The 72089-nt window shown below is 39.2% G+C and overlaps 1 protein-coding gene and 1 long non-coding RNA gene across 2 annotated transcripts; both read left to right on the top strand.

The window, feature by feature from the left end:
• Positions 1 to 16943: 16943 nt before the first annotated feature.
• Positions 16944 to 52310, top strand: LOC134760194 (uncharacterized). Its single transcript, XM_063716113.1, has 6 exons — positions 16944 to 16973; positions 20179 to 20252; positions 23170 to 23302; positions 27844 to 28055; positions 28845 to 28958; positions 50849 to 52310. The coding sequence occupies exons 1-6, from the start codon at positions 16944 to 16946 to the stop codon at positions 50976 to 50978; spliced, it is 693 nt and encodes a 230-aa protein (XP_063572183.1). The 3' UTR covers positions 50979 to 52310.
• A 7268-nt stretch (positions 52311 to 59578) lies between these two features.
• On the top strand, positions 59579 to 63601 carry LOC134760262 (uncharacterized). Its single transcript, XR_010137451.1, has 3 exons — positions 59579 to 60118; positions 60246 to 60460; positions 62688 to 63601. It is a non-coding gene; the product is annotated as an uncharacterized LOC134760262 (long non-coding RNA).
• The last annotated feature ends 8488 nt before the right edge of the window (positions 63602 to 72089 follow it).

Genomic DNA, 72089 nt, shown 5'->3' with positions numbered 1-72089 from the left:
ACATCATACTAAATGGGCAAAAACTGAAAGCATTGAACTTGAACCAGAACAAGACAAATATGCCCAGCATCACCATTCCTATCCAACATAACACTGGAAGTCCTAGCCAGAGCAATGAGGCAAAAGAAAGAAATAAAAGGCATCCAAATAAGAAGAGAAAAAAAATCAAACTCCTCATTTCACAAAAGATATGATTCTATACTGAGAAAACCCCTAGTCTCTGCCCAAAGACCCTTAGATCTGATACACAACATCAGCAACATTTCAGGATACAAAATCAATGTACAAAAATCAGTAGCATTTCTAGACACCAACAACATCCAAGCTGAGAGCCAGATCAAGAACACAGTTCCATTCCCAATAGCCATGAAAGAATAAAATACCTAGGAATACAGCTAACAAGGAAGGTGAAAGATCTCTACAATGAGAATTACAAAATACTGCTCAAAGAAATCAGAGGTGACACAAACAAATGGAAAAACATTCCACAGTCATGGACAGAGAGAATCAATATTGTTAAAATAGCCATACTTCCCAGAGCAATTTACAGATTCAATGCTATTCCTATCAAACTACCAATGACGTTTTTCACAGAATTTTTAAAAAACTATTTTAAAATGTATATGGAACCAAAAGAGAGCCTGAATAGCCGAAACAATTCTAAGCAAAAAGAGCAGAGCTGGACGCATCATTACCCAACTTCAAACCATGCTACAAGGCTACAGTAACCAAAACAGCATGGTCCTGATACAAAAACACAGACCAATGGAACAGGTTAGAGAACCCATAAATAAAGTGCACACCTACAGGTATTTGATCTTTGACAAAGTTAACAAAAAAGCAATGGGGAAAAGACACCCTATTCAATAAAAGGTGCTGGAATAACTGGCTAGACATTCCAGTGAAAATTGAAAACTGGACACCTCATTCTACCATGCACAGAAATCAACTCAAGATGAATTAAAGACTTATATGTAGAAACTGAAACTATAAAACCCTCAAAGAAAATCTAGGAAATACCATTCTGGACATAAGCCCTGACAAAAATTTCATGACAAAGGCTCCAAAAGCAATTGCAACCAAAATAAAAATTGACAAATGGGATCTAACTAAACTAAAGGGCTTCTTCAAAGCAACACAGTAAACAGACAACCTACAGAATGGTAGAAAATATTTGCAAACTACGCATTCAACAAAGCCCTAACACCCAGAATCTGTAAGGAACATAAATTAGCAAGAAAAAAGGAAACAGTTCCATTAAAAGGAGCTGGGTGTGGTGGCTCATGCCTGTAATCCTAGCACTTTGGGAGGCCGAGGCAGGCAGATTACCTGAGGTTGGGAATTCGAGACCAGCCTTACCAATATGGAGAAACCCCATCTCTACTATAAAAACAAAAAGTAGCCGGGTGTGGTGGTGCATGCCTGTAGTCCCAGCTCCTCAGGAGGCTGAGGCAGGAGGATCGCTTGAACCCAGGAGGCGGAGGTTGTGGTGAGCCGAGATCACGCCATTGTACTCTTTCAGCCTGGGCAACAAGAGTGAAACTCCGTCTCAAAAAAAAAAAGGAAAAAGGCAAAGGACATAAGTAGACATTTCTCAAAAGACATACACGTAGCCAACAAACATATTAAACAATTCTCAACATCACTAAACATTAGAGGAATGCAAATCAAAACCACAATGAAATACCATCTCACACCAGTAAGAATGGCTATTATTAAAAATTCAAAAAATAACAGAAACTGAGGCTGGGAGCAGTGGCTTACGCCTGTAATCCCAACACTTTGGGAGGCCGAGGCAGGCAGATCACGAGGTCAGGAGATCGAGACCATCCTGGCTAACATGGTGAAACCCTGTCTCTCCTAAAAATACAAAAACTTAGCCAGGCGTGGTGGCAGGTGCCTGTAGTCCCAGCTACTTGAGAGGCTGAGGCAGGAGAAAAGCATGAACCCAGGAGGCAGAGCTTGCAGTGAGTCGAGATCGTGCCACTGCACTCCAGCCTGGGCGACAGAGCGAGACTGCATCTCAAAAAAAAAAAAAAAAAAAAAAAAAAAACCCAGAAACTGGCAAGGTTGCAGAGAAAACAAAATGCTTACACATTCCTGCTGGGAATATATATTAGTTCAGTCACTGTGGATGACACAGCCATAAAAAAGAATGATATCATGTCCTTTGCAGCAACATGGATAGAACTGGAGGCCATTGTCCTAAGCAAATTAATGAAGGAACAGAAAACCAAATACCACATATTCTCTCTTCAAAGTGGGAGCTAAACATTGAGTACACATGGACACAAAGAAGGGAATAATGGACACTGGGACCTACTTGAGGATGGAGAATGGCAGGAGAGTGAAGATCAATAACGTACCTATTGGGTAGGCGCATTACTTGGGTGACAAAATGATTTGTACACCAAACTCCCACAACATGCAATTTACCATGTAACTAACCTGCACGTGTACCCCCTGAACCTAAAATGTGGGAAATGTGCAAGGTGAAGTAGCAAGTACTGATGTAGAAGGTACAGCAAGTTAGCCAGATCTAGCTAGAAAATTAAAAGGTGGTTACACTAAGTAACAAAATTTTAATGTAGATAAAACAGCCTTATTTTGGAAGAAGATTTCATAGCTAGGATTTCATAGCTAGAGACAAATCAATGCCAAGCTTCAAAGCTTCAAAGGACAGATTGACTCTCCTGTTAGGTGACTTTCAGTTGAAGTCAATGCTCATTTGCCATTCTGAAAATCGTAGGACCCTAAGATTTATGTTGCATCTACTCTGTCTGTGCTCTATTGATAGAACATCTGCTTACAGTAGGATTTACTGAATATTTTAAGCTCACTGTTGGGACTGTTCCTTTCAAAATATTATTTCCCATTAACAATGCACCTGGTCACCCAAGAGCTCTGATGGAAATATACAAGAAGATTAACATAGTTTTCATGACTGCTAACACAACATCCATTCTGCAGCCCATGAATCAAGGAGTAGTCTGGACTTTCAAGTTTTATTATTTAAGAAATACATTTCATACCGTCACAGATAGTGATTCATCTGATGGATCTGGGCAAAGTAAATTGAAAACCTTTTGGAAGGGCTTCATCATTCTCGATGTTATTATGAACACTCGAGATCCATGGGAGGACGTCAAAATATCAACATTAACAGGAGTTTGGAGGAAGTTGATTCCAACACTCAGATGACTTTGAGAGACTCACGACTTCAGTGGAGGAAGTAACTGCAGACGTCGTGGAAATAGCAAGACAACTATAATTACAAGTGAAGCCTGAAGGTATGACTAAATTGCCGCGATCTCATGATAAAACTTAAACAGATGAGGAGTTGCTTCTTATGGATGAGCAAAGAAAGTGGTTTCCTGAGATAGAATATACTCCTGGTGAAGATGCTGTGAACATTATTGAAATGCTAACAAAGGATTTAGAATATTCCATTAACTTAATTGATAAAGCAGTGGAATGATTGAGGAAATTGGCTTTGATTTTGAAAGAAGTTCTACTATGGATGATACGCTATCAAACAGTATTATATGCTACAGAGAAATGGTTCATGAAAGAAAGAGTCAATGTGGCAAACATTATTGTCTTACTTTAATAAATTACCACAGACACCCCGACCTTCAGCAGTCACCACTCTGATCAGTCAGCAGTCCTCAACATCAAAGCAAGACACTTGACCAGCAAAAAGATTGCAGCTTGCTGAAGGCTCAAATTCTTGTTAGCAATTTTTAGCAATAGACTACTGTATAGTGTAACCATAACCTTTATATGCACTGGTAAACCAAAAACTTCATGTGATTCCTTTAATTGCAGTATTTCTTTATTGCAGTGGTCTGAAACCAAACCCACAATATCTCCAAGGTACGCCTCTGTTTTATTATATATAATTCCTTGTATGTGTGTGTTGGGTGGGATGATATACAGAGGATCCTAAGACCACCAAATGTTTAGATAAATACATGAAAAAAAATAGACCCAAAGGATTGATGCACAGTGAGAAATAGGCTGACAGTGGATGTAACTATGGCACAGAATAGATTTCTGAATATGGTAATAGGAGGCTCCCTAGATTCTTTGCATATACATATATATAAACAGATGAGGTATACTGTATAAGATATGATATACAATGTAATGTATCAAGTAGTAATATTGTATTGTACATGTATTATAAATTAAATATGTAAGAAAGACTAATATGTAAAAATATATAAATATATATTAAATAATTTAGATAGCTATGGGTTGGTAGGTGGGTGGGTGGGTGGATAGATAGATAATGCCAAGTAGAAATATCTAGTCTGGGTCAGTATTTATCTATCTCTGGATTCTTCTTGTCCATCAGAAAGCATCATGTTTTCATCCACTTACTCCATTTTACGTATTTTCACCCAGTAGCTATTTTCACTGGGTCCAGTTAGAGGAAGGAAAAGATAAACTTATTCACTGGATTTTTCCCTCATATTTGGGGTCTTAGAATTCTAAGGTTGTTGTTTTTATTTGTTTCTGCTTCTAGCCATAAGGGCTTCACTGTGCTAATAGCGCTCTACTCCCCATGAGAATTTTCTTTTTGCTTTTTGTTGCTGTTGTTGTTAGCCAGCAGTGTTTTAGTTATGGAAGTAGATTACACGAAAACTGCAAAAAAAAATTTTGGACGCTTTGTTTTGAATTCTGTCTTTAGGTTTGGTTTTGGGAGGATTAGGGTAAGATGTTTCCATCAGGAAGCCTGAATCCACTACTTTAATCGACAAGCCCATGGTGCAAGTGCAACTAATCACTATCTAATTCTTAACTTTTGCAAGATTTAGAAAAGATATTTATGATTGGGTTTTATTAAAATAGATATCATATGAGTAAAGATAGTTGACCTTTTTATTTGAGATTTTTGTTTTTCATTTTATCAGGAAGAGCATGTGTGTTAGACCTTGGAGAGGAGATCTAAGATCTACACCTTGATATTATTAGGTAATTTAGCAAACTTATTTTAATGGATTAAATGTTTATATGTATCACATAGAGATGTGCACAAAAATAGAAATATTAAATCTTAATTGTTTTTATTGAAAAAGATATGAACTATTAATACAGTAGAAAAGAAAACCTTTAATTGCTAAACAAACGTTTTCTTCTTAAACTAGCCATATCATTTCTATTCAGTTAAGTATATACTATGAAGCTATATTTTTATTTAAATTGTCCATTAATTAAATATGCTCTTGCTTTTTTTTTAAAAAAAAAAGAGTTGGTTAGTCAGAAGTTGTGAGTCTACATAAATAAGGAAGAATAAGAAACTTGTAAATTGCTTATAACAGGCAGACTAAATTTTTAAAAAATGCTGCACCTTTAGAAGTGACCAGAAGTTCTTTCTGAATGAGTCCATTGATTTCTGGTGTTTTCATTGGCTTTTAAATGCTGGCTTCCATTCTTTCAAAATGATGAGGACAAATAGGACAAGAAATATTATATTTAGTAGGTAATTATATAAATTAGAGTATTTGCTTATCTAGATTGAATCAAGCAGTCTTTTGCCCTAAAATAGTGTTTTCAAAATTACAAAACAAATAAAAGCTTAAAAAAATACCTTTTTGTTTTTTTAGAAAGTTTCGCAGAACATGGAGTTGCAGAGATGGAAGTATATATAGCTAGGTTATCAATCTGTTGCTTAAATTCCTTGGTGCCAGTTATGGAAATAATTCTACAAATTCCTGGTAAAATTTATATTTTTCAGCTAACACATACTTGAAGACATTCACAGAAGATATATGTACAAGTCTATATTACCTTGGGTAAATACCCTTCTAGAACAATTTTGTTTATCTGTGTTTTCTGATTCATAGTGATGGCTTGATTTAAATCTATGGGTGTCAGGACTGCTTTCTCTGGCTTTTGGGCTCCAGCCCATATTGCATCTCTACCAAGACACTCCAAAGAACCTACTGTGTTACTCTCCCTAGAGGGTAATACAGTAAAACATTACTTTACATCCAGGTGAATTTCTTCAAACCATTTCTAATTGGCTTTCCAGAGGAAATCCTATTGAATTAATTTACATCTCTAGCTGCTACTTTTATAAATAACATTTCCTCTGGAAGTAGGTGAACAACACTTCCCAATACCAATAGCCAGAGACCAAGCATGCACGCGCACGTGCACACACACACACACATTTTGAGAGAATGAGAGAAAAAAATTGTTTCTTTCAGCTAGTGCACTGAGCAAGTCTTGCACCATTCTTAAGAGAATTAACTCACACTGTGAGCAACTCACAATTAGCCCTCTCCAAATTTATGAGGACTCTGGAGAAATACACTACGTATATGGTTCACTTTAATATACTTTTGGCCTTAGTCTGCTCTGGGGTACTTTCCTTGAGCAATTAATTGTATTCTCCTATACAACTATGGCAAAAATGAACAAATTCAGATAGCTCTTCAGAGTCCATGTTAAGTGTGATCTCTATCATGACATGATGAGATAGATATAATTTCTGTAAGACAAAGACTGAATTTCCCAAGTTAAATCATATATAATTAGTTCAAAATGTCATATGTAAATTCCCTTTGCAATTATTATACTCAGAAAGGCATCATATAAAGCAAATTCAAATATATTTTATAGTATTGTAAAATCACTGCCATATAAAAAGAGGTTAACTTAAAGGAACACTATTTTTTTGAGAAAGGGTCTCATTCTGTCATCCAAGCTGGAGACAGTGGCACAATCACAGCTCACTGCAGCCTTGGTCTCCTGGGCTCAAACCATCCTCCCAGCTAAGGATAGAATGTAACCCCTGGTAACCACTATTCTACTCTCTGAATATATGAATCAGGTATTTCCAGTGATAACTTATGCACCCTTTTGACGTAAAATGCTTTGTTTTCATCTAGGTAATGTGTCAGATGTATAAAATTGTTAGTGTTTATCTATCTTTTGACAGACAGGCTGCAAAGGCAGTTTCCTTGACATCAAACTATCAAGGAAGCACATATATACCACTGGGTTCTTGAATTCCTGCTTTGTGTCACAGGATGCCAAGAGCCCCCCAGACCAAAGTAATCTTATTAAAAATGTCCAAGGAGAAGCATCTCCATATAGGCGGCAGGTTTCCTCAAACAGGCACATCTCTGTCTCCCTTGCCCCACCCCTGCACCCCATCATGAGGTGTGAGCAGTTAGGGTGGTTGGGGATTATGAATAGCCATTGGAGAAAGTATTAACTTTTATTTATGTACCAACCAAATGTACTCTCTTAAAGATGGGATATGCATAGCCTAGCCAGCATGATTTTATTACTACCCTTATTTTCCCTGAACAGCCCTGTAAATAGCCAAACGGCCATGGTGACGAAGGAGAGAAGGTGTGGGTACTGGTAACATCAGGAACTAATTTAGTTTAGGCCACAGTCTCAACACTTGCAGGCCTAAGCATTCCTCTGTTGTAGAAAGTTCTGTGACATGTTAGGGATAAGCCTAGTGTCCAGCTGAACCACTCAGGGAAGTATAATCTAGGGCTGGGTTCAAATGGGAGCTCTACATCCTGGGAGTCAAAATCAGGCTTGGCAAATCACTGAGTCAGAAATTGGTGCTTGAAGACTCAGAAGTAATTCAGACAGTGGCAAACCCACATGCTTCCAGGTATATGGTCAACTCCTAGAGTCAGACACCAGGGAAGGGTGGAACGGTCCCCCAGAAGGTGCCTTCCTCTTACCTCTCTTGATTATCCTCACTCCCACCTTCATCAGATAAGAGTTATTAAGGCTATTGAAAAGGACTGTGCAATGATCATAGGAGGAGGTTTTTGTTTTGTTTTTAATTTAAGTATTGCAGAAAATGTGCTCTCTTGACAAGATTTAACACCTGCGTAATTGGTCCTCCTAGACCAGGGATGGATAAAGTGCCTAGATAAAGTGTCACCACAACTGTTTTGTACTGTACACGGCATTCCTGAAAAAAGGGATGCACAGATACTGTATTGTGATTGTAACCCCAGAGGCCTTATTCTACACTATTTTCTCCCCCAAATTATAGCTGTAATCTGGGGTACATATTGGAGAGTTTGATTTCTGGTTTTCCTACCCAACAATCTATGACAGATAAATACAAGATCCCAAGCTGGTACCCCTGCCCTGCCACCCTCTGAGTTGTTTCCTTAATAACTGGAATGGGTTTGTTGTGATCTGGCCACAGCAATGACCTTAGACAAAAATCATGCAGTCTGTACAGCGCTTCTCCCTTGCCTCAGTGGTCCACCCTCCTTTCCCGATGCCCCGCACGGCATCGTTGTGCTATCTTTTGGCCCACATGGGTCTTTCTGTTACCTGTCACCATGTCACACTCAAAACAACATCCTTAATTTGGACTTGCAAAGTTTCCTTCTCTACCCAAATTTTCTTTGTGCAATTTTTACTTCCTTTGGGGTCTTCTTCAAAGTCAAGAAGATTGAAGCTCCATGTAGGAATTAAACCTCTGACTTTGGACTTGTTATCACAATTTTCTAACCTACTAAGCAAAAAGGCCATATTTAAGTCCAACACAAACACTTTGTCCTCACATGCCCCAGCCCCCACTGCAGGAGGAGAAAATTGTGCTGGTGTGTTTAAAGGCTGAAAGTAAAGGAAGGAAACCTTAAGCCAAGTAAATTGAAAATAAATATTATTTTTCTCTAAGGCTGCACTAATGTGAAAAATCTCCTTTCAAGAAACAACCTTTGCTATTAGCTCTCGATGTGCCAAAAAGTCAGTGATGGTAGCTCCTAAAGAAATTAAGTTGATACTTTTTCTCAGATTGTAAACTCAGCATTATTTAGAATCTCTTCTAAACTTCCAGCATTCTAGGGTTCAAAAATATTTAAGTTTCCAACTGAAAAATAGAGAGGATTTACTTTGAAAATCTTTTTGGCAGCTTTGTCTGCCTACATAAAAGTTTTAGAAATCTTAATTGGATAATTAAAATATTTTATGAAGTTTCCTAGAAACACACCTAAATGCCTAAATGGCATTTAAAAATGATCAGAATGGTGATTATGGCCATTGGATCCAGAAATACACAATGTCAAAATGCTATAAACAACTAGGCTTGGCTGGGTGCGGTGGCTCACGCCTGTAATCCCAGCACTTTGGGAGGGTGAGGTGGGCAGATCACAAGGTCAGGAGTTCGAGAGCAGCCTGGCCAATATAGTGAAACCCCATCTCTACTAAAAATGCAAAAAAAAAAAAAATTACCTGATCATGGTGGTGGGCACCTATAGTTCCAGCTACTTGGGAGGCTGAAGCTGGAGAATCACTTGAACCCAGGAGGTGGAGGTTACACTGAGCCGAGATCGCACCACTGCAGTCCAGCCTGGGTGACAGAGCGAGACTCTGTCAAAAAAAAAAAAAAAAAAAAAAAAAGACAACAACAACAACAAAAAGAAAACGGCTTTGCCTTTCCTGGGTGAGCAAAAGTGATGTACAAAAAGAAAATATGTGAACCAAAAGACATAAGTTGCCTAAGATTGATGTGATCCTTGACTTTTTGAAGTACCTGGGAGGAGAAAAGTGGAGAAATCAAATGAAGGCTGGCAACTGAGTATTTCCCACAAATGGGTGTCTTTTCTCTTTATTTAGTGAGCCTTCTTTCCTCACTACCATTTATTTTTCTTATCAATTAAGGTTGGGTACTAAGTTTCCAGTGTATTCATTTTGAGTATCAAATAAGGGAAACAACTTTGGCTGGTGGTCTCGCCAGATATATTTTATCAGCTTGAGAAGCAGTTCTAGAATAAGTATTGCAGCAACCTCATTCTCTGACCCAAGCTTTGTGTGTTTTAAGACCATCTGTAGTGTACATGATGACATTCTCTGCCTCAATGTCGGTTATCTCTGGAAGATTGAAGTAGAAATGCTTAAGTTTTGTGACCTCAAAACACTGGAAACCTGTGATTTTCCTGTTTTTCAGACATACTAATACATTTCTCCGTATATCACACTTGTTTCAGTTCTTTATTCTTGCACTTGATCTAAAAAGTCAACAATTAGTTAATGTTGGAAGTTCTTTGAGATTGAAGATGATGAGCCAGGTACTCAATTCCTTGTTTGGGAAAATGGTAGTTCATAACTATGTTTCTGTTTAATTATAACTCCTTTCCTGATTATAAAAGTGATACCATCCTGTTGTTGAACATATAAAAGGAAAAAAAATCCCACCACTCAAAGATAACTACAGGCCATCTAAGGTGTGTGTGCGCACGTGGGTGTGTGTGCATGTGAAGGCAGGCTGAAAATATGATTTTGTACTCCATATTGTACTAAATTATAAACACCTACTCACAATACTAAAAGTAGTCTGTATAAATGATACTTACAGGCCACATAATATTCCATTGTATGTTTATCCTATTAGATTGAACCATATGAAATTGCCAGTATTTAATCTTTTAATCAACAAAAATGTCAGTTTGACGTGGTTCAACCTAGTAAAATTTAAATTTTGTTCCCCAGTTATTGAACATCATGTCTAGCTTTGTCAAAATGTTTTTAAAAAGTTACCTAGGAACGTTCATGAATATATCTGTGTTAGTTCACATATTTAACCATTTCTTCAGAATAATTTCCAGGAAAAGACAGAATTGATTTGGAAGATAGAAAAATATGGAGGCTCTTCCACCTATTTTGAAATTGCTTGCAAAGAGGTTGTAGCAATTTACATTCTTCTTGACTATGTACCCTATTCTATCAATTTTACTCTACCCTCACAGAAATTGAGGATTACAGTATTTTTATCTCTGCTAATCATGTAAATATTATATGCCATGTTTCTTAACATGTCTATAATTAGCACATGTCATATTTGCACCAATTTTTGTTCAAGATGATAAAAACTCAATTCATAAATATACGAAACTACTTGAGAGTAGGGCCCAAAACCTAAAATGGAATTGGGTTTAACATCATGATATTGAATTACTCTCTTATTACCCCAGATCCATGATAACAGACTGTCTTTAGTAAAACATAGGAAACTACAGAGATGCTTGCAATTGAATTGCCACTATTTTTGACTTATATGGAAAGGATGTCAAATTTCCTATTGTAATTAAGTCATTTGCATGCAAAATATATGCCTGGATTCCCCGTATTTCTTTGGTAGAGGAGATTTTTTGTTTTGTTTCAAATTCTTAAAGGATCAGTAATTTTTCTATCCTTAAAAGTCATTATAACAGTCAAATAAATGTCATGTGCAGTTCAATTATAAAATGCTAAAAACTTGGGAGGTAGGGCAAAGCAACTGTGTACAACAGCACCTGGAAATCTCACTGTCTTTTTCACTGCAAATCAACTTAGTTTTGTGGCTATAACAGTTAGGAATGGCACACCTTTATGCACAGAAAATCATGATATGTTGCACTGAATAGAAAGTGGGCTGGGTGCGGTGGCTCACGCCTGTAATCCTTGCACTTTGGGAGGCCGAGGCGGGTGGGTCACAAGGTCAGGAGATCGAGACCATCCTGGCTAACATGGTGAAACCCTGTCTCTACTAAAAATACAAAAAATTAGCCGGGCGTGATGGTGAGCACCTTTAGTCCCAGCTACTCGGGAGGCTGAGGCAGGAGAATGGCGTGAACTCGGGAGGCGGAGCCTGCAGTGAGCCGAGATCATGCCACTGCACTCCAGCCGGGACAACAGAGCAAGAGTCCGTCTCAAAAAAAACAAAAAAACAAAAAAAAAAAGAAAGTGGCCCTATTTAATAAATACGGATTCAACTAATTCAGTTACTATGCACAAGATAATGAAATTTCCAGAATATTATGAATTTTAATGGTGCAGATTATTAAAACTGGGGTCATCTTGGAAATTACAAGATATATATAGCCATATAATAATACCATCATGTCACATTTCTGTACAGCAATGCAAGAAAATTTTTTTAAAAAATCTTGTCAATGTCTGTGTAAGCGTGACCAAATCTTTGCCCTTCTTACCCTGCATTCAGCATTTCAATTAAGATTATCATGGTATGCCCAAACATATACTCTGTGTTTTTTCCTAGACATTTCTAATCCAGAAATTTCTGCTTCCACTGCTTCCACATCAGATAGACCTGAAATTAGACTCTGAGAGGGAGGAAGGCATCGATTACTAGGGTAGATGCAGTGGCTGCCCCCTCTCTCCAGATACCTTTGGAATGGCTCTACCTTCACCACATGCATAAAGGAATTCTGACTACCGCTGAGCTCATGCTGAATATCCAGAAGCATGATGTGAGCCCACCACAGCCTGACTGCCAGCCTCTTATGTGAACAAGGATGAAAATAAACAGCAGCACTCTGAAGTCTGCTAAGATATCTTTATTAGTCTTTCTTATGTAAAACATTTCCTTCTAAGATTTACACATGCCTAGTGATCCTTATATATTGATAAGGGAAATTCACAGGTTTTCTATATTTTCTGTTTTCCTCTCAATGATAACATTCAAAACACAAGGTAAACATGTTTAGGAATATATTGACAGCAAAACACACAAACCCATACATAGGTTTGCTGAAGTCAAAATAACCTGAGCCACTTGAGTACCATTTTCAATATCCTGTTCGATTTATTACTTGGATGCCTTCCTTGTAGTTCACACCCTGCCCCAGGTCAATAATAGTACTTGAAAATCCAAAATGCAGACATTTTAAACTCCGGATTCCAGCAGCAATTACTTTAGATGTCCATTGCTGAAGATTTCAATTACATCTTAAAGCTAATGTGAACATCAGGCAAATGACAGCTTCACCAAGTATTCAAGTGATATAGCATTAAAATTGTCATTCTGGTATTGCTACCTTACAAAGACTTAGATTATTAGGACATCTGATTTTCTGGAGCCATTAAAGTGCTAGGATCATCAGTTTCTATTTATACTGTTACCAAAACACCAGGGGTTCAGTCTAAGTCCTGCTGCTCACTGCACTCAAAGTCAGTCTCTGAGACTTGATTACTGCTAAGGCAAAAGGCTTTAATCGGGTGCTGCAGCTGAGGAGATGGATGATCAGTCTCAAATCCATCTCCCTGGCCGAGTAAAATTAGGGGTCTATATAGCAAGAAAGAAATGTAACAATGCGTAAGAAAGCAGGAACGAGGGAGAGGTAAGAAAGGAATCATGATGAATGAGCGATCTAGCATCTGATTGTCTGGAGGGGCAATCTGGTGAGTTTTAGTTCTTTAACACTTCTTTTGAGAAGCCTGAATGTGTTTCCTGAAGAAGGAACTCAGATACAACAAATATAAGTTTCCATCAGAAGGGCAATTTCTGTTTATCCAAAAAACTATCTATGGGACTGTTGGGTAGATTTCAATACCACATATTTATACAAATAAGAATTCTCAACATTAGCATTACTTAAATCAAAATTAAGAAATACGTTGCAGATAGGGCCATAACTGAAACTGCATCTTTTAAAATTAAACCACTGTGGTTGTGTTGCAGCAAAATACTATATGGTAATTTTTAATTAATGTTGCTAATTTTACTCTTATTGATTTTTTATTTTGTTTGTATTAAATCCAAATTTCTTTGTTTAGTTACATAAATTATTTTTAATATAAGGGATCTACTGCAATATTTATTTTGAATATGCTTACGTAACAATGTAATAAAAATAATTTGTGTCAAGGGAATACTCAGGTCTAGCAGAATTCATTTTCTTTAAGAGTAAAGTGTATAACATTTAAGAAACACTGTATTAAATGAAAGCAACTATCTCACTTGGATATCTTCAGTCTAAGTGTAGCACCTTATGTATTGTGGTTTTATTGTCCATTCTCCACCTGAAACCAAATTTTTCAGCTTTTTCCAGGCTTCTTAATTTTCATATTAGTGTTCTCAATTTTGGCTGTATGTTGTAATCATTTAAGGAATTATTAAAAGTTTATGATGCCTAGATCCCACCCCCAAGAGATTCTGATTTAACTGGTCTTGGGAGCCTGGGTGTCAGGATTTGGGAACAATTCCCTAGGAGATTCTAATGTACAGCTGAGGTTGAGAATTATTGCATTGCTCTGAAAGACTAGAAATACAGCATCTTTAAAGCTCATCCAGAAAACCCAAAAGGGCCCCTGTAGCCCATCCGCACCACCAGAAGTATTGCCCTATAGAGCAGACATTTTTATAACAGGCATCATCTCAGACTATATTCACCAGCTGGGAGCCACATGCTCCACAGTGACTTCTCTGCTCAGTGGTATATATCACTGGTAATTAAGCAGAGAGGAAGCTGGAGTCACAAATGTGATATAGACAAAATTCTGAGAGAGTAATTTCAAAAATAAAGAAGTAATCAGTATTATTTGAGAAAATTTCAATAATATTGAAATAATAAATCTATAGGAATCAAAAATGAAATTTGGAAAATACAGAATCCCACTCAGACCTTAAAGATGCTGTTCAATCATCAAAGAAGAATATAAACATTATGTATTGCAATTTTTTTTGTATTACTCTCTGTTAAGAACATTGTTGCCTGGGCGCAGAGGCTCACGCCTGTAATCCCAGCACTTTGGGAGGCCGAGGCGGGTGGATCACCTGAGGGCAGGAGTTTGAGACCAGCCTGGACAACACAGTGAAACCCCATCTCTAACTAAAAATACAAAAATTAGCTGGGCGTGGTATCGCACACCTGTAATCCCAACTACTACTCAGGAGGCTGAGGTGGGATAATTGCCTGAACCCAGGAGGCGGAGGTTGCAGTAAACCAAGATCTCACCACTGTACTCCAGCCTGGACGACCGAGCAGAGAGAGACTCTGTCCCCCTACATGCCCCCCAAAAAAATAAAAAATAAAAAATAAGTTGTTGAAGGCAATTTTAAAAAAAGGAATCTGTACTGAAGAATTATAAGCAGAATATAAAATCAAGTAATCGCTCTAGAGCATGAAAACATTATTTAAAAATCAAAGTGAATAGAAGAGGAAGATCTAGAGATCCCAGCTTAGAGATTTATTCTGACAGTTTGAAATGGTAGACAGTATATGATGCTGAATCAATCAGTGTGATAGATATAAACTTTTCAGAATTGAATTTAAATAATGGCCTTTTATCTTTTTCTGTTTTAAGAAGCCTTAAATTTACTAGGATGAAAGAATTAGAGAAAAGAGATAAAATTTAGTTTTAGAAGGTGGAAAGCACAAGGTAAATGGAAGACCTTAAAACTAAATCATAAACCAGAAGAGCAAGCCAATTCACAGAGCAAAACCTAGAAAAAGCTCAGAAATTGATGGAATCAGTTACCTTTGTAACTGAATTCAAATGACTGCCTAAAACTATATATGAGAAGCATTAAAATTTGAATGCCACTTTCACTTAAGATCTAGAAAACTGCAGGTGAGTTTCACCACATTCTAACAACAAGAAAAAGCCAGATAATCTATAAAATCCGTAACTGTCTTCAACCTATTATAGGGCTCACTTTGCAAGGCAACTAGTGACCTAAATTCCAAGTCATGAGTATCCCCTGTAAGGAGAAATGGAAAAGATGGACTCTTTTACCTATGGAGATGAATGCCATACAAGTTAGAATAAAGAGACAGAAATTTTAATAAAACCTTTAAAGGGCAAATGTAATAAAACCTTAAAAGGCAAACATACTCTATCATGACAGTTTAGAATTAATGAGAGGGCTAATAAAAGGAATCTCTGCACTCACCACCTTTTTTTCCCATGGGCCTCCATTGGGTGCTCATAAGAAAGACTAGGAATGGGGCAGAATACCTGAAAGCCAGGCTTGGTGGCCAAAAAACACTTCAGAACTTCTCTTTCACAAAAAACAGAAGACATAATCTACATAAATCTCCAAGAAAAAAAGGCGTGTAGGTGTTGGACCAAGATTTCATCATTCCTTTCTTAGTACTTGATAGAACAGTAGAAAAAAAAATCAGTTCCTAGCTAACACGGTGAAACCCCGTCTCTACTAAAAATACAAAAATATTAGCTGGGCGTGGTGGTGGGTGCCTGTAGTCCCAGCTACTCAGGAGGCTGAGGCAGGAGAATGGCATGAACCTGGGAGGCAGAGCTTGCACTGAGCTGAGATTGTGCCACTGCACTCCAGCCTGGGTGACAGAACTAGACTCCATCTAAAAAAAATAAATAAATCAGTAAGGATTATAGAAGACTTGAACAACACTGCCAACCAGTTTGACCTAACTGACCTTTGCAGAATACTCAACAATGCAGAATATACATTCTTTTCAGGAGTGCTAGGATCATTCACCAAAAGAGACCATATGGTCTAGTCTAAACAATATAATTTAAACAAAGTAGGCCATAGAGACCAATTTAACCAATCATAAACTAGTTTCAAAGGATACAAAGAATATAAAATATTTTTCTGGCATGATGGATGCTTAATAGATATTTGGAATAATTTAATAGATCTTTGGAAAATTCCTAACATTTGGAAATTATACAACATGCTTTGAAATAAGAGGTCAAATAAAAAACCATAAGAAAAAATAGTAAATAATTTCTAATTTCTGACTGAAAATGAAAAGAGAGCTTTCCATTTCCAAAATGACAGAATAAAAGCAAGCTGGTGTTACTCTTCCCCCACAGAAGAACAAAAACAAATATACAGCACTGAGATTATAACCAGCAATATCCCAAACTCAAATATGAGAATGAGATAGTTCCTAAAGTCACAGAGAAGTAATACAACTCCAAGTAGATAGTAAGAGAATCAGACTTCCATATCCATGATGCCCTTCCTTGCAATCAGCCCAGCACCAAGTGCGTGGAAAATTTCCAGAGTCTTCACCATCTGAGTTTACTAGCAGGAGACCTGTCCCTGTATCAACCCATGGGAAGCATCAGAAGTGTCTGAAGGGAGAAATATCCCTGAGGACAGCCAGAGACAAAGCAGGGAGGACTGCCATCCTCTGTTCAGGAAATTCTGCTCTGTAACTCAGCCAAAGGAGATGCCAAATCACAGTGGCTGTTCAGCAGCAGTATGTTGTAGGAGATTTGTTCCATAGGTCTCTGTGTACAAAACCCTAGCCAGCCCTCTCATACTACCAGGATATTCCCTTTGAGACCTCCCATATTCAGGATGGACAGTACTATGATAATTTACTGGAACCAAAGAAAATCTAGGCTTAGGGTGTTAGCTACTGCCTAAAAGGAGGAAGCAATCTAGTTGAAAAATTAAAAAGAAAGAAAATCAGCAGGCAAATTACAAAGAATCTCTATGCAAATATATCCAGTAAAAGGCAAAATAAGCCAGACAAAATAGTCTGAAATAAATACTCCTTCAATGCAAGTACATAGACCTACATCCACAGGAAACAGTAGCAAACAAGGAAACATGACCCCCTCAAATGGGTAAAGCAAGGAACCAATGACTAATCCTAATGAGATGACAATATGTAAACTCTCAAACAAAAATTCAAAATAGCAGTTTTAAGGAAACTCAACAATCTTTAAGATAACAGAAAAAAGCAATTCAGAAATTTATCAGAGAAATTTAACAAAGACACTGAAATAATTTTTAAAAAATCAAATAGAATCTTGGAACTGAAAAACACATTTGCCAAACTGAAGAATTCATTAGAGGCCCTTAGCAGAATGGATCAAGCAGAGGAAAGAATCAGTGAGCTCAAAGATAAGCTATTAAAAAATATACTGTCAGAGGAAAAAGAAGAAAACGAGAATAAAAATAAATGAAGATCACCTAGAAAATATAGATTATTACCTCAAAAGACCAAATCCAAGAATTCTTTGTATTCAAGAGGGAGTTTAGAAAGAGCAAGGAGTAGAAAGAAATAACAGAAATAATAAAAAATAAGATAAATAACAACAAAATTTTCCAAAACTTGAAAAGAGATAAACATCCAGGTACAGGAAGGTCAGAGAATACCAAAGAGATTCAACTCAAATAAGACTGCCCCAAAGCATACGATAGTCAACCTCTCAACCGTCAAGGACAACAAGAGGATTCTAAAAGTGGCAAGAAAAAAGAAACAACATTTTAAAGAGCTCGAATTCATCTGGCAACAGACTTCTCAATGGAAATCATACAGCCCGGAAAGGAGTGGGATAACATTTTTTAAATGGTAAAAGAAAAATATTGCTATCCAAGAATATTGTATCTAGCAAAGTTATCCTTCAAATATGAAGGCATGATAAAGTCCTTCCAGACAAACCAAAGCTGAGAGAATTCATCACCACCAGACCCATCTTACTAGAAATGCTAACAATTCTTTAATCTGCGAGGAAGAACAACCAATGTGCAAAAAGAAAACATTTAAATGCAAAAAATCCACTGGGAAAATTAAGCATGTGGACAAACTGAGACTAACACTATAGTTGTGATATTCAATCCACTCATAACTCCAGTATGAAGTCCAAAAGACAAGTCTATTGAAGACAATAATACTTACAGAAACCTGTTAAGAGAAGGTAATATAAAAATACATAAATTGTGAAAACGAAGCCAAAATGAGGGGGCAAGGAGATGGAATTAAAGAGTAGAAATCTGAAAAATGTTTTGTTTATTTCTGTTCTTTTCTTTGTGATCAAAGGTAAGTTTTCATCCCTTTAAAACAACTTGTTGCATCTATAAAATGTTTTTTGTAAGCCTCATGGTGAGACCACAATGAAATAACCTATAAAGGATTCGCTAAAAATAAAAGGGAACAGATTAAAACATACTACTAGAGAAAATCACCTAGCCACAAAGGAAGACAGTAAGAAAGGAACAGAAGAGTTCAATAAACAACCAGAAAACAAGAAACACAATGGTAGTAATAAGCCCTTACTTACCAATAACAATGAATGTAAATGAACTCAATTATCCAATTAAAAGGCATAGAGTTGCTGAATGGATAAAGAAACAAGACCCAATTATATGCTATCTACCAGAAAGCCACTTCACCTCCAGAGACACAGACTGAAAGTGAAGGGGTTTCCATGGAGCTGGAAACCAAAAAAGAGCAGGAACAACTATACTTATATCAAGAAATGGACTACAAATTAAAGACTAAAAAGACAAGATCACTATATAATGATAAAGGGTTCAATTTAGCAAGAATATTTAACAGTTAATAAATATCTATGCACCCAACACTAGAGATCCCAGGTATATAAAGCAAATATTAATAGATCTAACAAGAGAGATAAACTTCAATACAATAATAGATTTCAACACCCCACTCTCAGTGTGGATAGGCCATCCAGACAGAAAATCAACAAAGAAACATCAGTGTTAAACAACACACTAGACCATAGATATGACATTTAATCCACCTGCTGCAGAATATGCATTCTTTTCATCAGCACATATAAAATTCTCCAGAACAGACAATATATTGAGCCACACAAGTCTCAGCAAATTCAAAAAAACAGAAATCATATCAAGTATCTTTTCTGAACACAATAGAATAAAACTGGAAATTAATAACAAGGAAAACTTCAGAAAATACACAAGCACATAGAAATTAAACAACATGCTCCTGAATGACCATTAGGTCACTGAAGAAGTTAAGAACAAAACTTTATAATTTTTAAAAACAAATTAAAATGGAAACACAACATACCAGAATCTATGGGATACGACACATAGAGTACTAAAAGATGTTTGTAACAATAAATATCTATGTCAAAAAAGAAGAAAGTCTTCAAATAAACAACTTAGTGATGCACCTCAAGGAATTTAAAAAGCAAGAATGAATCAAACCCAAAATTAGCTGAAGGAAATAAAAATCTGAAAAAAATAAATAAAATTGAAACTAAAAAAACAACATAGATGATCAATAAAATGAGAAGTACTGAAACTAAAAAAGTAATGTAATTTTTATATCAACAGCCTGAAAAAAAGGATATGATCTCCTTAGATGCAGAAGAAGCAAAATTCAACACCCATCTATAATATAAGAAAAACAGAAACAAATGAAAAATTCTCTCAGCAAACTGGAAGAAAGAAAATTGCTCAATCTGATAAAGGACAGCTTCAAAAATCTGTAGCTAATATCAGACACAATGGTGAAACACTAAATTCTTTCACCCTAAAATCAATAAAAAAGCAAGAATGTGTGTACTTATGACATGTATTCAACATTGTGCTATATGTACTAGCCACTGCAACAACACAAATTAAAAATAAATAAAAGGCATACAAATTGCAAAGGAAAAAATTAAACTTTTCTTTATTCACAGACTGGATTGTCCACCTGGCGAGTCCCCAAAGAGCTACAAAAGGCATTTGACCTTGAATATGACAAGACTACAGAGTAAGTAAAAGGTCAAATATAAAATCAAAAGTACTTCTATATTCTAGGAAAAAACAATTGTACTGACATGATCCAATAGAGATTAAAAAAAAAATCAGTCTGGTTAACTGTGAATCATGGCAGGTGATGGCATACTCAGAAAAAGGCCGTTTAGGAAAGTTCAGTATTCCAGCAGGTAATAATGATCAGTTGGCCTGGAGTGATGATGGAGGTGGAGAGTTGATTGATTCCAGAAATGTTTTAAGAAGTAAAAATCAATGTGATCAGCAATGGATTATTCATGGGAGAAAAGAGAGTTGTTAAGGATCACCATTTTTCCTGGCTTTTGTAAATGGGTGGAAGATGGTGCAGTTCACTGAGGAAGAAAATTCTACAAACAACAACAACAAACAAACAAACAAAAAACCAGATTGGAAACAAAGGTCATATGTTTAGTTTCAGATACAATCAGCCCAATGTACCTTTGAGACTCAGAGAAATCAGATATGCCACTCAGAAGACTTGGCTTAAAGTCATCTGCACCTACTTAAAAGCTATGTGGGGAGTGTTTTACTTCCAATTATGTGGTCAATTTTCATGAGGGGCTTAAAACCTAGATGATGGATTGATAGGTGCAGCAAACCACCATGGCACACGTATACCTATGCAACAAACCTGCACATTTTGCACATGTATCCCGGAACTTAAGTAAATTTGCTTTAAAAAATGAAACAATATTAAAAAAACTAGTTGGGTTTCAAATCACCTAGGTAGAAGTATAGAATAGAAAGAGAATAAAACCTGGGATTAACCTTCCAAGAAACCAACGCTTAAAGGCTGGGTGAGAAGGATAAAACTGGGGAGGAGGAAAAAGAATAGTCAGCAAGATAGGGAACAAAGACATTATTTATCTTAGATGCTAAGAATGAATCATCAAAAACTACTTATTCTGAAAAACAGCCTCCAAAAATTATGTGATGTGATGAATTAAGATTTAATTCAAAAATAGGAGCAATTATAGTGAGGAATAAAGTTGGTTAAGCAAAGAGGGATGAATACCTGAAAGTAATTTTTTAAATCAGAGATAAAATCATGCAGGTTGTGCTTTTTTCAAAAGAATTTTAGATCCTGTTTAATGCCTTTACTTCTTGCCCTAAATTTGACTTTGTCTGAAAATAATTTTATTAATGCTACTTTATTTTCTCCCAATTATCATCAACTTATTTAAATCTTCTCTTCAAGTCTTTCTTTCGTAGTCTCTTTTGTTGCTATAGTTGTAACTGTAGAAAATGTTTTGAATAAGCAAAGGAACGGTTTTGAGGGGAAATAAAAGCCCTTGTTTTGATAATTAGATAAATATAGAAGACATTAAACCAAATGTTTGGAGTGATCATCTCTGGGTGTTTGAATTTCATATGGATTTTATACCCCCCTGTATTAACTAAATACTTGAAGATAAATGTGTATTACTTTTTATATTTTAAAATATGTCATAAAGTATTAATTTTTTTTAAGGAGACACCATTTTCCACCTATTTTTCTTATTCATTGGTTTACCCTTTTTCAGTTGTCTGTTATAGTGTTTTTCTCTTTTTCTACTGGATTGTTCTTTTTCATACTTTTCTAAAGCACTCTACATATTAGGCTTGATATTTTTATATACTGTGTTTATTACCTCTTTTCTGTTACACATATTTATATTTTCTCCCAGTTTGTCATTTTGTTTTAATTTTATTCATATCAGTGGCCATATAAATGTTTTAATTTGTATGGAGAAAAATCTGTCAATTCTTTCCTGTGTGTCTTGTTGGTACATATCAAATATTTTAATAGTGAAAGTAAGGGTAATAAATTCATAGCATTATATATTTGCATAAATTGTGACACAACTATGAACAATACAGCAAACAAAAATTATTTAGCAACATTTAAAATGTTTACAATTTCTCATTGAGAAATATAGTAACTGCAAACATGATGATTCCATCTTTTTACTATATAAACACACAGGAAATAAGAACTGAAAATGGATAGTTATCTTTGTGCAGTCTAATTATAGATTATATATTCTTTATGCTTTTTTATAATTTTCAGCTTTGTTTCCTGCAATGTACAGAAAAAATGGCTTTTATAGGAAAAAAATCTTCAAAAGTCATTTTAAAAATAAAAGGACATATATGAAAGTGATCATAATGATATGCAAGATTAAGTCACTGAGTGATAAGTGGGGATTAAGGGAAAGGGGCTATTTAGGATGCTTCTAACATTTTGAATGTGGACACCTAAAAGTATGTCCTTGACAAATAAAGGGTATGGGAGGAGATTAAAATGAGGAAAAATTGGAGAGTTCTGCCTTACAAATGTTGAGTTTCTGCTGACAGTGCATTGTCCATGTATGAGTCATTTGAAAATGTAGAACTGGAATTCAAGATGAGAGATACAGATGTAAAAGTCATAGGAAAATTAGTGAAACATGAGCATTTTCAGAATAGGTAATTCCACAAGGAGATCTATCAAGAGAAGGAATTTGAGGCTGAATCCTTAAAAAAACAGTAATGTTCAAGGGAAACAAAGAGCATCTTCTATGGTCTGAATGCATCCCCACAAAATTCATATGTTAAAAGTTATTTGCCAATGTGATGATATTAAGATGTAGGGCCTTTGGGAGGTGATTAGGTCACGAGGGTGGAACCCTTGTGAATGGATTAGTGCCCCTATAAAAGGATTCAAGGGAACTAGCTAGGCCCTTCTCCCTTTCTGTCCCTTCTGCCATGTGATGACATAGCATTAGTCCCTGCTGAAGGATGCAGCAACACGACGCCATTTTGGAAGCAAAGCCTGGGCCCTCACCAGACTCAACCTGCCAGCACCTTTATTTTGGACTTTCCAGCCTCCAGAACTGTGAGAAATAAATTAATGTTGTTTATAAATTACCCAGTTTCTGGTATTTTGTGAGAGCAGCACAGACTAAGACGGTACCTGACAAAGGGGACAGAGCAGGAGAGACCAGAGCTGATGAAAGAGAACCTGAATGGCACAGACCTGAATTACCCATCTTGTGGATGATGAAGGTAAGAAGAAGGTCTCAAGGAGGAAATAGTGAGCACATAAACATGCTGTTGTGGTTAAGAATATTTAATTTCTGCTTTCATACTTCTAAGTAGGTATCCATATGGCAAAGTGCCCCATCATCTTTCACCTTAACCCTAAAAGTCCCTAACATAGACTTTTTATCCTCCTCCTACCTTCAAAACCTACAACCAAGATATATATATTTTCCAAATTAAGAATAACAGAGGAGTGCTTGGGGGTGGAAATCAGGGAGTTAATTAGGTGGTGCTGGGACAATAAAATTCTATGTTTAGAGAGGGGAAAGAGCAACATTTGCTCTTGTCTCCTGGCACCTCAATACGAAGAGCTGGATTTCTCAACAACCTTGGCCAGATTCTATGAAAAAATGAACTAATAAGGAAGAGAAAAGTGCCTAAGTAATGGCAGAAAATGACCAAGTTGCCCATTACTTAGAAAAGTATGGAAGATAAGAAGGTCTGTTCTTTGAAGACCCATGTCAGGGTAAAGACGTCTAAAAGTCCTGAAAGTCCTTTCATGAGTCCTTAGTGGAAGAGAAGAGAATCACTTCCCCCTTGCCAAGAGCATTCCTCAACAGGAATACCAGGCATTGCTGAGCAGCTCTGAATGGAGTACCAAGCCCCATGCCACTCCAAGGGCTGGGTCTGAGTGACTGGTAGTAAATGCCGTGAGGTCAAGGACAAGCAAGGGAATGCTTCTCTTGTCGACACAGATATCTGGATGTTTTGGTTTTCATTTTGTTTTTTGTTGTTGTCATTTTCTCACCCATTACAGATTAAGAGGAAGGATGAGGACTTTTTCTTTTTTAGGAAGTTAGGGAAGGATCAAGCTCTCTGAAGGAGAAAAAGATGGAGTCAAAAAATTTGAAAACTTTTTTTATAATATTAGCTACAGAACTAAAGAAAGAAGAATATAGATCCAGAACTGAAAACAAATTTTAACATTTTACAAATGATATTTATGAAAGAAAATTTGTTTTACAAATAAATATGTACCAGTGCCAAGATGACATAACAGACCATTGTCTGACTGGATATATTATTAATTTTTCTGAAGACAGAGCAAAGGAGTCAAAGGTCAACCACTTTGATACCACTGAAGCTAAACTGAAGGTAAAGCCAAAAAAAAAAAAAAAAAAAAAAAAAACCTCAGGATAATAATTGGAGAAACAGCTTCCTTAGGAAAGAAGAGCTCATGCATTTTTCTCTTAAATCCAAAATGAAAAACCAAGATTAAAAATGGAGAGAAATTTGATTTGTTTAAAACCAGAGTTGGTCTTGGAAACAAGTAACAAGGACAGTTTGTTCATTGCAGTAGACCTAATAAATTTAAGGCACCAAATGTGTAATTGGAAGTTTGTTATCATTTGGAAAGATCTTTCTTTTTAAAAGCACAGGCGCCCACCAGCAGCAGTAGGTTGGTGTCAAGCAAATAGCCAAGCCAAATAGCGGTGACTTACTCTTTGGCTTACAGGTAATTGGGGCCATGAAACCATTTTTCAGAGAAGTCCAAACCCCGTGAGGAATGCCTGGGAGGAGGGAGTAGAGCAGGGGAGGTTGGAAGGGAGGTGGTGGGGGTCATAATGAACCGGGAAAGAACACCAGTACACGTATTGGGATTAGGGACAGAGAAGTTTTACAACTTTTGAATCTAAAAAAGACAAGTATTTCTTAAGCAGACATTGATAAGGGAGATGATTTACCATAATAATAATAATAGATAATATTTATTAAGTGCTTGGTATGTACCAGATAGCATGCTAAGCACTTTAAATGTCATATTTAGTTCTCAAAACAACTCAATTTTATTGATGTAAGTTCTGATTCTCAGTAAGATCAAATAATATGCCCACATCATGTAGCTAGACACAGAGCCAACAACTAAACCCACATCTGCCTGACTTCAATATCACGCTTATTAAACCCCCGCCTCTTCCCTACCACATGCTAAATGAAATGGAAAGGGCCAGGCGCGGTGGCTCAAGCCTGTAATCCCAGCACTTTGGGAGGCTGAGGCGGGTGTATCACGAGGTCAGGAGATCGAGACCATCCTGGCTAACACGGTGAAACCCCGTCTCTACTAAATATACAAAAAATTAGCCGAGCATAGTGGCCGGCGCCTGTAGTCCCAGCTACTCAGGAGGCTGAGGCAGGAGAATGGCGTGAACCCGGGAGGTGGAGCTTGCAGTGAGCCGAGATCGCGCCACTGCCCCCTAGCCTGGGCGACAGAGAGAGACTCCGTCTCACAAAAAAAAAAAATTTATTTTTGCTTTCTGAGACATAGCAAGAGCTGCCTCCTTATCCCTTTTCCTTTTGGAATTCACCAAGAATGGGAGGATTCAGTAAAAAGAGCCAAGGCAAGCTCCTGTGGCTAGGGAAGAGGCAGTCTGAGTTTCTCCTTCTTTTGAGTCGTGCTTATGTTATTGGTGTTTCTCATAGTGGACATTTAAAGCAAAAACAGGTAGGTGTATTTCAGGATGTATAGTTTCAATCAACACTCTTAAAGGAAGAGATTATAAACCAAGCAGACCTGCACATGGTCCTGCAGTAAGAAGCTTCAGGGCCATCTGCTAATGCTCAATGAATCCCCATGTCTCACCATCCTTCTGACCACCAAACACATCACAGTGCTCCTGTGATAGTTCAATTTCTCCTTTGATGGCTGCAAAGAGAAGTTGAAAAAACTATCCCACAAAAGTCTTTCTTCTTCTTTCTCTATTCCTTCAATTCCAAGAGGAGACTGAAATCAAGGAAGAAATCCTTGTAGTAGAAATCAACATAGTACCACATGCAGAGAGTTCCTGTGTCTATGAAAAGTGGAAAGATCAACCTACACACTTGTCCTCCCGCCCATGTCCTGGATACAGACTGTAGGCCCTGCTGCAGCTCCTGTCCAGCAGCCCCCTCCAGCTGGTGCTCTCCACCAGGGCTCCAGTAACTCCTCCCTCCATTTGCCCCTTCAGGTGGCAGTGAAAATGCTCCCCACCCTGAAGGCTCCCTATGGCTTCCCTGTACTCTGCCCACAACTTTGACCATAATTTCTCAATCAAACTCTTCTTATGTTATTCATTTTTAGGGTGCTGTTTCTTGACAATATCCTGAGAGATTCTATCTTATATAACATTAAAAATTGAAAAACTACATACCCAGAGGAAATGAAACCAGTACCCTGTAGAGATATCTACATTCCCACATTCACTGCAGCATTATTCACAGTAGCCAAGATATACAAACAACCTAAGTGTCCATTGAGGGATGAAGGGATAAAGAAATTGTGGTACATATATATAATGGAATATTATTCAGCCTTTAAAAAGAAGGAAATCTGCCATTTGTGACATGGATGAATCTGGAAGTCATTACACTAAGTGAAACAAGCCAGGCACAGAAACAAAAATAGTGTATGATTTCACTGTGGAATCTAAAACAAACATCAAATACATAGAAAAAGCCAAAAGCAGTGGCTCGCATGTGTAATTCCAGCTACTCAGAAGAATGAGGCAGGAGGATCACGTGAGGTCAGGCATTGGAGACCAGCCTGGGTAACATAGAAAACCCCGTATCTTTAAAAAAATGAAAAAAAAAAATCGGTGGGGTGGGGTGGCACATACACCTGTAGTCCCCACTGCTTGGGAGCTTAGGCATTCAAGGCTGCAGGGAGCTATGATGATCGTGTCATTGCACTTCAGCCTGGGCAACGGAGTGAGACCCCATCTCTTGGGGAAAAAAAAGCATAGAAACAGAACTAGAACAAGGAGGGAGATTAAGTCTAGAGAGCTCATGTACAGCATGAGGACTGTAGTTCATAATAAACCAGATGAATTATACAACTGAGGAGGGGGTGAGAATGTTGTTAGAATAAAAAAGGCAAGGAAAAGAATATCAGCATGTGTACGACCTACAAAAGTCATGAATTTCCAAGCCAACTTATATACAGTCATCCCTCTGCATCTGCAGGCAATTGTTCCAGGCAACCCCTCACCTTTGCCCCTGCCTCCAATACCAAAATCAATGGATACTGAAGTCTCTGGTTTAAAATGGTATAGTATTTGCGTATAACCTAGGCATATCTTTCTGCACACATTAAATCATTTCTAGATTACTTATAACACCTAATACAATGTAAATGCTATGTAGTTGTCACCCTGTATTGGCTTATTTGTATTACATTTATTGTGTTATTTTTATTGTTTTTTTTTTCCAAGTATTTTCAAGCTGCAGTTGCCTAAATCCAGAGACGTGAAACCTGCAAATACAGAAAGTTGACTGTATTGTGTAGTATATTGGAAATCAGCTAAGAACGTAGCTTTTAGGTGATCCCACCTCAAAAAGTAACAATGGAAGATGATGGATAGGATAATTTGCTTGACCGTAGTAAACATTTCACTATGTATATCACAACATGATGTTGGATACCTTCAATATACACAATGAAACAAGAAATTTGATACCAGCGAAGTACTGTAGAGATCCTTCCTCACCTTCATTGATAACCCCCTCACGCTCTGTCCTTTCTCCCTCAGATTCCACATGCTGTACACTTCATATGCACATCGTTGTTTGCTGCTGTCACCTCTGTGGCTCTTTATTCATGTGATGAAGCCCTGCCTCTCCATCGTCCGCCCGCTTCTACCCCTCCATGCCACCTCCACCTTTCACTCCCAGGACTGCCAGTGTCAACACCTGCATGGATTCTTTTCACTTCCCTGCCAGCTTCAAGGTGCTGCCTTGTAAGGTATTTTATTCTGCCAGCACCTCCAAAGGATATCATTTGCCTCCTTGCACCACCAAATCATGATGATCCCACTCTTAAAGGTCCAAATAGGCGAGGTGCAGTGGCTCACACCAGTAATCCCAACACTTTGGGAGGCCGAGATGGGCAGATCATGAGGTCAGGAGTTTGAGACCAGCCTGGCCAACATGGTGAAACCCTATCTCTACTAAAAATACAAAAAAAAAAAAAAAAAAAAGAAAATTAGCTGGGCGTGCTGGCAGGCACCTGTAATCCCAGCTACTTGGGAGGCTGAGGTAGGAGAATCGTTTGAACCTGGGAGGGGGAGGTTGCAGTGAGCCAAGATCGCTCCATTGCACTCCAGCCTAGATGACAGGGCAAGGCTCTGCCTAAAAAAAAAAAAAAAAAAGTCCAAATAACATTCTGCTTCACTTGCAAAGCCTGCATGACAGAATCAAAAGCTCTAAAGCAGTAGATTCTTTCACACTACTAACCTCAACACAACCAAATTGTCTTCTCTAGCTCTTCATGCGTGTTCCAAATTTGTACTCCGAATATATACTCAAGAGTCCATTTGCTTATTACCTATAGACACAGTTACTTGTTCTTGGGATAGCTATGCCTTCTTTACAAGGCACATTATCATTGACAATGGGCACTCAGTATTTGTTTCTGGGACTGCTAGTTAGAGCAAAGGGAAATGCGTAGGTCTGCCTTCTCTCTCATCTCATTCTGTTATTAAAAGTGAGTCCTTAAGAGTTTGTCTCACTGGGTTCAATTTTCAACACACAGGTTATTCAAATGCTCATTCTACATTGAAATCAGCATGGAATGTGTAATAACAGGAAAGAGAAATATACAGACTCTCTGTGCTTGGCATGGCAATGTGTCACGTGGCTTGAAAAGGTATGTCTGGGAGTATCATATGGCTGTTACTCAGCCTGGACACAGAAGAGCTTTGTATGGCATCCCTCACTGTCCAGCCCCAAATAACAGATATTCAGCTGAGCTGGCTCACACTGACTGTGAGAAGTTTCAATCTAGTTAATGAAATATTTTTTCAACTGCAAAATATTCATTTTTGTCCAAAAGTAAAAAATTCAATCACTTCTTTATTTTTACTCCCAATCCAAGATCATGTTTCAATCTTTTGATTCAGAGGACCCAGGATTACACATTAAATATAATAACTCATCTTTCTTAATTTTCAAAGCATAATTGCTTGGAGTACTCTCTTTTAAATATATTCTCATGTGATAATTAATTCTCATTAATTAAATGCTTGTAAATGCTACAACAACCCTATGAAGGAGGTACTATTTTTCAAATGTCAAAAAATGAGGCTTAGGATGTTGAAGAAACTTGCCCACATTCACAGTTAATATGTGGGGATCTTGAATTCGAATGCAGGGCTATCTAATTTCAGATACTGATACAGTTTGGCTCTGTGTCCCCACCTAAATCTCACCTTGAATTGTAATAATCCCCACATGTCAAGGGTGGGACCATGTGGAGATAACTGAATCCTGGGGCCAGTTTCCCCCATGATGTTCTCGAGACAGTGAGTTCTCACAAGATCTGATGGTTTTATAAGGGTCTTCCTTCTCTTGGCACTCATTCTCTCTCCTGCTGCACTGCAAAGAGGTGCCTTCTGCCATGATTTTAAGTTTCCTGAGGCCTCCCTAGCCATGCAGAACTGAGTCAATTACACTTCTTTTCTTTATAAATTACCCAGTCTCAGGTATTTCTTCATAGCAGCGTGAGAATGGACTAATACAGGTACCAAGTTTTTTTTACCACCATACTACTAGCCTGTTAGAATAGACCATTGTTGACTGTCTTCGGTGAAAGACAAAACCGAGATGATTTATTCTAGAAGTGTTCTTATGACTTATTTTTCTAAGTCACCAAGAAAGCTATACCACATAGCAATGGGATGGATTCATGAGCCAAGGACAGTATTCATATCATTTCAAGAGAAGGATAAGCAGAAAATCCTTGGAATAGTTTATGAACCTAGGAGCCAGAAATAGCAAATCTCTTCTTGCTGCTTCATATCAGAGGTGATAGAAAACTGCACTGCCTCTTGGACCATGTACCCCCAGAAGATTGTCAATAAGAATTTTCCATGATAAAGTCAATTTCTGACAATCGCAGATTTTTCACCAAATCTCTGATTTGTCAAGCATTATTGAAGAGCTCTTTCAAGTTAAACTGATTTGGGGGAAGGGAGAGGTCATTAAAATCAGTGGGATTAGCCACTTGGAAAATAGCAAAGGCTAGGAGGCTGCTACAAAAGAAGCTGGCAACACATGTGATTCTTTGGATCACTGGCCAGTCCTCATGGGTTTTCTCTTCAAAGGACACAGCCATAGCCATGAGAAAAAGAACCCAAACACAACACTCACAACAAAATTAAAGTTGTCCTAAAACTTGGCTTCCTTACTACTGGGACATAGGATCCAGATCTTATCCCATCCCACATCACTCAAAAAAGGATATTTGTTTCCCACAGTTTTACAACTTGTGAGGTTCTTTTTTCTAAAGACGTGAGAGAAATAAACTGAGAGGCTCTGCAGTTAACTTCCTGTTTTGCACAAATGCAGCTATGTATTGCTCTAAAAAGTCAACTGGAGCCATTTCACTATGAACTTTATCACTTGGGGAAAGAGCCAAAACAGCTATCAGGTCTTATATCTTCATCCGAGCTATTTATATCTGGAAGCCAGTTATTGTAAGTGACATCAAATAAACAATTTAACCATGATAAATACTTGGAACACTCAACTGCTGTCCCTCTCTTCTCATTAGTATGTGTAATCATATGCATATGTTGTATATAAATGACAACGATCCTTCAGAGTCTAAAAGACCTTGCTCATGGTGTTGTCCGCATGTAACTGTGACTGGATGCTTCAAAGCAGTGCTCTCTTCTCTAGGCATATGTGAGTATCCCGAACTGATGTGGCCACAGTGGGGCCATTTGAGATTCTGGCTGCCTACCACATTGCTCTAGAGTGGCTGATATTCCTTAATACCCCACAGTTTAGTCTTTAGGCCATTAATTAAGCCTCAGTTTTATAGAGCTTGTCTACATATATATGTAGCTATGCTCTATGATGCCCCTACTGTATCCACTAACACATCTTTTAGCCTCTCAGTACCTATCATGGTAACAATCCCAAGAAAAAGTGGCTCAAACTTAGACTTTGGGTGGAATCATTCCTGCTATTGCTGATTGAAACAGGAATCATGGCATAAACCAAAGTAATCCTATCTAGGCCTATATACGCTATAAATGTATTAGAAAAGCCCCCAACTTCAAAACTGGCACAAATGCTGCCATCCCAGCATGTTTCATATCAAATAGGCAAAAACCAAATCTCATCCCTTGTTTGGAGAAGTATAAATACTTCAAGTCGGTGGATCACTTCAAGTCAGGCTGTTGTTGCAAACAAAGCAGAGGTGCTCTGTTGAGTCTTATTTGTGAATCCTTGAGAACCAGAAGGATTGCTTCTGAAGCATTTCCATAATACCACACATTCCTGAGCTTCCGTGCAGCAATTGCCAGTGGTGAAGCAGACTTACACACATCTCTTTAAAGAGGCTAAGACATCATCTATTATTTCATCTCAAAAAAGATTGAGAGGCTTTCAATCTCAAATAAAAAGTAAATATTTTAATTCCATTTTAAAGATGGAAAATCAGGCTCAAAAAGCTTAATTGGCTTGCCCAAAGCCCAAGAAGGAGTAAATGGAAGAGGCTCTATTTGCAGGGAGCAATGTCATGTTCTTCAAAGCCATGTTGCTGTCAGAGTCTCAAAGGCTAACCCTACATAAAAACGAACAAAGAGGATGAGCAGGAGGGAACTGTTACCATCCAGGTTCCCCTCCTGGCCCAGTGCTCTTACACTGGCACCTCCTCCAGGACTGCAACTGTTGAATCCATCCTGGAATGGTTTATTTGCCCATCTTTAATCCATCTAAGCCCAGTTCTTTTAGATTTCCAAGTAATAATCCACTAACTGATGAAGACGTCCAGATTGCTGTGATGGAGCAGGGAGGCCTCCTTCCCTCTTGGGGCCATCATACTCCTCCAGGGGCCCTGTCCAAAGCTCTATGTTTGGACTTTTACTCTAATATTAAAGAGTCAGGCATGGCAGAGAGGAAGGCAGTGTGATTGCAGGCTGATGGTGCTGATAATATTTTGGGATCAGTAAGGCCTTATGACATGCTTGGAGAGTGTCCTGTATGACTACCTACTTGTGGTTAGCTTTGATTGTTGAACATATGAACACACTATCATCATCCCCAGACATGTTTTTAATAATAAATAGTGAGGCATTCTCACCAACATTTAAGGTTTGGGGGAAAAAAAAAACAAAAACAAGCTCTACAGAGAAAAATACTTTGAAAGGATGTTTTTGTAGGGCAGCCGCCTTTGCTGGTTGCTGTCGGCAGGGATGGCTATTAGCAGGACATCTATGAAGCTGGAACAGAGAGTTATCCTGGGATTTGTCCCCTGCCTCTGGGAGGAAGAAGGTGATCAATGCGCATTCCAAGTAATAAAAGATCAGCTGAGAAACAATCCTGGGGCTTTGATAGACTCTACCAGCATCCCATAAATGAGACTAATAAAAAAAAAATCCATCAAAGAGGCTGGCACATGCAGGTCTGTCAACAAATGGGAGCTCTTATTGTTTCTTATACATTGATGAAAATAGCAGAAGAATCTCAGATGGTGATTTATTCATGGGAGCACTTGGCAGATTTCCACTGAATACCATACATTAGATAAAAACCCAGAAAGAAATAAACCCTAGATAAACATTGGAGAGCCAAGAAAATAAAAGCAATTATCTAAAATGTGATTCCTGCCTCCAGTCACGCTAAGACTGTGTCTATTTTTACAGCATTGATCATAATCTGAAATTATCTTTGTTCACTGTGGTATCTCCAGAACCTGGAACAGTGCCTGTCTGGCATACAGTATGTGCCCCATAAATGTGCATTGAGTAAATACACAGATACATACTTACAGTGTTGAATGAATATATATCAAGTCAATCAATAACTATTTAGAGGCTCAATAAAGCTACATTTAGGCTATGTGACCTTGGGCAGTCACTTGATGTCTCTTTGATTCATTTCTTCATCTATAAAGTAATTATAATACCAATCTCACCAGGTTGCTATGAAGATTAAATAGTTTAATACACATGAAAACAATGCAAATATTAAGACTATTACAATAGAAATAAACAGAGTGAGATAGTGGGATTATTATATACTTAAGACCTGAGCTTTGCACAACTGATCCCAATGGGAAGCAGGTCCTCATTTTAAGTCCCACTTTTTCTAAATGATTATTTAATAAGCCTGCTCCTCCCTGATCTCAGAACGTGTATATATCTTTCCCACTGCCTATCTTAGCACTGTGCACATGTAACAATGTTAATATCTTCTGCCTAACTCTTACTCATCCCTGAAGACCCAATTCAGGGGCTGCTTCCTCCCAGAATTCTTTCCTGATGTTCTGTCTGAATTCTCCCAACTCCCACACTGTGACTAAGTTGGATCTTTCTCATCTGTAATCAGAAAACTGTTTTGCCTATTTCTTTGCTTAATCATCAGGACTGGACCATAAACTCTTTGAGAATTGTGGTTTTCCTCTGATTATCATCTGAACCTAGAACAGTGTCTGATACAAAGAATTCAGTAAGTGTGGAATAAATTAATTATGAATGAATGAGAATTGGAAAGGCCTAAGTTTCCATGGGTCAGCATAGCAGAAAATTCCCTAGGGCAAGTTAATGGTTAATCTTCCAAATGTGTTCTAAGTACTGACTCACAGACCTTTAGGAATGTGTGTCCTTGAAGGGGTTAGAAAAATGTCAAGTTGGGCATGGCCGTTTATCTATTAAATGATATTTTCCCCCTTTTATTTTCCTTATATGTCTCCTCTAGCAATAAACAGGGTCTCTCTTCTTACCATGGCATGAATACAGCATAAACCACAAACTCCACACATTCCTCTTACTGAGGCAACTGTACATGTTTTCCAAAACTGAAGCAAAAGAAAAAGAAGTTAGATGCAAGACGTAGAAGTCATCAGCAATTTCTTAAGGTCTCAAAGATTATTAAAGGAATTGACATTTGCAAAATCACTTTGAACTCTGGCATTCAGCAGTTTTTTGAATGTTCCATACAATGAAAAGTTCCATTCCCATAAAGTCAGAAATACCTTTCTGGGCTCATTTCACATCAGAATGCAATAAGGTTCATAAATGTCTCTGTGAAGTTTGAGTGTAATAAAGTTCAGCTATAAAACATTTAATATGCAACAGGCTTCTACACCAGCTGAAGCACTGACTCTGTTTAATGGGGCTCCCTTTACAGCATACTTCATCAACAACAAGAAGAAACATTTTTAAAAATCTATAAATACCTGCAATACAACCATCAAAGTCTTTTTTATTTTTATTACAGATCAGGCTGAGGCGAACTGACATGCCTGATCACTCCACCCAAAGTATGTTCATAGAAAGCTCTTGTAACTCTGTCCCCAAAGAACATTTAAAATCTGCTTTGGATGTCTTTCAGCAGTTGATATTCTCCAGCAACTTCAGCAGCAGTCTCTCCTACAAAATGAGAGTTTTATTTTCCTTTGAGAACCAAAGAAGCAGGTTCCTTCCACCTGTCCAGAGTTGTTTGTGTATCTCCTCTTCAGCCCAGTCCAGGTCCCGGCACTGAGCCATTGGTCCCTAGATAGAGCAATCACATTAATGGAGTTCAGTGAGTCTGTTCAGTTTGCAGTTAGGGTCTATAGTCCCAGGGTGTCTCTTTCCTAGAAATGACTACATCAGTCAACTAGGAGATCCCTCTTTCATTTCATACTTCTCCAAGCCTAACAGGAATGCATCTATAATGATTTAAAAGAAAACTACAAAGTTCACTTTCTCACTGTATTCATGTTTCTATGGAAATGTCTTCATCACATATAGCCTTTCCTGACTACGCTGATTAAAATCACTCCCCAATTAGACTATATCCCCTTATCCTGTCTTATTTTTTATTCCTTTTATAATCCTTCACTTGTTGTTTGTCTCTCTTCACTAGGATGTAAGCCCCATGGAAGCTGGGACTTTGTTTCACTCACTCATTGCTATGTTCTCAGGAATTACTTTATTTCTTCTTCTTATTTTAAATTCCAAGTAACATGTGCAGGATGTGCAGGTTTGTTACATGGGTAAACGTGTGCTGTGGTGATTTGCTGTACCTATCAACCCATCACCTAGGTATTAAGCCCAGCATGCATTAGCTATTTTTGCTGATGCTCTTCCTCCCCCCACCCCCCACCCCCCACCCCCAACAGGCCCAGTGTGTGTTGTTCCTCTCCCTGTGTCTATGTGTTCACAGCGTTCAGCTTCCACTTACAAGCGAGAACAGGTGGTGTTTGGTTTTCTGTCCTGCGTTAATGTTCTGGAAGCCATTATCCTCAGCAAATTAACATGTCCAGCTCCATCCATGTCCCTGCAAAGGACATGATCTTTTTCCTTTTTATGGCTGCATAGTATTTCACAGTGAGAATATACCACATTTTCTTTATACAGTCTGTCACTGATGGGAATTTGGGTTGATTCCGTGTTTGCTATTGTGAATAGTGCTGCAATGAACATATGCATGTCATACATGTATCTTTATAATAGAATGATTTCTATTCCTTTGGGTACCTACCCGGTATTGGGATTGCTGGGTCAAGTGGTATTTCTGGTTCTAGGTCTTTGAGGAATCACCACACTGTCTTCCACAATGGTTGAACTAATTCACATTCCCACCAACAGTGTAAAAGTGTTCCTATTGCTCCTCAGCCTCACCAGCATCTGTTGTTTCTCGACCTTTTAGTAATCACCATTCTGACTGGCGTGAGATGTTATCTTATTATGGTTTTGATTTGCATTTCTTTAATGATCAGTGATGTTGAGCTTTTTCTCATATGTTTGTTGGCCACCTAAATGTCTTCTTTTGAGAAGTGTCTGTTCATGTCCTTTGCCCACTTTTTAATGGGGTTGTTCACTTTTTTTTCTTATAAATTTAAGTTCCCTGCAGATTCTTGATATTAGACCTTTGTCAGATGAATAGATTGCAAAAATTTTCTCCCATTCTGTAGGTTGTTCGTTTGCTCTGATAGTTTCTTTTGCCGTGCAGAAACTCTGGTTTAATTAGATCCCATTTGTCACTTTTTGCTTTGTTGCAATTGCTTTTGACATTTTTGTCATGAAATCTTTGCCCCTGGCTATGTCTTGAATAACATTACCTAGATTTTCTTCTAGGGTTTTTCGAGTTTGGGGTTTAACATTTAAGTCTTTAATCCATCTCAAGTTAATTTTTGTATAATTTTTGTATATAGTGTAAGGAAAGATCAATTTTCAATTTTCTGCATACGGCTAGCCAGTTCTCCCAGCACCATTTACTAAATAGGGAATCCTTTCCCCATTACTTGTTTTTGTCAGGTTTCTCAAAGATCAGATGGTTGTCGATGTGTGGCCTTATTTCTGAGGCCTCTATTCTGTTCCATTGGTCTATGTGTCTGTTTTTGTACCAATACCATGTTGTTTGGATTCCTGTAGCCTTGTAGTATAGTTCGAAGTTAGGTAGCGTGATGCCTCCAGCTTTGTTCTTTTTGCTTAGGATTGTCTTGGCTATTGGGGCTCTTTTTTGAATCCATATGAATTTTAAAATAGTTTTAGGAATTAGAATTATTTCTAACACCTGGTTGATAGTCAGGAAATGCCTGGTGAAATTCGACATCATGGCTTATGCTGTAATCCCAGCACTCTGCGAGGCCGAGGTGGGTGGATCACTTGAGGTCAAGGAGTTCAAGACCAGCCTTGCCAACATGGTGAAACCCCATCTAAAAATTCAAAAATCAGCCGGGTGTGGTGGGCAGCTGTAATCCCAGCTACTTGGGAGGCTGAGGCAGGAGAATCTCTTGAACCCAGGAGGTAGGTTGCAGTGAGCCGAGATTGCACCACTGCACTCCAGCCTGGGCAACAGAGCGAGACTCCAACTGAAAAAAAAAAGGAATGCCTGTTAACTTTAGTATGGATGAAAGAATGAATGAATGAATGAATGAATGAATGACAAAGGCAAGAAGTTGTGGACAAATTGTATAAAGGAAAACTAGGGAAGCCCAAATTGTAGTTAGCCCATATCTAAACACCATCTGCAGTCACATGCCTCCCTGTTTCTATTCATGTTGTCCCCTCTGCCTGTGATGTCCCAACTCCCTGCAAAGGTACCTGTCCTTTAACACAGTGCCAATATCACTTACTCTCCGAAGCTGCCACAGCCCTCACAAGGCAGACAATAATGCCCCTCTATGTTACAAGTGTATTGTAAACTTATCTCTATAAAATCCTTTTAACAAGGTCCCCCAACCACATATGCACACACACACATACACACACCCCTGGTGCCTCCTATATAAGACAGCATGTTTTCTAAAGACACAGCCTGGTATACAGCAGAGTCACACACATATTTTTTGGGCACTGACTGTTTAAGACACTTAGGATACATCAGTGAGCAAAATGCACAAAGATCCCTAACCTCATTGAAATTATACTCTAGTAAATGTGAACTAAATATTTGTTTCAAAAATGGATTTTCCTTAATGATATCTGGCTCAGCCTTCTCATCCATGAACTCAGCATTTTACTTTCTACATCAAATTGCTTGCAAAGGAGAGATGTTTACTGAGGAGACAAGGGGAAAGACAAATTCTTTCTTTTTTAAGGGTTTCACCATTGAGCGCATTTCAAAGGTTAGATTTAGAAACTCAGCTTTTAGGTGGCAAAAATAAATAAATAAGAGAAGGAAGTGGGGAAATCAAAGATTTCCTTAGGAATAGGGTGAGGTCAGCAGCATAAAAAGCACCCAGGACAGCGGGACCACAATAGGAAGTCGAGGCAGAGGGCCTTGACCCACTGCTCATTCCAGTTCCATCCCTGAAGCTATGAGAACCAAGCACTATGACTGGTCCCACAGCAGCCATGGAAATCAACCTGAGATTACACCATGTGTGTACAAAGCTTGGGAGCATTACTTGCAAGTAACGGTAACTAGTGGTTAAACCCATGATCAGTACATATACATTTCGGTGTGATTTTTTTTTTTAATATAAAGAAGGCACTGAAGGAAGAGGGGTTCTTTGGACTGAAATATTTGAAGGCCAAAGAAACTCAAAATTATTCAAAATGTTAGAAAATCTAGGCTTTCCTACATGACCTCTACATATAAAGGCTTGCTCTTTTCATCACTGACATCTCCCTGCCCTAACAATAAATTGTCAATATTCTCTAAATCTCAAATCAGAACGGATCATGTGTCAAACACAGGTGGACCTACAGTACAGAGAGTCTGCAGGTTTGAAATAAGAACTATGCCATGAGATATAGATTAGGAGCACTATAGCAATAGAAAAGTGCCCCAATCTTATAACAGGCTTCTGCTGGGGAATACAGAAAACAAAGTTAATGGTTTACCTAGCGTCTCTTTCTACGTCCATTAAAAAGGTAATGCATTAGTTTTCAAATATTCAAACTGACATAGGCTAAATAAAATAATAGAATTTTAGGACCAGCAAGGACTGTAAATCCTCTCAGCCTCCCTTCCACCTAGTGCCTGCACCTTCCCTGAAACAACCCTTTTGAGTTAATACCCAGCTTCTTTTGAACATCCTCAGGGTAGTTTATTCATTGTGCATTTGTCGTAAAACTTCCTTACACATCCCCCAAATATATTTAATAGCTGATACTTACATATCTGCAAGGACATATATTGATCTGGGGAAAAAAAGAACTTTTAAAATTCTGATTTCCAAATGTTTCTTCAAAAGAGAGACATTCAGTGAGACTAAAGGGCGGGAGTTGCACAAGTGAGATCCAGACATCCCAGCACAGTGCTCTCTTCTGTGTCTCATAATCACAAGAGGAATTAACTAAGGATTAATTCAATCTATGTAATGTTCTCAGAGGAGGAAAGAAATACCTTTCCCCCTATTTTTCAAGCTATTTACCTTCATGTCCCTTGGAACCTTTTAAATAACATTACTTGAAAATCCAGTCTGTAAGCTGCCTTTGGCTCCAAAAATCATTAAAGAATTTATAAGCTGTTTTCTCTCCTATCCCTGGAGCTGCTGCCAGGGGAAGCAAAATCCAGACATTTGCAACTCAACACCAGTGAGTGCCTGGTTAATCTGATCAATGAGGAGGCAGCAGTTGCAGTCACCTTTGACACAGGGCATCTGACAGGCGGTGACACTCTATTCTTAATAGTGCTACCACAAGGCACTCGCCTGGCCCCCATCCAGCGTGGTGGAGCTCTGGGTTTTAGGGGGTGAAGACTTCCAGGCCAGGTACCAGTCCAGACAAAGCCGACCTCTCCTGTCTGCCAGGGCCTCTCTGGAAAGCCCAGAAGGACAGACTGTCTTGGGAGGCTTCTGATATTTCCTGCTGGTGACGTCCAAGCGATGATGGCAATGGCGTGCAATGTTCACCTGAGGCCATTGGGGTAGTATATAACCCTGTCAGGGCAGTCCAAACAAATGTCCCAATTTAATCATCTAGTGCTAATGGTGGCATTTGGGATCTCATAAATCATAATAAAAAAAGTTTTCTGCCTGAGTTCCTCAAAGAGTTTCCAACAACAGAGCTTTAGCCAGGCCTGTGCAAAGCCAAAGAATTCTCTTTAGTCACCTGCTTGTGATGGCAAACCTGAGGAATCCTGTGTCCTGGGAAATATTCAGCAGTGCAGGGACCACAGCAGTGGAGGCAGTGCTCGTCTTCTTGGGAGAGTCAGCCTTTGCCTCACCTTCCCAACTCTCAGTCAGGGAAGGATTTCTCAAGTAGGGGGTGGAAGGGAGATGGCAACAGTGGTCTTTTAGATTTTCTCATTTCATTTATATTTTTCAATTTTTAGATTCCCTCTTCACCTAAAACTTATCTTAGAATTCTTGTGAGAGCAAGGGTTTCTTAGAAATTTGGATATCAAAATAGAATAGGGCTCTCTCCTCTTTTATCTGACAAAAAAAAAAGCATATGTATTAAAGTGTGTGTAGACCACATAAACACACACACTAAATTTATTGGTCTAAAAAATATATAGCACTCAATTTATAATGGATACTCAATAAAAGTTAGTTATCATCACAAAAATAAATAAATGGATTGGCCTGAACCAACTCTCCCAGTTTTCACCAGTCTGATATCACTTTTGCCTAATTTATATTCTTTATGAGGAGGAAATGATGGGTCTCCTTAGCTGTAAGAATGACAATCTAGACAGTCAAGATTGTTTAACCTATTTATTTTATTTAGTAGAATGAAAAAAGTGGTTAAGATGGCCCACTCAGCCAGGAGTGGTGGCTCACGCCTGTAATCCCAGCACTTTCAGAGGCCGAGGCAGGCAGATCACTTGAGGTCAGGAGTTCAAGACCAGCCTGGTCAACATGGTGAAACGCTGTCTCTACTAAAAAATACAAAAATTAGTCGGGCATGGTGGCGCATGCCTGTAGTCCCAGCTACTCAGGAGGCTGAGGTAGGAGAATCGCTCGAACCTGGGAGGCAGAGGTTGCAGTGAGCCAAGACTGCACCACTGTACTCCAGCCTGAAAGAGCAAGACTCTGTCTAAAAAAAAAAAAAAAAAAAAAAAAAAAAAGACCTACTCAGTTATTTCACTGACACATAGTAAAGAGCTTGACTGGGGCTGGGCATATTTCAAAGAAAAGTATATGAATATCTTTAAAGTACTAACACCACATCCTTTCAGGAGAGTGTTGAGACACATTGTCAGTGTCATGATATGAATGGCCCACACCATCCAGACCATCAAGTCCCCCAACCTAAGTCATCTACAGTGACGGGTTATTCTTTACTTGCTTCATACATGTTGGTCTTAACTTGTCTAAGAAATTACACAAGTTCACTAAGAGCAGGAATCAAGTCTTGTGCTGCTTCTCTATCTCCAGTAGCAGTATGACAGTGAAGTGTCTCAGTGACATCCACCAGAAGATGTATCAGGACTCAGTAAAGAAAAATCCACCTCTATGAAGAGCATGTAGCTCACCGGGATAGATTAAATTCACTCCTAGCTAGAGGCCTGGGTTGAGGTGTAGACTCAGATGCAAGGGCTAAAAACAAAATGGAGAGAGGAAGTAATGATGCAGCAGCTTGAACAGTGAGCTTACTGGAATTCTTTCATTTCTACATTTATCTCAGAAAGTGTCTTTATCCTCAGCAAAGACTGCCTGCCATGTGTCATCAAAACCCAATTCCTTTTCCTCCTAGACATACAAGTGAACTAAATTCCCTAGCCTCTCTTGCAGTTACATAAGTGGCCATGTGATGAAATATTTAACCAATGCAAGGTTAGCAGAAGCAATGTGTACCATTAACAGACCCCACTGATAAAACCCTCCCACAGGCAACTCCCTCTTCTCTCCCCAGGCATCAAGTGAATAGAGAAGATTCTATGGATGTAGAAGAGGTCCCTGGGTTTCCGAATTGCCACTGGATTGCCTCTATCAAATACCCAAGAGTTTCATGAGTGAGAAATAACCTTCTGTTGCTTTAAATCTTGGGTTGTACAATACATCAGTGAGCCTACCATGACTAACACATTCTATGGATGCAGATTTCTCTTCTCTGGCCATTGACATGAGTGTGCTTTCTGGATGTAGGTTGGTGTATATTGCTATCATTTTCTGCCTTCTCATGTTTGATCTGGCTCTTAACCAGTTATTTTTGGTAAACACTTTATACAACAACCTCCTTTCTTCTAGGCATTTCTAGTTTCCTTGAAATGAACTTTAGTTATGAGTAACATTAAAAATGTCTCTGTGTTCTGCACATGGGCACAGGGAGGGGAACAACACACACTGGGGCCTCTCAGGTGGTGTAGTGGGGTGGGAAGAGGGAGAGCATTAGAAAAAGTAGCTAATGCATACTGGGCTTAATACCTAATGGGTTGATAGGTGCAACAAACCACCACGGCACACATTTACCTAGGTAACAAATCTTCACATCCTGCACATGTACCCCAGAACTTAAAATTTAAATTTAAAAAAACCCTATGTTCTGTAAGCTTTCTCTTATAGAACATAGAGCTATTTTAAACTTAACCACTCCCTCCCCACTTAAAACTATTAGTGGGGAGGGAGTGGTTAGGAGTGGAAATAAGAGAAAGGGGTTGTAGACAAAGCCATAGAGAAGAGTCATATTCAAGACAAACTTTTCTCATCTCTGAATAGAAGTCACTGATTAACTGCTCTTCTTGCTGAAACAAACTGTGAACCAGAAGCTAAGACTCAGCTTAACACTTAGGAAAAATGATTTGGCCTTCCCTTCTGTTTTGAACACAGGAAGGAATGGCCACATATCTTTGACTTTGAAGACAACTGGAATTTCACGTATTATTCCGGGAGCAAAATCACCCCCTTTATGAGAAAGAGAAAGGTGGAAACAGAGCATCTGGGCTTGGAAAGATAGTAGTTGCTATGCAGAGCCCATTATTTACTGAGCATCTCTATAACATATGCCTTATGGGAGGTAGGAGATGAGTGAAAACAAAAACAGACTAGGTTAGACACAGAGTTTTTATAATAATTACTAAGAAATGCCAGTAAAATTTACTGTTGATCCAGTTTACTGTAAGCTTCATGTCCTTAACACCATCATAAATGATGAACAGATTAACAGAAAGTAAACCAAATTCTTCTCAGAAAACTTTTTTTTTTTTTTTTTTTTTTTTTTTTTTTAAGTCATAGGGGACCCAAGATTCTTGGACAGAATTCTCGCCGGGAGCCAACTCAGCCTAATCTGCTGGCATCTCTCAAGTATCAGAAGTCAACAAAATGGTTTGCCTTGAAGACTTGGCCAGAGCAGCAGCCAAAGTTCATCAGGCTTTCGTAGAGAGATTGTTGGTCTAAGAAAACAAAATTCTAAGGGCTCCCATTGTGCAGCTGGGATGGCAAAATGCAAACTAATATAAGGAAAAAAAATGCTTTTCATTTCCATGGAAGAAATGACCCACCCTATTGTTGATATTTCCTTTTCTGTGCTAACTTATTCCATTAATTAGGCTCTCATTTTATGAGATAATTTCACTGCATGCATATCTTCTTTTGGTTGTTACACAAGAACTGTTTTCTATGGTTCATATCTAAGTCCAGCCCTGGAAAAATCTTTTTTTTTGAGACAGACTTTTTTGATTTGTTTTGAGACAACACTCCCTCTGTTGCCCAGGCTGCAATGCAGTGGCGCGATCATAGCTCACTGCAACTTCTGCCCCCTAGGCTCAAACAATCCTCCCACCTCAGCCTCCCAAGTAGCTGGGATTACAGGCATGCGCCATCACACTTGGCTAATTTTTGGATTTTTAGCAGAGATAAAGTTTTGCCATGTTGGCCAGGCTGATCTTGAACTCCTGCCCTCAAGTGATCTGCCCGCCTTGGCCTCCCAAAGTGCTGGGATTACAGGTGTGATCTACCGTGCCCAGCTCAGCCATGGAAAAATCTTGATGTAGAATTTATCTGCAGGTATCTCCATCTCTATTTGCCATTCTTAGTAAATGTTTTAGTTTGACAGTAAACGAGTTGAGACATTAATGATTGAGAGAGCACCTAAGCAGCCCGAAGTGCTGGGAGTCTCTTCTAAAGAATTAGATGCACACAGCTTTTTTCCCTTACAGATGCTTTACTGAGCAGTCATGTTGGACTTGGGTGGCATCTGCTATTAGACACACTATTCACCAATAAAACCCTGAAAATTGCATTGCACAGGACTGATAAAAATAAGATGACTTAAGAAACGTATTTATGGTATATATACACAGAAAAAGAATGAAAGTTTGAGGGGGTATTGCCTCTGGGAGGAAGAGTTATGAGTAGTTTTTATTTCCTTTTTTGTTAATCTGTATTTCATTTTTTAGGCAATGCAAATATATTACTTAGACAACAAAATACTTATTAGAAAGAAAAGACATGGTAGGTTTTTTTCTCCTTTATTCTTTGCTTTTCTAAGAGGAAACTTTGACTACAATTGCTTGTAAGTGATACCTGTGTTCTGGTAGCTTAGGAAGACACAGTGTGGTTAGGGAAGGATAAGAACAGATGGCTTTAATAAATGTACTCAAGGCTAATGTACCCTTCATAGTCTCAGGCTTCAGATCAGATCTCTTATCTGTGCTGGCACCAGGATGTGGTTTTGAGTTCTCTGCTTTTTCTACAGCTTTAGGGAAATCGGCACGCAGGCACATCTAATTGTCCAAACCAAAAATCACATCCAGGATGTGAGGCAGCCTGGGAAAGGTCATTTTGAGTTCTGTAGTCTCCGAAGTATAAAAACACATATACATGTATACATACACACATTAACATGCACACACTTTTGAAGGAAGATGGAATGGAAGATAAGCACCACAGTGAAACTTTAGAATAATTTCCCTTACATTCAGGAAAAAAGATAGAGGGTCCATTTTCATCACTTTCATCGCCATTGTCTAGAAGATAAGCTGTAATAACACAAAATAAAAAGTGTATAGAACACTTGGAAAAAATATAAAAGATTGGTCCCATTCTCAGATGACATGATATTCAATGAAGAACCAACTATAAACAGGTTGTTATGAGCTGAATGTTAATGTGACCCCAAAATTCATATGTTGAAATCTTAACCCCCAGGTGATAGTGTTAGATGGTGAGGGTTTTAGGAGTTGACACAGTGTAATGCCTCTTCTATGAAGAAGTGGGCCTTTGTCAGTTACCAAATCGGCAGATGCCTTGATCTTGAACTTCCCAGCCTCCAGAACTTGGAGGAATAAATGTTTGTTTGTAAACCACCCAGTTTATGGTATTTTATTAGAGCTGCTCAAAGGGTCTAAGACACAAGTATAAGTCAGAAGTAAATGCATCAAATTTGCTGAATATAAATCAACATATTAAAAATCAACAGCATGCTTGGATCCCTGGTATGAATCACATCTGGTCATGGCAAATAATCTAAAAAATAATAATAAAATCAATTTAAAAAATTAAAAAAGCAACAGTATTTACTATTCATTGCCAATGACCAATTAGAAAATGGCATAAACATGACATCTGTGATAATGACGAATACTCTAAGGTAACTAGAACTACAAGTAATAAAAGATGTGTACAATTTATAGAGAAGATTGTAGAAAGACAAAAAATATTAAAAGTGAAAACCTAAATGGGAAGAAGCATCATGTATATTGGGTCAAAGTAGATATCATAATATAAAATTATAAAATGCAGAACTAAATGATATAAAATACTAAATTTCAAAATGTGTTGGATACAGCTAAGGCAGCACTAAGGAGGAATTTATAGCTTTAAATACATGTATTGGGGGAGGAAAGAGATAAAGTTTCATGTGGCGGTAAGCATCCACTTAGGGAAAAGTACAAAAAGAAAATAATAGTCGAAAGTAATAAAATAGAAAATATAAAAGAGGTTTTTTAAAAAATACTTACAAAATGGACAGTCTTTATGGGGATTGAACAAGAACAAAGAAAGAAGGCACTAATAACTAATGTCAAGGATATGGAAGTGGATATGTGGATATAACTAAAACGCTGCAGTTATTCAAGATTAGAGTATTATGAGTAACTGTAAGATAACATATTTAAAAACTTGGTCAAAATGGTCACATTTCTAGAAAAGTATACCTCAACAAAACTGATTCAAGAAAAATAACCCATTAAAAAATAAATCAGCAGTGACATTTATTTATTTTTGACAAGAAAATATCAAATGGTTTTACTGGCAAGATCTGCCAAATATTCAAGAAACAAGTAATTTCAATCTTGGACAGAATTTTCCAGAGAATAGAAAATGGGAAGAGGGTTGTTCCTCATTTTATGAAGCTAGTATACACATCAGTGCCAACATTTGACAAGGGAAGTTTGAAAAAGGAAAATCACCGACTAATCTCTCCCATGAGCAGAGACTTAAAAAATTCTAAACAAAATATTTGCCAACCAAATCCGAATATAGAAAGGATTGTACACCATGATCAAGCTGAGCTTATCCTAGGAATGTATCCTTTATGGTAACATTCGGGAAAGCAAAATACATGGGTGCACATGCAAGAGGTAGGAGATTGAGACTGGGAGTCTGTAGAACTTCTGATTTCATCCATTTTTTGCAAGTGAATTAGATTTTCTTTAAAAAGGTTATTGGGTGAAGGCTCAGATAGAGGAGTAGGTCTTGGAGATTTAAGGGGAAAGGAAGTATGATACAGTCTTCTAGACGACTGGAAGAGTAAATGGAATATAGTGCAATTGCATTGGGGCTCATCTGAGCTTTATGGGCATGAATTTAAAGATTATTTGAGGCCCTGGTTTGTGCAGTAAGAACAATTTTGTTTAGGGATTAGGAAGGAAGAAATAAAACAAAAAATCTCCCATTACTCACAGATAACATGATGATTCTTATAGAAAACCCAAAAGATATTACTACATCAATATAGAAAACTCAATTGCATTTCTTTTTTTTTTTTTTTTTTTTTTTTTTTGCTTTAAGTTCTGGGATACATGTGCTGAATGTTCAGGTTTGTTACATAGGTATACGTGTGCCATGGTGGTTTCCTGCCCCTATCAAACCATCATCTAGGTTTTAAGCCCAGAATGCATTAGGTATTTGTCCTAATACTCTCCCTCCCCTTCCCCTACTCCCCCTGACAGGCCCTGGCATGTGATGTTACCCTCCCTGTGTCCCTGTGTTCTCAATGTTCAGCTCCCACTTATGAGTAAGAACATGTGGTGTTTGGTTTTCTGTTTCTGTGTTAGTTTGCTGAGGATGATGGTTTCCAGCTTCAGCCATGTCACTGCAAAGGACATTAACTCATTCCTTTTTTCTGGCTGCATAGTATTCCATGGTGTGTATGTGCCACGTTTTCTTTATCCAGTCTATCATTAATGGGCATTTGGGTTGGTTCCAAGTCTTTGCTATTGTAAATAGTGCTGCAATAAACATATGTGTGCATGTGTCTTTATAGAATGATTTATAATGCTTTGGGTATATACCCAGTAATGGGATTGCTGGGTCAAATGGTATTTCTGGTTCTAGATCCTTGAGGAATCACCACACTTTCTTCCACAATGGTTGAACGAATTTACACTCCCACCAACCGTGTAAAAGCATTCCTATTTCTCCACATCCTCACCAGCATCTGTTGTTTCCAGACTTTTTAATAATCATCATTCTTACTGGCATGATATGGTATCTCATTGTGATTTTGATTTGCATTCCTCTAATGACCAGTGATGAGTTTTTCTTATGTTTTTTGGCCGCATAAATGTCTTCTTTTGAGAAGTGTTTGTTCATATCATTCACCCACTTTTTAATGGTTTTTTTTCTTGTAAATTTAAGTTCCTTGTAGTTTCTGGATATTAGACCTTTGTCAGATGGATAGATCACAAAAATTTTCTCCAATTCTGTAGGTTGCCTATTCACTCTGATGAGAGTTTCTTTTGCTGTGCAGAAGCTCTGCAGTTTAATTAGATCCCATTTGTCAATTTTGGCATTTTTTGAAAATGCTTTTGGTGTTTTAGTCATGAAGTCTTTGCCCATGCCTATGTCCTGAATGGTATTGCCTAGGTTTTCTTCTAGGGTTTTTATGGTTTTAGGTTTTACATTTAAGTGTAAGGAGGGATACATTTAAGCCAAAAAGGACAGTCTACATCTCTGCTTATTGTCCCAAGGCAGCAGAAATACAATTCATAGATCCCAACACTTAGCCTTCCCTACCCTAGTCACAGAGCATCCCTCAGCCTGCCAAGGGAATTGGTTCTGCAGATACGAGGGATTTGCCCCGGGGATAAAGACCCCTTCTGGTTCAGACATCAGGAGATACAAATGCAATACACCACAGCTGACACAACTGGACATCTTCAGTGTTGCAGTCTCACCCTGTCTCTCTGCATGCCAGCTCCAGCCTATCGGGCCAGTTATGAGAAGGAAAACATATTTTCTAAAAGCTTTCTTAAGTGTTCACATGGCCAGCTGCCCTTGTTTGTTCTCCTGAGTACTGAGGTCACTGGAAGCCACAAAACCCAGCTGGGACCACTTCAATGAGTTATGCTCCAGGGAAAATTATGGTGTGAAAAGGTAAAAGGAAATTTTGGAAACTGGTGGAATCTTCATGGAAGTATCACCCTGGGCTAATACCAAAGATCTGACATAGACAAAAGTATTAATTACTCTGCAGGCTCAGCTCCAAGGGCAAGGTTGTAAGAGCCTGAGATGGCCTTAACAAATTAAGTGAGGCAGACAAAGTTCAATCGGTTACTGTGAGCTGGACCCTTCTACATTATTATTTTTATCACGGAGTCCAATGTCCCCATGTTGATCCTAACAAGCCAAGTCCCACATTGCATCATCCCACATGGGCCGGCCTTCTCTGGGCAAACTTCAAGATGTGAAACTCCTTTTTTCTCCTCTCAAAATGTGCCAGTCCTGAGTCTCCTGTATTGGGTTCATTAATGTTAACATAGTTTTTCTTGTCTCCTACAATGATCCAGGCAATGCACTATAGTCCAAAGGCACAAAACAATAAATTAGACTTGCCCCTTGTTCTCGGGACCGAAAATGGTTCCATTCACCCAAAAAAAGAAAAAAAACAGGTGAAAGTTTAACCAGCACCTAAACCTGTACTAATGTATTAATTAACACATCACAATTTATTCTACACATATTTTACTTACCCTTATAATGTACCACTAGATGCTTCAGTATGGGAGATACTGAACTCTAAAGTTCTAAGGGTGCTTTGGCAGAGATATGGACATATATCAAAATTAGCAGGAAATTTAAATAGAAATTTTAAGAGAAAGTAAGATCTGGTTATGAGAAAGGACGAAGCCACTCTGGGTGAGAGAAAGCTGAGAAGTATGCGCTAGGAATATCCAACATTTAAAGTGTAAACAGAGAAAGTAAAGACAGAGATGACAACTGAGAAAGAGTGGGTGTCACAGGAGACTCAAGTGAGTGTAGCTTGAAGATGTCATCAGAACCCTAGTTAATAACATGTGGTCTACCATTGCTACAATACAATGCCCTCCAGCCATCTCAGGCAGGTGGGCCTTTACTTTCCTCAAATTACATTCATAGATGAACAACTTGTGCTCTGTGAAGGAGTCGGGCCTGCATACTATCCTCCCTAATGGGGGAGATGTGACAGTTGAGGATTCAGGAAAGGACCAAATGGACTCACCAGGCAAGTGTGCTTTAGGATGGAGGGGAGGGTTGGCTCTGTGCCAGGAGTGTAGCTTTCATCTGTTGGCTGCAAATGTGTGCCACTTCCCGATGGAATGCTACTGTTCTCTGACCTGCCCTCAACTCGTAACACAAGTCACAATTCACTGGAGTTTCACAGTAGGTTTCTGTGGATGTTTGGAATCAGAAATGCAGACTCACAGAATCGCTGTATAGGATTTAAAGAGAATCGGCAGAGTTCAGGCTGCTCATTTTACAGAGGAAGAGACTGAGTCTGAAGACTTATTAATTTGGCCAGGGTTGCACGGCAGTTTAGCAGAGTAGTTAAACAAATGGGCTTGAAACTCGAGTACCTGGGAATCTTAAATTGTGTGCCTTAGGCAAGTCTGCTAAAACTGCTATGTCTCAGTTAACTCCTCTTAAAACTGAGTAAGAATAACATATATATATATATTTCATATATTATGATACATGATATATATATAATTCATGTATTATATCATGATACATGTTATATATGTATTATTCATGTATATGATACATGATACATATATGTAACCTATGATATATATCATATATGAAGATTATATATATATATCTCATAGGTTATTTGTAAGAGATGAGATAGTGAATTCAAAGCACTTAGCACGACAGCTAGCATATGGTGACACAGCTATCATGCAAAGCCAAGCCTTCTGACTCGTAGTTCAGTGCTCTTTCCCCTGAACCGTGATCCCTCCTTTATATAGAGAAGTTAAAAATGAACTTACAGAGATATTGCATGTGTACCAACCCAACACTATAGCACTTGATTTATGCATTCATTTTTATAACAACTATTATTTGAGCATCTATGTACCAGGGTGCTGATGTAACCATGCTGGGTGCTGAGGTACTCATGCTGAATTAGACGTGATCTCTTCCCACTAAGGAGAGAGAAGATTGTGCCTATGGTAGCCAGGAATGAGGTGCACTTGCAAGGAGTAGGGAGGAGTGGGGAGAGTCTAGAGGCAAGGAGATGAGACAGAAAGTTCTTGCCATAATTTAGGCAAGAGGCAGCAGGGTCCTGAATTACCTTGGAGAAAATGGAATTAGCGGAAAGGACAAAGAAATGAGGTAGGAACATGAGACTTACCCTTGACACATGATTATTATGTTTATGAAATATTTGTTTTTGTGTTTCTGACAAGCAATTTGCCTCCAGAATTGCCAAATGAGGCTGGTTGTTACTCCAGACTCAAGGTAACATCTGCTTATTGCTAGTGCATAGATCAGGGCAGGTGATGGGCTTTAGGCCTCTTATCTAGCATCTTACACAAAATTGCGGGTAGACCCAGAATTACTAGTGCCAGGGCTGCAGAAATAGGAACTGTTTAGCCAGGTCTATGACCATCTGTTTTCCCTCCCGCCAAATGCATTGAGGGCATGATAGATCTGGCTTAGATGGTAACAAAGTGAGAGCAGAGTTGAGTAAATAGACAAATGTTTATCTTTTGCAGGAATGTGCACTTGGCTCTGGGGATTGTAGCTGTCCATCAGCATCCACACTGGATGAAATTGCTGAAGGAAGGGGCTCCGAAAACACCCACGTTCCTCAGCCTCTGCGGGCTTAGCTCCATGTGCCAGTAGGTCAGGCTAACGTGCTGTGGTGCTAAAGGCATCAGGCAGACATATCTACTGGCCCATTTAGATTCTGTACCTAAACACTGCCCACCCCACCCACCCTGCCCCAATGATGGCCGTGCCTTTCCTGCCAGGCCTGCTCTCCTCCCCAAGAAAGGGAAAATGGTTAGCAACTTTCAGAAACTAAAACAAACACAAAAGTTTGCCAACATTAAACTCTGCTTCACAGCTAAATGGACCATAAACTTTCAGGACCTTGAACAAAACTCCAATTCAATCCCTTCTACAGGTGCTGTGGGCACAAAGACTGCACAGTGTATTTTTGCCCTGGGAAAGAGTCTCATATTATTTTTGTAAAAAAAAGAAAAAGTTGCCTGGAAAAAAGTTTCATTTTGTGCTTAGAAAAACAAGCCAAGAGGCAATGCACACCCCTTTCTCTCCATTCTCACTTCCCTGCACTCCCACGAGAAGATTCCAGCCCACCTTGAAACCCAGCGTGGATACTAGAGAAGACATCTTTTTCTCCAGTTTTCAAATAAGCATCCAGGATGAGGCACACGCAGACCTTTCCTGCTAGCCTGTAATTCACCACCTTCTAAAAGGACCAGGCCATGATACAAATTAAAGCAATGAAAAGCACAGACCTGCATGCCCAAGGTCTGAGTCTGGCTCCCTGTCATCATCTCTGTGACCTTAGCATGTCACTTGACCTCTCAGGTCTCACATTTAGCATCCGAACAACTCAGGATTTAAGTTCTCTTACAGCTCTAAAATTCTGTATGGGAGTGACATCAATAAAGTAAGATAATTTTTTGTTCAAACCAGGAAAGATGTGCCAATACAAGGGGTAGTGAATAGCAATTATCCTGGCATCCAGCAGAACTGTGCTGGGAACCAAGACCTGTGGTTCTGAGGGCTGTCCAGAGAGCGCCACGGCCATTCGCGTGCTAAACCTTTGCAACCTGAGCCCAGTAACAGGAAGACAGAACATTCTCCAGGATGCCTCCATTCTCCAGCTGCTCCTCTCCCATTGTTTTCCCTCTCCACATGCCTGCCCTTTCTTGGGCTCCCCATGCTATAAGTTAAGTTGGCAGCATGGCAAAGAGATTGAGAGCACAGGTTCTGGCCTCAGGCTGCATGGGCTCAAATTACAGCTTCCTAATTTACCACATGATCTTGGGCAAGTTACTTAAACTCTCTCAAATATAGACTTTTCAAACATTTTTTCACTGCAATCCACAGTAAGAAATGTATTTAACATAATACTCTATATGTACGCACACACACACGTATACTCATATAAATTAAAAGATTAATAAAAAATAATTATTTTTGGTATTTCTGAGCACCATTTGATTGGTCCTATTCTATGTAAATTTCTATAAATGCTAGTCATAATCCAGCAAATTGATTTCATGGTCTACTAATGGTTTCAAACCCACAATTTGAAAAACCCTGTTCTAAGCTTTAGTTTTCTCATCTGTCAAATGAAGATAATATAAATAATATCCTCTCTGTGGAGTTGTTATGAAGATGACTAAAATGTTCATATAAAAGGGTTTGTCCACAGTGCAGGGTGGCTCACGCCTGTAATCCCAGCACTTCGGGAGGCCAAGGCAGGCAGATCACATGAGGCCAGTAGCTCAAGACTAGCCTAGTCAACATGTTGAAACCCTGTCTCTACAAAAAGTACAAAAATTAGCCCAGCATGGTGGCGCACACCTGTAGTCCCAGCTACTCAGGAGGCTGAGGCAGGAGAATCACTTGAACCCGGGAGGTGGAGGTTGCAGTGAGCCAAGATGGCACCACTGCATTCCATCCTGGGCAACAGAGTGAGACTCTGTGTCAAAAACAAACAAACAAACAAAAGGTTTAGCTTGGAACGTAATAAGTGCTCAGTGAATATTAGTGTTATTATTACTCAAGGAAGGGCATCAGTGTGAAATAAATCTTATACTTCAAGTCCAAAAGGGAAGCTCCCAGTAATCATGCCCTTCATGAACCTGTACATGAATCAAATGACTTTTCCCATTGGGCATGCATGCCATGCCATCAAGCAAGTCAGAATTTAAGTTGCTGTGCAGGTCAGTGAAGACATGGTGCTTGGCACTGCAGCAGCAGCCATCTTGCAACATGAGGTGCCACACCTGAGGAAGGAGGAACAAAGCATTGGAAAGACCAGTGTTTTGGTATTACTGAGTTGCTGAACCAATCCTGGAACTGGATCTCAGGCTTTTTATTTAAATCAATAAAATCTCCTGATGTTTAAAAGGCATTTTTATGCAAACCAGCTCATTACCTCCTACAGTGCCCCTTCCCTCACCAACAGGAAGTGGCTCCACATTTCAATTGCCTTCTCGCCCTTGAGAATCAGCATTCCTTAAAACACCACTATTAAATTTGGGACTCTGAAACCACAGAAATACCCTACGGTAGGAAATTCCCTTGGGTGCCTAGACTTTCTTTCTATCACCTCTGCAAAGCTTTTAAGTAAAAAAGGAAAATCTCAGGCTTCCCACTTAGCCATGGAAAGTGGTACCACCTTCAGAGGAAAGATGGGGGATTCAGGAGCACCGCCTCCACTTTTAGGAGGTGCCCCTGATTTCCTCAAATACTGACAGGTAATTTAACCTAAGCAATGGAGAGGAGCCCTGCTTCAAGATGCATTGCTAGGCTCAGACCAGCACTTGGTGGATAAGAAAGAGAAAACAACTTATAAATTCTTCAGTGATGCTTGGCTCAGTACTTAGCTTGCTGGCTGGCTGACTGCAACTACTTCTAGTTAAGGGTTACAAAGGACTGGAAGGTAAATAACCAGCAAGTTGTCATAACACTGAGACAGAGTAAAATATTATTTCCACCCTCTCGTGCCCTCGGTGGCCATTTTCCAGCTCTAGGGACAGTCTGCATATGACGATGAGTGGTATCTGATGGCTGGTCCTGGCATGAAATGTGAGGGAATACAAGTTTAGGACTTGAACCTTCCATCTCCCACTCATTCCAGTCAGAGTGATCCAAACCTAGTCTGTCTTTTCTTTCCCTTATGCTGCAAACTTTCCCCTGTTTTAGTCAAAATACACCAGCTTAGTAATTCTGGCTGCCACAGACTGAATTTTGAACCTCACCAGTTTCCAAATAATTAAGACAGAGAAAGTGAGTTAAATAAAATATGGCCAGATTAAATAAACAATTCGGTACTTTAGGAGAAGAATTCAGGCTGGGTCTAAGATAGGCGCCTAGTGCAGGGCTCTGCGGCAGAGATAAGGAAGTATTAAGTTGGTTTTCAATAGGTGTACCTAAGGGTGCATTTGATAACAACAACAAAAAGAGAGATGGAAGCAAATATTTAACAAGCACCTATTATCTATCAGGCACTACATATACATTCTCTCATTTACTTCTTACAAAGTACACGTATCCTAGCAATTATTTCCATTTTAAAAAACTGAAAATGAAAAATTACTTGCCCAAGATCATAAAGCAAGTAAACATCAGAATTAGGATTTAACCCTAGGCCCTTCTTGTGCAGGAGTCATGCTCTTTCAAGCACACTGTGCTGTCCCCCGGGAAGAGTGAGGGGTATCAGGAAAAGCAGTGGAGTGGCAGGAAAGAAGAAAGGGAAGGATTTTAAAACAGGGAAAAGAAAGGACAGAAATACATAAAAATAAGAAATGGGAACAGGAAGGACTGCAAAGAAGAAGGAAGAACGGTTGGTGAGTACCTTGGCTATTTAGTGGAATTTGGTGATTCAGAACTGGGAATGGAGAGTAAGCCCCTTCAAATACCCTGGGGAAGCCAAGATTGTCATGGAGCTGTTCTTTTCTCTATCCCAAGTACAAATGTCTCAAAGAACTCTAAAAGCTACTTAAAGCAAGAGCAAAGAACTCAAACTAAGTTCTTACTGAGTGGTGGCCAAAAACAAGCTGGATGAGCTTCCAGATGATACTGCCGGGATGTCAATAGCAGATCTTACTCCTTCTCTGACCTAGGCCTTCCTCAGAGTCTTTTAGCTGTAATGAGCAAATATTAGCATAAGAGACAGGGACCAAATATGTGTTTAGTGTCTGTCTTGATTATTAAGCTGTTGCCTGTAAGCTCCACACTCACACTTCATTCTCAGCTTTGTGTTGCTGGGGCTGGGCTGGGCCTCTGTAATCACATTTCAGCTTTGCCAGAGGGATTTCTCTTAGGCTGCCAGTAGTAGGGCACTAGAGGGAGTCTGGAAGGAGTGGGGAAGAAGGGATTTGCTCCTTCTGTTTTTCTGCTTGTCCTGTCAGTATCATCCCAGCAGCCCTTAGCTCCAGCTCGCAGTTATTTTCCTCACTGCAAGAACCTCAACACACTCCCTCAGTGATAGTGTCTGTCAACCAGAACCTCCTCCCCAGATATTGAGTCCCTGTTTTGAGGGTCCCTGCTCTGAGTCTCCAAGGCACCTGCCTCCACCAGGCAGCACCCCTCCCTCCTGGTCCAGCTTCCAGCTCTGCAGGGCCCTCCTCCAAGCTTCCAGATCCCAGGCACCTGACGCATCCCTTTTGTTCTCTCAGTCCTAGGGGTAGCAATTGCTTCCTGCAGTTGCTAGCTCCGTGACCCCTCAGTGGTCCTTGTCCTCACTTTCAGTGCTTCAATTCCTTATATTAAGTTTTCTTTATTAGGAAAACTGGTGGGTGTCTGTTTTCTGGACTGGCCTTTACCTGATTTGTCATCACTTCTGTCTACGTCCAGGACAATATTGAGCAATATTCTGAGGCTATACTGTGTTAAAAGGAAACTTCAGACAAATTAAATTTAACAGAGTTTAACTGAGCAAGTAAAAAAAATTCATAAATTGGGCAGCCTCCAGAACCACGGCAGATTTAGGGAGACTCCAGGGATGCCTTATGGTCAGAACAAATTTATAGACAACAAAAGGGAAGTGACGTGCAGAAATCAGAAGTGAGGTACAGAAATGGCTGGATTGATTACAGCTCAACATTTGCCTTTTTTGAACACAATTTGAACACTCAGCAGTGTATGAGTGGTTGAAGTATGGCTGCTGCGATTGGCCAGGCCTCAGCTATTGTTACAGGCACAAACTCTCAAGTTAGGTTTTCAATTTTGTCTGAGTATAAAGTTAGGTTACAGTTTGTCCTCATGGACTGAAATTTAGAAGTATGGCATCCTTCTCAGGCCATATTTAGTTCAGTTTAACAACTGCATATGGCTTCTGACAAAGGTGTGGCCCCTTTAGGACTCCAAAGACGCTGTCACTTACATGGTATTCAGGGAGGACACAGAGGATCTGTGAGCAGCCTGCAGCCAAGCTTTGTGATCATATTGAGATTTTTTTTGTAATATATGAGGAGTGTTCTGGCTCCTTTTATTACTTTCTTCATAGCAAAAATTGGGGGTCCAGGTTGTCATTAAATTGAAACTCTCTCACTTCCCCTGAAAAAGATTTGACGGTGAGCATAACACTGTTACTTCATTCAAGACATGGAAGCAAAAGGGTTAATTAGTGCTGCTTGCAAAATAGTTCTAGTTTTTCTTCTTCCAATTATATGATTGGACAACCATTCCCTCCCTTGAAGTCAGGGTTGCCATGTGGCTTACTTTGGTCAATAAAATATGATTGAGAGCAATACTGTGGTACGTCCATACAGTAGAATATTATCCAGTGATTTAAAAAAAAAAAAAAAAAGGAAAAAAAGCCACAAAAAGACATGGAAGAGGGCCAAGCGCAGTGGCTCATGCATGTAAACCCAGCACTTTGTGAGGCTGAGGTGGGCAGATCACTTGAGCTCAGGAGTTCAAGACCAGCCTGAGCAACATGGTGAAACCCCATCTCTAAAAAAAAAAATACAAAAAAATTTTAGCTGAGTGTGACTCTGTGTGCCTGTAGTCCCAGCTACTGGGGAGGCTAAGGTGGAAGGATCACTTGAGTTCAGGAGGTCAAGGCTGCACAAAGCTGCAATGAGCAGAGATCACGCTTGGGCAACAAAGAGAGACCCTGTCTCAAAAGATGTTAATGAGAGAGAACTCTGGGCGAGGGGGCGGGGGGCAGAGGAGGAGTGTGGGGGAAGGGGAAGGAGTGCATACTGGAAACTACTTTCTGCACAATTTTTCTGTAAACCTGAAATTGCTCTGAAAAGTAAAGTCTATTTAAAAATAATAAATAGAGAGAAATATGAATATCATTTGTGTCACTTTTGTGTCAAAGCATTAATAGCCAGCACATGATTTGCCTTGCCACTCCCTTCCTCTTGGTCTGCAGTCCAGTGCTCTACCTCTGAGCTATACCCCCTCCTTGGCACTCCCTTCCTAAATATAAGCCTCCCTCACTGGATTACAGTTCTCCAGAGACAGAGACAATAAGATATAGACAGAGAGAGATGGAGAGATAGAGACAGGAATTCGCTCACAGGATTATGGAGGCTGAGAAGTCCCACAATAAGCCATCTATAAGCTAGAGAACCAGGGAAGCCAGTAATATCAGTCAGTCTAAGGCTTAAGGCTTCAAAACCAGAGAAGTCAATAGCATAACTTTCACCACAAGACTGAAGGTCACAAGGCTGAATGCCTGAGAAACTGGGTGGTCACTAATCCAAGCCCCAGAATTGAAAGGCTGTATAGAGAACCTGGGGTTCTGATGTCCAAGGGCAGGAGAATAAGGGTGTCCCAGCTCCAGAAGGGAATGAGCAAGTTCACCTTTCCTCTGGCTTTTTGTTCTAGTAGGACCTCAGCCACTTGGACGATGCCTGTCCACATTGGGTGAGGCCACATCTTCCTCATTCAGTCCACTGATTCAAATGCCAATCTCTTTTGGAAATACCCTCATAGACATGCCCAGAAGTAATGCTTTACCAGCTATCTGGGTACCACTTAATCTGGTCAAGTTGACACCTAAAATTAATTATCACCACAACTCATCCTGGTTCTCTTAGTGAGAATAATCAAGAATGCATCCCTATCTCCTCACTTCCAATGAGCCAGTCTTCAGTGGACATGCACCCTGAGTGGAAAAAAAGAAAAAACTGTTTCTATTGTTGTTTTAAACAACTTAGATTCAGAGGTTATTTGTTATTGCAGGATAACCTAGTTTATCCTGACTAATACAGAGAGAAGAAGTCCTCCTTTAATCTCCAACAGAAATATTAAACAGCAATCAATAACATAATATTGGTTAAAAAAGCAAAGATAATAATCATTGTTATTATTTTCATTATTTCTGGAAATAAATTTGAAACTATTGAAAAAACTTACTTTCAAAATTCTCAGCATCACTAATCATCCAGGAAATGCAAATCAAAACCACAATGAGATGTCATCTCACCTCAGTTAAAGTGGCTATTATCAAAAAGACAGAACATAGCAGTTGCTGATGAGATACAGAGAAAGGGAAGTTCTCCTACACTGTTCACGAGAATGTAGATTAGTATGGAAGTCCATCAGAAAACTAAAAATAGAACTACCATATGATCCAGTAATCCTACTGCTAGGGATGTAATCAAAAGAAAGGCAATCAGCATATAAAAGAGATATCTGCACCTCTGTGTTTATTGCAGCACTATTCACAATAGCCAGATTATAGAATCAACATATGTGCCCATCAACAGATGAATGGACAAAGAAAACATGGTATATATTCACAATGGAATATTCATTCATAAAAAAATTAAAATCCCATCATTTGAAGCAACATGGACATAACTGGAGGATATGATGTTAAGTGAAATAAGCCATGCGCAGAAAAGACAAATATCACATGTTCTCATTCATATGTGGGAGCTAAAAAGGCTAAACTTATGGAGGTGGGGAGTAGAATGGTGATTACCAAAGGTTGGGAAGGGTAGAAGTCGGGGAGGAAGAGAAGTTGGTTAGTGGGTACAAAAATACAGTTAGATAGAAGGAATAAGTTCTAGTGTTCACAGTAGAACAAACGTAATTAATAAGAATTTATAGTATATTTCAAAATAGCTGCAAGAAAAGCATTATAATGTTCCCAACACGAAGAAATGGTAACTGTTTCAGGTGACTGCTATCCCAACTACCCTAATTTTATAATTATACATTCTATGTATGTATAAAAAGATCCCATGTACTCCATAAATATGTACAACTATTATGTATCAATAAAGACAGAAAAACATTATGTATGATAATTACATAATACAGACATAATGAATATGAATCAACTCTTAGTATATATGAGGTTTATATATGAGGAAGAAGTGCTTGACAAATTTCTGTACTTTTAATCATTAAAACCTAGTCTCCAGAATTAAATTCTTTTCACTTAATCAAGTCTTGTTTTATGAGAGACAGACAGATATAAAGAAAGGGTATAGCTACTTGAACAAGGGAGGCAGCATCCAAATGACAGCCTGCATGTTGTTAATTCACACAGAGTAACTGCTGGCCAAAATAATATCTCCCGATGTTCGTTTAGTGTTGACAGAAATGGTGAGAATATTCAATACTATCAACTTTCAGCCACGGAATGTGCCTATTTTGAGAGCACTGTTCAAAGAAATGGATTCTAGCTATAAACACTGCTTTTCCCCCAACTTAAATAATCTGCTATTGAAGAGGAAAATACCCATACACATTAGTAAAATGAGAAATGAGATAAAAATATTGTTTCATTACTCTAATGCCGATGAAGAATAATAGTATGATTTAAGGGACCTAAGTAAATAGCATATCCCAGTAATATAATCAGTATTGTGAGCCACCTAACTCTTTCATTCAAAGCCAAAGTGTGGAGATTCTTAAGATCAAAGGTAAATGGTCGGAATTTCTTAAGAGGGCCGACCATGTGGGCAAGGGCTTTGTTGTTCAGACTTCGACCCTTCCCCAGAGCCTGAAGATTTTCTTTAGAAAACAAAGTCAATGCCACGACTGGATCTTTCAACACCACACCCAAATGCTGCAACAGATGATATCACTTTCCAGGGTAAACACAAGCAGTGTATTCTGAGGCCATTGGCCCAACTTCCCAGGTTGACTCATCCTGCCTTCCAGCCTTGAAGGGCAATATCCTTACCAATATGTGATCTGAAGGAGCTCTGAACCCCCCATTGAGACATCGGCCCATCAGACTCACAGAGAACATCAGGAAGACCAAAGACTCAAGATTTATCTATCCTTGAAGTGAACAAAACTCCTTGGTAAAAGATTATAAAATAAAACAGTTGTTTTTCTGATAAAATTTAATTTTTTTCAATGTTTTACTATGTTTATATTTTTAATTCACTTAAAATTGGTATTTTATTGATGAACTAAATATCTATTAAGTTATTCAGTGATGCTGATTACAATAGACCTCCCTAATCCGAAGGGAAAACATCCCAAGACCCCCAATGAATGCCTGAAACTGGATGCTACTGAACCCTGAGACGGTACTAAGTGACCAACGGACGAATAGCGTGTACAGCATGGATACACTAGACAAAGGGAGGATTCGCATCCCGGGCTGGTCAGCAAGAGGTTTCATCACCCCACTCAAAATGGTGAGCAATTTAATACTAATAAATTGATTATTTCTGGAACTTTTCATTTAATATTTCCCAACTGCAGCTAACTGTGGGTACCTAAAACCACAGAAAGCAAAACCACGAATAAGGGAGGACTACTTGTATTGGGAAGGCGCTGAGGTAGCTCAGTACTGTTGGCTGCCAGGGAAACAAGAATGTGACATGCAATACTCTTCAATCAAATAGGAATGTCTGGTTGCCATGGTGCCACCACATGGAGGATTGTCTCCCATCTGGGGACCTGGGTTTGCAAATGCTCAGTAAGAGTAAGACTTCCTGTTATTCCTTATAATGGATAAACTTGGACTGGGTCTTCAGAGTGGATGCTTCTCTCTCACCCGAGCAAACACAGACGAGCTCTCTGTTGCCGTGTGAGCCCCAAAAGCCTTCCTAATAACAAACTGAAGTCAGCTAAGTTCAGGTAGCTAAAATGGTGCATTTGTTATAAAAGCCGTGGCCACAAAATGCAAACTCTTTGAGCCACCCAGCCCAGCTATTTCCTTCAGAATCCAACACTGAGCCAAGCGGTTTTTATTTTGTCCTCTCAAACTAGGTAACACTCCCTCGTAGCAGACTCCTGGATAACCTGCAGGTAGCTGGGTGCACCCCTACTTTTGGGGGTGGTTTCCAGACCAGATTTAAAACCAATTACCAGGTGTTATGTAACTGAGGGCACCAGAAAGAGCCTGGCATGAATGGGGAGGGAGGCATTGAGGAAAAGAGTCACAAGCAAAAGAGGAGAAAACCATGAGAGAAAACAAACAGGAGCCGCAGCCAGTGCCAAACAGAAAGAAGGATTGTTTTCCAACAGGATTTACAGACATGAAAAGAAAAAGGAGACAGAGTTTCTTCACTCCTGTACTTGGTCAGCAAGCATTTCTTAGAGCATGTCATAGATGTAAGATAATTAAATATCCCTGCCTTTAGTGTTTCACAGTCTGGTGGCAGATGGAGGTGTGGCAGTAGTGAGAAGGTCCCATTTTTCTGAAACCCTTTGCTTTTTTGAGACTGGTAATTACTCTCTAGTGTAGATGCTGTAGGGATGTGAAAAACAGCACACTGATTTGCACCTGGAGGCATCAGGAAGGCTGTAGGTAAGGTAAGGCTTCAAGGATGAATTGATATGTGTCAGACAGAAAAGGGACCAGATTTGGAAAGTCACAGGGGTCTGTGGGAACCTGTGCGGTGTGGGCCCGTAGGGGTGTATACCGTGGGAGCCCATTGGAGAGGGGCAGGAGAGAGCCTGAGAAATAAGCAGGGACTCGAGCACATCAGACTGCAAACACCATGCCAGGGACAAACCAGTGAGCTGAGAAGCAACATGAGATCCGGGATACAGAACACTCCTTCTGACTGGCCCTGTGGACAGGCACCCTTTAGAGAGCCACTTAACGGGTCTAGATCAAAAAATTAATGAAATGTTTAAATGATAAGGGCCTGAACCAAGGTAGTGGTTATAGGATTGGACATAAGGAGACAGGTCAGGCGATATTAGTAAGTTAAAGTTGGTCACACCTTACTGGCTGATTGAATGTGGGAGTGAGGGAAAAGGGGGAGTCCTGTGTGGTTCATTTCAGCCTTGAATGGTGAGTGGGGGTGCCATTCACTGGGATGGAGAACATAGGGAAACCGTGTTTTGGGAGACTGAGCATGAGCTGAGCGTATCAGGGTTGAGGTGCTGTTGGCACTTTTAGGAAGAGATTTCAAGGTCTGGACTAGGGATTTAGATCTGAAAGACATTTGTATCTAAGGCCCTACAAGCAGATGAAATAGAGCAGAATGCCCAGGAAGCAGTAGAAAGCATGCAGAACTTCAGATATTTGAATACTAGTGGACAATGCTTTTCTCACTCATTGAAAGAAACTTGATCAGTGTCTCAGAGACAGTTTAGACAAAATGGCCAAGGGGTTAAACAAAGAATTCTGCACTGAGTTCTGGCTCTGAGCATAAGGAACCGGTCAATGGTCAGTAGGCATCCTGAAATCACATATACCCAAAATTAGATCATCAGGTACATTTTTGAAACAACAGTGTCGTTCACTTAGCCCCCTTGCTGTTGCAGGAATGCCTCTGGGCCAGAGTCCCTTTGCCATGTGCCTTCTCTCTTCTGGCCATTTGCTGTGGCAGGCATCTCATGGCTCCAGAAGCCTCTACCTTCTCTGTCTTCCAAATCCCCTATGTAAGAGAATTGATTCCTTTTCAGGCAAGACCGTATGAACCTGAATCCAGAGAAATGGCTCATCAGTCTCCAAACCTGATTTTCTAAACCATGAGTACATTATATTGAAACCAGAAAAAGCAATACCTCTTTTCACAGAATAGACTTTCTGGTAGAAATGGGAGGAACCAAAAGAAGGCTGACTTCTTCATTTTGACACCCTGCCCTGACTGCAGAATGTGATTTCCCTAAAAGACTGAATCTTAACCTCAAAGCCTGATCAACCAACATGCAGGAGAAATCTTGACCAAGGCTCTGAGCATGCTGTGGTTCCAATGGTGAAGGTGTGATATGCACTGTTTGTTCCTGGAGTCACAGTGCTCGTCTTGTGGTAAAGACCTCTTGGAAGAATGTCTTTAAAGGCACATTTCCAGCTGGGAGTCCTTGTTTCCTGATTTTTTTTTTAAGTTTATATTATATGAACAAATGAGACTGCTTTCCCGGCAGGAGTAGCCCTCGGACGCCCACTGTGAGCCTACTTTCTGGAAGAAGCCAACTCAGACAGACCATAGTGTGTGCACAGCATACGTGGCTGCTGGCTGTGGATGAAAAAGTAATCCTGATCTGTCAGAATAATGATTTCAGCGTGTTCTCAGCAGGTCCTCAGTTTGATCCCATGAGGATACCCTCAACCCCTTGCATGACATGTTGTACTTGGAGTCCTTCCCCGTTTCAATTTCAGCATCAGTGGGAGGGAAATAGCAAAACAGCATTCCTTCATGCAGATAACCAGTAGGCAGCCGGCTACTCGTGGTTCGTAACATAACTCCACCAGTGTATTCTGGCAGCGGGGTTTACTTAAGGGAGAGCACAGACATTCCCTGCTCAAAAACAAAACTGCTAAACGTGACTCCGGTAGCCTCCGTGCTGTCTGCAAGAATAAAATCCTTGAAGAAAAATTGTGATAAGAAGTCTGTCTTTGGAGTCAGCCTGAGCACAATCTTGCATCTCCAGTTACCACCTGGGTGGCTTTATTCATTTATTTATTCATTTAAGAAATACCTGTAGGATACATACTACATTGCAGGCATGCTTCTCAGATGTTAGTTCATCTTGCTAAGCCTCTAGTATCTTCATCTAAACAGTGAGGATAACAATATGTACCTCCTAGGGCCATGTGAGGAAAAAGTGAGATAGTGTGTATAAAGCTCATAGCACAGGGCTTGTAGAGAGGACGTGCACAGTTAGTGTTGGCTGTGGCAGGTATTATTCCCTTTACCACAGCCTATGCCATCCTTGCCATCCCATCAGGAGCTCCTGATGATGCCAGCACCTTTCCCAGCCCTCATCTGGGGCAGAGTTCACCTTTAACTTTTTATTCCTCTTGGCTTTACTTGATATTCATTGACCTGGAGCTACCCACACCAGGGGGCAGCATAAATAATGGCAGAAGTCACATCCTCTGCCCTGGCTTCACACCTCCTCTTGGTATCAGCTGTTCACCATGCTTTTCCTACTGACTCTCTCTAGGGCCAGCACCAATACCATGTCTTAATCTGATATACATATATATGTGTATATATATATACACACACACACACATATGATACACTATAAACACTATATATGCAAAACTATATATATTACTATGTATCTAATAAATGAAACTAAAATATATAATCTGATATTATAGTCTGGTGAATCTATACATATTTATGTATAATTATATATTGTATATATATCAGATCATACAGTATAAAATATATGCCATGCACTATATATGTAAATATAGACTTAAAATCTATTTATATTCTTTCCTGACCCAAAGTTGAATAGATTTTTCAGAGATGGGAAGAAGAAAGTGACAGCTTTTTTTGTGATACAAAAACTGATATATTAAAGAGAGCAAAACATGTACAAAAATTTAAAAACTGAAACTAAATAATGCATTTTCAAACCCAAAAATGTAAGAATACATCACAAAATAAAGTTAAAAATAAGCCTATAAAAAGCATTAACCATACATCATTTTAATATTGACTGATAATGAATTAATCCTAATCATTTTGGCTGGGAGTGGAGGCACATGCCTGTTAATCCCAGCAGAAAGTGATAGCTTTGACATAGCTATATTAATACAAAGGCTTTAGCAGACTTCAGCTCTGCCCAGGAAATCTTTCCCAAATAGTTTCCAGTTCATCTGAGGTTGTATTATACTATGGAAACAAGAATAGCTGATGGTATTGAAAACAGCTACTACACTTCCTGATCTACTTCAAATTGTCCCATGACCATGACCAAATGGTCATTGTACTGAAATGTGTCTGGATAAGAAGGTAGCAATGATACCTGTGAACCAAAGGGTGGGCCACACGTCACACTAGTCCAGACCAGCCTTCTTCCAAATTTCACCTATCTCCAGAATGGGGCTACTTAACTTCTACTTCAGAGCGCAGGTCTCCCCCAAATGCCTGGATGAAATCTTGACCCTAATGAGAAGACTTCAGAGCTCTGGTTCAGAGGTTCTGATGTGAGTGTCAAATCACATTTACTGTCAATTTTATTCTTTCTATTCACTAGGCAAATATTGATAGCACTCTTGCTATGCACCAGGTGATGTTCTTAGCACTGGATTTTGTACCATAGTTCTAGTTACCTGATCCAAGTATCTGGGACTTATTTCACCAAGACTGAACTCTGCCTTAATATTCTAGTCAAACTCCAGGTCCTTCAAGACTTCTCAATCTTCCCTTTTCATGGTGTACCACAGTCCCCGGCTGGGACTCGAGTTGCATCTTTCAGCCCTCTACCACCATCACCAGCTGCACTACAGTGTCCAATATTTTCCTGTGTGCCCATGGTCCCCATTTCAAGCTTCCTCCCATGTGCAGGGACACAGGTTCCCCATTGCTGGACTGCTCCACATTTAATTACCTAGACAGAGAGCTTGCATATAGAAAGTGTTCTATAAATGTTATTTGTTCCATCTAAACTTCCCACTAGTAAAGTAACCACAAAGACAGGAACTTGCCTTAGTTGTTCACTGATATGGCCCTATCACGAGATCTATGGTTAGCCCATAGTAGCCAATGAAAAAGAATGCCTTTTGAATGAATGAATCACTAAAGATCCATTCTAGCCTTTATTTCAAGAAGGTGTGGGAATGTAATCCTTTGCTGTTCAGCAAAAATGCTAAACTAGAACCAGGAACTACAGACTTGGAGTGCCTCTTTTTATTTAAGAGGCTCTTGGGAGACACCACCTTATGTACCCCCACAAGCTAGATGCTCATCCTATTCCAAATAAACTACAAGGATGAATACTGCACCATCTTACTCAAAGCCAAAACAGCCCTGGAAATATGTTTTCCAGTCTAGTTAACCAGAAAAAGGAAGGGTGTACATAGTAATATGGAATGTTTCAAGCAGAGAATTACTCTTCTATGCATTTTCTCAATGCCAATGTATAGCAAAATGACAGTTATTTCCTTTGCCCAGAAACTACAGTTCTGAAATATATCACATAACAGAGCATTCCTCCCCCATCTCATCTTCCCTACCAACTGTCCAAAGTTCTTTGACAATGAGATCTTAGTTGGAGCCTTGCAATGGAAGAGCGCTTGTTCACTGATATATCACTTTGGTTACTTTGAAGACATTGAAATAGAAATTTTGATGTACCAGATGTTTCTCTACAAAATTAAGAGAAAGTTGAGAAAAGTTTCAAGATGATAGGGAATAATGGAGTAGACTGGTTTTTACAGATAAGCCTAATCCTTCTTCATCCCTATGTAATTCCCAGTTCACTACCTTCCCAAGCTCATCAACCTGCATTCTACCAGTAAATGCATTCATTGAGCAGCTTCACTATCTGTCTGCCTTGGGTATGAATTGGCCACAGATACATGGGAATACGTATAATGTAAAGACAATGCTGAATTACCATGATATTCATATAGCAGATATGTTCACTGGTATTAGTGAGAAGGTAATAAAAAATAGAAGATAGTTTATTATGTTCCAAGAAGGGTGCTAGATAATTTATATATAATAGTCTTATCTCACTTACATATTAATCATATAAAGCTGGCATTCCTATTTTAGAAATTAGAAATTGAAAAGGGCTCAGAAAAAAAAAAGTTCCCACAGGATTTGAGCTTTAGGATCTTTGCTTTGAAGAAGGGAAATTTGTGATACTAGTAGATTAATTTCTACTTCCACTGTATTACTCTAGCTTTTTTACCCATAAAGGCATGATAGCAAGAGTAAATTGTGCTTTAATTTTTTGTTTGCATGTCCACTCCATAACCAGGTTTATCCCCTTTCCTGCTTCATTTTTCTTCATAGCGCTTACTCAGTTGGGGTTCAACCAGAGAACCAGAACCAATAAAAGATGACATGAAGTTTGCTGCAAGAGATTGGCTTAGGCAATTGTGGCAGCTGCATAAATAAGTCCAAAATCCATAGGTCAGGCCAACTATAAGGGCAGGCTGGAACTGTTAGGCATGGGCTGAAGCTGTTGTCTTACACATGAATTTCTCCTCTAAGAGGAGCCTCAGTCCTGCTATTAAGGCCTTTCAAGCGGACTGAATCAGACTCACTCAGATTCTCCAGGATAATCTCTCTTAAAATCAAGTGATCATGGATTTAAATTACATCTATAAAATACCTTCACAGCAACATCTAGATTTGTGTTTGATTGGATAATTAAGGGCTATAGTCTGTTCAAATTGACACATCAAAAAGACCACCATAACCTGATATATTTTACTCATTTATATTTATTGTTTATCATTTCTCTTCCCACACTAGCATGTAAGCTCTATGAGAAAATCAGCTTTTTGGGTTTTGTTTACTGCTGTATTCCTCAGCAGCTAGAACACCATCTGGCATGTGGTAAGCAGCTGATAACTGTGAAATGAATAAAGAATTGAATAAATGAACAGCTTTCTTGCCAGGAAGAGCCTCCCCTCTCCATATTGGGTCTAACACCCAGCACAATTCCCAGAACAGAACAGGTAGTCATAATTGTTTTCAGTTAATTAAAACCAGCTGATGACCCATTTTCTTTCTATAGAATTCCACATCTCAGGAATGGCTGGTGTGGTGGAGATGATGGGCATAGAGGGCCAGTTTTACTCACCTGATATTACCAAGGTGAAGAGGAAAGGGTGTGGGCACCATCACACCCCTGCTGGGGATTGTGGGAACTGGGGATAGGAAGAGATGCAAACACCATTGGCAGTTGTTTGGGGTGATTTCAGGAACAGTTCAATATAGCATTGGCTGAAAGGAAGTGGGAAAGATCACAGAGTGTGTGCTGCTTCTGCTTCTGTTTCTGGGTGACTGCATAACAGGAAAGTCACTGTCTTGGACAATCAACCCAGATGATCCAGAAACAACGGGGAAAATGTTCATGAGCCCCTGAGGTGAAGCAAGTTTCATTTTCTATGACCCCTGAAGGAAATGGGCATCTGATATAATTGGGTTCTTTCCTTTGGAGGCCCAAGGCTGTGAGACTCCTTTTCCTAACCGTGGTGGGGTATTTTTATTTACAGCTGGGATGATAATTACATGTACCATTCTTTTAACATGGAACGTGGTTCCTCCTTTTTACCCTTAAAGAAGTAAAAGTTTTCCTACCAAATCTGTTATTACCAAGTGGTATTTTCTTCTTCCCAATACATGCTTCTTCCCAAGGCCTGCCAGTCTGCCAACTCAGCAGACGTATGGAAATGTGGGTGTGGGTGTGCACCCACACATACTTATAGGCAATTACAGAAAAGTAACAAGAATAGAGATGAAAACAAGAACAATCAAGGGATAAAATGCTTATTCAATGCATAATGTTTGCTCTGGACTATAAGGAAATTACACTTGGAAAACTGAAATATATGTAGACATGAGGCTATAAAATTGGGGCTCAAAGGGAAAATCAGGTATAAGATGGGGTCAGTGGACTAAAGAATCAGTGAACAGAAATGTATGACCTTCGAGTCAGCCTATAAATTTCCCTCCTCATAAAACTCAGTGAAGGAACTAGAACCAGAGCCAGAACTCCAGGAGGAGATATGGTTAGCACCTAACACAGTAGCCACCAAATAAAAGTGTGCTGAAGACGAAGTCACAGAAACACTTGTTAAAACAGATATAGTCTTCCAAAGGATAGCACATTTGGATTGAATGGTTTCTAAATGCAGATCAGATGATGTTTTTCAAGAAATGTAGGTTTCTTGGGTTGATATCTGAGCTCCCACCATCCGTAATTCCATAATTCTTTCTCAGACTTCTCTGTTGACTGGTATTAGGTTGGTTCAAAACTAATTTTGCCATTAAAAGTACTGGCAAAAACCGCAATTACTTTTACACCAATCTAGTATTTGCAGCAGGCAGATGCTAAGGAGGCTCGCCTTGCCCCATCCCTCCCCCAAATGAGTCATGATCATCCAAGATTGCACTCCAAAATCTGGGAAACACTTTAATGAGGCACTGAACTGATTAATAAGGAGTGTTTAGATTTTTCCCATAGATATTTACAACAGAATACTAACTAGGCTGCACCTTGAGACTCAAGGACCAATAGAGGCTGGTTTCTGGACATATCCCAGAAATACGGTAGCTCTTAAAACTAATGATTCAATTAACTTAAATATGAATTGAACATAAGGATATAACTGAAAAATCTGTATTAGTAGAGGATGGCAGCAATATTAATAATTTTTAGAAATCATTCACTTTGGACTTTGCCATGTTTCATAGAGTGTTTCTAGATAATGAAACTCTACATGTCAAAGCAGATTGTGCAGCCAAGCAGCTCTGAAGGGACTTGAATATTTAGGGTAGATTTTATTTATTTACCTATTTCCTACCTTGTTGCTAAAATGATTTAAGAAGTTTCTAAAGATGCATGTAGTGAAATAAGGTGAATTTAAAACAACCAAGAAAATAAGAGAAAGGGAAGATAAGGTTAGGCAAATAAGATGGAGCCAGGGATGAGGTTAATATCCAAAAACGAATTCCCTGGACACTGGATGACATTAAGAGGGTAAGAAAGATCTCTTGCTTTTTCCCTTCCACGCTCTACTATCTTCTAATTTCTCCATTTAGTTTCCTAAATGTTGAGAATGGATGTCATAAGAGCCATCTCTAAGCTAACCAATTCTCTCATTTCTTTCTTGGGGGAAGGGATAGAAACTAAGTGTTAGCTAAAGGTGAGTGTGGAAGGTAAGGGGGGTGGTCTCATACTTCCTCCCTCTCCAGATTGCTCCCACTATGTAGACTGCCTTCTTGCAAGGGTTAAGAGGCAAATTAGATTAATGAGGATGAGTCTATTACTACACACAGTCTTTAGCAAAGACAAGACAGAAAACCAGCAATGCCTGTGTAGGTAAGGAAAAGTTAGTGATTCTAACACTCAAGGTTTTCAGGGTCTACATAGTAACATTTGTTGATTTCCCTCTTGAGTACAGGTCAAATATGAAATGAATACAGGAATCAGTAAGATGAAAGCTAAAATAATGAGCTTTATGTCTAGGGTAGCTGAATTTGAGAATGCAGCTTGACCTACAACCAAAATGTAGCTCCAATGAATCTCCCTTCAAATCTACACTTCAAAGCCCAGGTCTCCCCACTGCAAAGGCTCAGTACACCTGGGTGACCTCCAAATGCATGAGCAGAGCAGTGGTTTCCTGACAAGAGGTGGCTCCAGACAGAGAGGACCAAGAAGAAGTGGAGCCACACATGGTCAGAGCCTTTTCTCTATCTCACCAACCAGATGAGTCTCTCCTCCCAGCGAGGCAGGTGGAAGGGGCTTAATGAATGAGGGCAAGGGAAGAAAGAGCCCACAGTTTTATCTCCCATACTTCTCTATCTTCCATGGGATGGGACATAACAATAATCTCTGAAGGGCCACCAACTAACACTACCATCTTCAGCTGCATCAAACTTATAACACTGGCCTGCATAGCAAGAGATAGGAAACAAAACTGTACAATGGTTGATTCATTTCTAAAACCTACATCCAAAGCTGCAGGTAACATGCATCTGTGTGGGGACCTAAACAGGTATGTGGGGCAAGACTACTGTTTTCTTCTGTCCCTAAAGGCCTAAGAGTCATGAGAATTTGGCAAATAGCATATTAACATGACATTCTGTTGTGATGTCTCCTCCTGGTACAGTCACACCAGGCTGAATGGTACACTGGGTCATCTCTCCACATAAAACCCTTCAATGCCCTTCCTTGTTTTCACCTTCAGGCCCTAACCTTTTAGAATATCCTACAAAGCCTCATCCTGTGGTCTAGTACCTGCATACAGTAGTAGCTCATCCCTTATGGCTCCCTCTCTCACCCTCACCTTCTTCACTCAATATCTGTGAAGCACCAGCGCTGTCACATAGGCATTTTCTTCCACCTGAAAGACCCTGGTCCTCCCTCTTCTCCTGGTTAACCTCAACCATCCTTCAAGTCTCCATTTTCTCCAGGAAGCATCTCCACAGAATTGGTTAGGAACACCTCCCCATGGGGTTCCCCTGTACCACCTTCTGCATTATGCCAATTGTCAGTTTGCTTGTCAACGTATCTTACTGAAATTTATACTTCATAAAGTCAGAGACCATGACCACCATTTTATTATTTATTCCCAACATACGGCACAGTGTTTGTCATGTTGAGGGTGCAGAATAGGTACTGATTACATAGTGAGTGAGGGACACTGTCCCCCAACCTTAGAACCCACCCCCAATCCTCACCCCAGCCTCCTTTCCCTCCTGTTAAGGGACTCAGATTCAAAGTAATGAGAAATATAAATTCCATGATCTGGCTTCTTAATTAAATGTTTTTATTGTTGTTACTATGACTGGATAAAGTCTACAAGGACCAGAGAACTTGGAAATCAGCAATGTCCCCTTCTTTTCTGCCAAGCTAAGGTTACAGCTCTCTTCTCCCAAAAGTACACCCTCCCACGTGGCTTATTAGCTCAAATAGAACTCAGGAGCCAACAAGATTGTCTTTGTTCAATTGCACAGCCCTTGCTCTGTTTAAGCCCTCTTTAGCCTCGCTCTCACCGGGCAGACTGTAGCCCTCTCCCCATCAAGAATGACTTTGATTGAAGGGTAGATGCAGTTACCAAAACTCACACTCTTAAAATATTTCAAATCCAAACATTTCTACTCCCAACCCTCTGAGATGTCCCTTGGACCAACCTGTGTGTACTTATTCCATCTACTACAGTGACCAGGGTGGTGCTCTAGAGAAGGTCACCATTCTGGTCTTTTCCCAGGCAATACCTGCTATCTCAAAAAGTTCTCTTATCTCTATAATGGGGTTCTTAAAATGGGCTCATAGATTGGGTTTTAGGTGATCTGCAAACCATTTAAATGCATGTGCAAAACTTCATGCAAACTTGCATTTGTCTGGGAAAGGGTTTGTAGCATTTACCAGGTTTTCAGA

This window comes from Pongo abelii, chromosome 16 (genome assembly GCF_028885655.2).
Source record: "Pongo abelii isolate AG06213 chromosome 16, NHGRI_mPonAbe1-v2.0_pri, whole genome shotgun sequence".
In the NCBI taxonomy this organism is placed as follows: domain Eukaryota; kingdom Metazoa; phylum Chordata; class Mammalia; order Primates; family Hominidae; genus Pongo; species Pongo abelii.
This window is presented reverse-complemented; position numbering and strand designations above follow the sequence as displayed.

What these genes read in the sequence shown, in the direction of transcription:
- LOC134760194 (XM_063716113.1), top strand. Translation starts at nt 16,944, where the DNA reads ATGCCAAATCACAGTGGCTGTTCAGCAGCA. An exon ending in ACAGTGGCTGTTCAGCAGCA is followed by an intron (nt 16,974 to 20,178) that starts GTATGTTGTAGG and finishes CTTTATTCACAG; the next exon opens with ACTGGATTGTCCACCTGGCG. An exon ending in GTGTCACGTGGCTTGAAAAG is followed by an intron (nt 28,959 to 50,848) that starts GTATGTCTGGGA and finishes TATCTTTTGCAG; the next exon opens with GAATGTGCACTTGGCTCTGG.